General features: G+C 50.9%; 2 protein-coding genes across 2 annotated transcripts; one reads left to right on the top strand and one right to left on the bottom strand.

The window, feature by feature from the left end:
* Positions 1-16632: 16632 nt before the first annotated feature.
* MESP2 (mesoderm posterior bHLH transcription factor 2) lies at positions 16633-18951 on the top strand. Its single transcript, XM_050797685.1, has 2 exons — positions 16633-17484; positions 18265-18951. The coding sequence occupies exons 1-2, from the start codon at positions 16633-16635 to the stop codon at positions 18532-18534; spliced, it is 1122 nt and encodes a 373-aa protein (XP_050653642.1). The 3' UTR covers positions 18535-18951.
* Positions 18952-26994: 8043 nt separating this feature from the next.
* On the bottom strand, positions 26995-49946 carry ANPEP (alanyl aminopeptidase, membrane). Its single transcript, XM_050797632.1, has 20 exons — positions 48975-49946; positions 48339-48481; positions 48093-48232; positions 47507-47633; positions 47269-47423; positions 46902-47015; positions 46662-46805; positions 46457-46522; positions 46254-46319; positions 44460-44632; positions 44136-44212; positions 42448-42581; positions 42282-42337; positions 40588-40735; positions 36010-36101; positions 35427-35537; positions 35136-35303; positions 33387-33527; positions 32931-33012; positions 26995-27603 (listed from the first exon to the last, which is right to left on the bottom strand). The coding sequence occupies exons 1-20, from the start codon at positions 49589-49591 to the stop codon at positions 27451-27453; spliced, it is 2907 nt and encodes a 968-aa protein (XP_050653589.1). The 5' UTR covers positions 49592-49946; the 3' UTR covers positions 26995-27450.
* Between the last annotated feature and the right edge of the window lie 614 nt (positions 49947-50560).

The raw sequence follows: 50560 nt of genomic DNA, 5'->3' as shown, positions 1-50560 counted from the left end.
TTGGCTCTACTTGGGGGTGCGCTGGGAGCTGTGTAGATGTGTCAGGAATGCTAGGCTGGCTTAAGAAATATATGAAGGCCGGTTCAGTGCCTGTGTGACAGGCCATGTGACCCCAGACAGGCCACTTGCCCTTTCTGGACCCATTTGCCCATCTGTCCACCAGGAAAAGCATGCATCCATGTGCAGACACGTGGAGCAGGACAGGAGCCCAGCAGAATGAGGAAAAGGGTGACAAGTTCAGGAAGGCAGGAGCCAAGCAGGGCTCAACCCCCCTCCCCAACACACACATGCCCCAGATGCAGCTGAGGTAGAAAGAGGCCAGACCACAAGCTGACCGAAACTCGAAACTCTTGCCAACTCTCGAGTGAGGGTTTGCAGACCTGGTTCAGCTGCCAACTTGGGTGCGCCCAGCCTGCTCAGGCCCTCCAGAAAAGCCCAGGATGGAGCTGTATCCAGGCAGGAAGTGACAGCTTTGGGCCCTCTCTAAGTGCCCTGTCTCCCCTACTGACTGCTCACAACAGAGGGTGGCTAGGCCTGGGCAGAAGGATGAAAAGTGTGGGGCCGACCCTGGTCACTAGCCTGGGACCCCATATGAGCCTGCCTGGTTCAGGCCCTTGGCCAGCTCCAGGTTCTCCATCTGAGGTTAGGGAAATGTCCCCGAGGTATCTTTTAGACCCAATAAAAAGCAGAGCAGGGCTCCTGGGGCCTAGCCGGAATGCCTGGGCAGGACCTGGGGAAGTGCAGCGCCAGTGGGTGGGGGTCCTTTGCCAGAGGCTGGGGACGGGGCATCCCTGGACAGGCTGGAAAACATTGAAGGGAAGGGGGAGAGAGCTTAAATTGGCCGGATGCGAAATAAAAAGAGGGGTCTTACGTGATCTGTACTGACCATGTGCCAAAGACCAAGGATAAGAGGAGCGCTGTCCTCAGCTCCCAAGGCCCTCACCAAGAGAAATCCATGATCCAGCCCTTGGCCTAAGCCAAGGAAGTTTTCTTCAGCCTCGTACATTATGCTCCACCCCAGGCCCTGAGAGCATACAGGATGGCCAGGTGCCGTTGCCAAGGTGCCCCAGATGTGTGGGCAGTGCTGCTGGCTGCCATTAACCAAGTCAGCCTCAACCACCCACCTCCTGGACTTGACAGGGCTGGGCTCGAGCTTCAGAACAGCCTCACCATGCCGTTTGACCAGCCATTCCCCCGACAGCAATTAATCCTGATTGGAAAAGATTAAAAGTGCAAGTTTAGACAGACTGCTTAGTGACAAAACCAAGGTGCAGAAATTTCATTCAGTATGGCACCATTGATAAAAGTAAAGTCAAAAGAAAATGAAATTTGAAAAACAGCCCCTCTACACAGAAAGTCATCGTATGATACCACGTATTCTGTAAGGGTCTATCATATATATGTGTATATGTACATAGACAGAGGCCTTGGGTATACACCAAATATAGAAAAACATACCATGACTTGTTTGGAGTGTGGGTGGGGGCACGTCTGAGTTCTGGGGGTTGGTCAAACTTGAATTTTGTCTTCAGTGTTTAAATTTTTCACAAAAAGGCTGCATTCATGTATTACATGCGTGATTTAAAAATAAGTTCTGGTCTACCGCCATACCACCCTGAACGCGCCCAATCTTGTCTGATCTCAGAAGCTAAGTACTAGGATGGGAGACAGCCTGGGAATACCGAGTGCTTTAGGTTTCTTTCTTATTTTTTTTTTTATTATTATTTAAAATTAAAAAGGCTGGGCATGGTAGCTCACGCCTGTAATCCCAGCACTTTGAGAGGCCCAGGAGGGCGGATCACTTGAGGTCAGGAGTTTGAGACCAGCCTGGCCAACATGGTGAAACTCCATCTCTACTAAAAATACAAAAATTAGCCAGGTGTGGTGGCGCATGCCTGTAATCCCAGCTACTCGAGAGGCTGAGGCAGGAGAGTCACTTGAACCCAGGAGGCAAAGGTTGCAGTAAGCCGAGATCGTGCCATTGTATTCCAACCTGGGCAATAGAGTGAGACTCCATCTGAAAAAATAAACATTAAAAAAAAGAAAGTTAAAAAAATAGAAATAAGTTTTGGCCAGGTGCGGTGGTGCATACCTGTAATCCCAGCACTTTGGGAGGTGGAGGTGAGTGAATTGCTTGAGCCCAGGAGTTTGAGACCAGCCTGGGCAACATAGTGAAACCCCATCTCTACAACAAAACTTTTTTTAAAAAATTAGCTGGGTGTGGTGGTGTGCACCTATAGTCACAGCTACTTATTTTTTTTTTTTTTTTTTTTTGTGGAGACGGAGTCTCGCTCTGTTGCCCAGGCTGGAGTGCAGTGGCCGGATCTCAGCTCACTGCAAGCTCCGCCTCCCGGGTCTACGCCATTCTCCTGCCTCAGCCTCCCGAGTAGCTGGGACTACAGGCGCCCGCCACCTCGCCCGGCTAGTTTTTTGTATTTTTTAGTAGAGACGGGGTTTCACCGTGTTAGCCAGGATGGTCTCGATCTCCTGACCTCGTGATCCGCCCGTCTCGGCCTCCCAAAGTGCTGGGATTACAGGCTTGAGCCACTGCGCCCCGCCTAGTCCCAGCTACTTGGGAGGCTGAAGTGGGAGGATCACTTGAGCCTGGGAGGGCAAGGCTGCAGTGAGCTGAGATTGTACCACTGCACTCCAGCCTGGATGACAGAGTGAAACCCCATCTCAAAAATAAATAAATAATAAAAATTAAATTAAATTAAATTAATTTTTATTGCTGGGCATGGCGGTACATTACTGTAGTCCCAGCACTAGGGAGGCTGAGGCAGGAGGACAGCTTTGAGCCCAGTAGTTCGAGACCAGCCTGGGCAACATAGCAAAACCCAGTCTTAAAAAATAAATAAAAATAGAAATAATTTTTTAAATATAGGCATAAGGATGTATTTATGTGGAAAATTTTATGAAGGAATCTCAGAGTATACAGTTTGTTAACTAAACTGTCACCACCACATCACCAGTGGAGTACAGAGCATGCCTTAAAAATCTGGTTGCAGAAGTACATCTACTGGTATGGAAAATGTTCTCAATATATAAGTGAGAAAAGTTGGTCATGAAACAGCACGCTGTCTATATACCCAGAGGAATTGAAAGCAGGGACTAGAACAGATATTTGTACACCAGTGCATAGCTCTAGTTACAGTAGTCAAAAGGTGGAAACGACCCAAATTTTCATTGAAGGATGAATGGATAAACATAATATGGTCTATCCATTCATGGAATATCATTCAACCATAAAAGGGAGTGAAGTACTGATACATGCTACAATGTGGATGCACTGGAAAACCATTATGCTAAGTGAAAGAAGCCAGAAGCCAGAGGACAAAGATTGCATGATTCCACTTATATGAGGTACCAAGTACAGGCAAATCCAGAGGCAGGAAGCAGATAAGAGGTTATCAAGGAATGAAGTGGAGAATAATGGAGTGTTATTGCTTAAGAGGTACAGATTAGCGGGGAGGGATAGCATTAGGAGATATACCTAATGTAAATGACGAATTAATGGGTGCAGCACGCCAACATGGCACATGTATACATATGTAACAAACCTGCACATTGTGCACATGTACCCTAGAACTTAAAGTATAATTAAAAAAAAAAATAGAAAGAGGTACAGAGTTTCCATTTAAGGTGATAAAAACGTTTTAAAAACAGAAATGGTCATAGTTGCACAACATTGTGAATGTAATTAATGCCACTGAATTGCACACTTCAAAATGGCAGAGATGGTAAATTTATGTTATTTATATTACCTTATTTATTTATTTATTTATTTATTTATTTATTTATTTGAGATGGAGTCTCACTTTGTTGCCCAGGCTGGAGTGCAGTGGCGCAATCTTGGCTCACGGCAACCTCCACCTTCCAAGTTCACGCGATTCTCCTGCCTCAGCCTCCTAAGTAACTGGGATTACAGGCATGCACCACCACACCTGGCTAATTTTTGTCTTTTTAGTAGAGATGGGGTTTCGCCATGTTGGCCAGGCTAGTCTTGAACTCCTAACCTCAGGTGAATATTACAAATTTTAAATAATTAAAATGTAATATACAAAAACCTTGAATCATACACTTTGCTTATTTATTGAGACAGGGTCTGGCTCTGTCACCCAGGCTGGAGTGCAGTGGCGCAATCACGGCTCACTGCTGCCTTACTCTCCCAAGCTCAAGTGACCCTCCCACCTCAGTCACCTGAGTAGCTGGGACCACAGGCGTGTGTCACCACAGCTGACTCAGTTTTGTTTTTTTTGTAGAGACAAGGTCTCGCCATGTTGCCTAGAATGGTCTCGAACTCCTGAACTCAAGTGATCCTCCCACCTTGGCCTCCCAAAGTGCTGGGATTACAGGCATGAGCCACCATGCCCAGCCAAATTGTATGATATGTAATTCTATCTCAAAAAAGCTGCTAAAAAAAGAAAAATAGGCCAGGCGTGGTGGCTCATGCCTATAATCCCAGCACTTTGGGAGGCCGAGGCGGGCAGATCACGAGGTCAGGAGATTGAGACCATCCTGGCTAACACGGTGAAACCCCGTCTCTACTAAAAATACAAAAAATTAGCCGGGCGTGGTGGGGGGCACCTGTAGTCCCAGCTACTTGGGAGGCTGAGGCAGAAGAATGGCGTGAACCCGGGAGGCAGAGCTTGCAGAGACTGCGCCACTGCACTGTAGCCTGGACAACAGAGTGGCAAGACTCCTTCTCAAAAAAACACACACACAAAAAAAGAAAAAAATATATATATATGCTAGAATTTTCAAAAAACAGAAAAACAATCCCAGAAAGTGACATGCTCCCTCTCAGTGCCTCTATCTCTATGTTCCTGTGCTGGTAGAGATGCTTAAAAAAGGTTAGGATGCAGTGACATGGGCCCAAGTGCTTTCTCTCTGGGTTGATGGAACTGGGGGCCTTTAACATTCCCTCCTTTTTGCATGTGTATATTCTCTCCCTTTTCTGTAATGAGGATGTGTTGCTTTGGTGAAAAAAAAAATAAGGAAAGAAAAGGAAGGGAATGGGAAGGGGAAGGGGAAGGGGAAAAGGAAGGGAGAAGGAGGAAGAAGGAAGGAGAGAAAGGAGAGAAAAAGGAAAGAGGAGAGGGGAGGAGGAGAAAACACTTTGAATCTCCCCCCCATCCCGCTCTCTGCCCCCCTATCCAGCTGGTTCACACTCCAGTGGATAGGCCCAAGCCTGGAGACAAGGCCTGGGAGGCTGGGTCTTCCTTCCCAGAGCCTGCAGCCCCTGGAATGGGCACTGCCCTTTGTTCTCCCAACAGCTGCAGGGCCTTAGGTGGTCCTCTCCAGCAGGGCAGGCAGGCAGGACTTACAGAGTCCCAGGTGCCCAACATGTGGTCCTCCATCTAATCCTCCCAGCAAGGACACCCATTTCATAGATGAGGAGACTGAGGCTTGGATGGGGAGCTGACCCCAGGCACTGTTGGCTCTAGGCCTGAGCTGCCTCCATGGGCCTTGCTGTCCCAGGAGCTGGACCAGGTAGTCCTGGGGACTCCCTGGCTCAGCCTTCTTGAAGGAAGAGCAGAGGGTGAGCTCTGTTGGGCAGCTCCCCATGCCTGTGGCCCCCAGCCCCTCCTTTACTTCCCCAGCCAATAGCAGTCAGTCCTTCCCCCTTCTCCACATTCTCTCCAGTGGTGGCTGGGCCCACTCCCAGGCCCCTGCCAGGCTGCAGTCAGCCCTTGCCCTGAGATGAGCGCAACCTCTGGACCAGTTTCCTGCCTCAGGATCTTTGCCTTCCAACCTCTCCCTTTCCTCAAACCTTCTGTGGATCTCATTGCCTCCCTGAGTCTGAACTCCTCACTCAGCAGGACCTCCCCACCCCATCCGGCTCCCACCTGCTTGTCCACATCATCTCCCGCTTATCCCCACCAGCCTGGGGCATCAGCCCCCTGGGCACTGCCAGCAAGCTTGCCCTGGGCTTCCCTGTTTCCAGCCTTGGGCTCACACCTTTCCCTCTGCCAGGAACACCCACCCGCCATCACTTGGAGAAAATCCACAATCTCAGGCCCTTTCCTTCCCCCTGGAACCTGCCCTGATGGCCCTGGCAGGGAGCACCTCCCTGCCCTCCACAGGCACCCTGCACACCAGGCCACCATCAGACTCAGCACTGACTTGTCGGTCCTTCTCCTTCCACTCCCAAGTGGGCAACTCGTCTTCCTGGAGACTCAGTCCCAGCCAGGCAGTGTTCCCATTGGTGTTATGCACAGCCTTTGACTCAAAGCTAGATGCCAGTGGGCTGGAGTCCCGGCTCTGGGGACCTTCAGCAAGTGATGTGACCTCTCCGGTGACCATTTCCTGAGCTGAGTCAGGGGAAAGCTGAAGGGTGCAGGGCATGGGGTTTGAGCAGAGCAGGCTCAGCCGGCACAAACTTGGCTCATCTGTGGAAAGGGCTCAGAAGACGAGGTTGGCCTGACACACAGTCGGGGTAAGTGGCAGTTCCAGTGGTTGCTCTGTGACCTTGCCCCAGTGGCTGTCAGTCTCTGGGCCTCCCAGTGACACCTCCCAGTGAGATGCTCTGCTTGGCAGGGCCTCCATGGCTATGCCCATGTACCAGCCCCTGGGGCCAGGGGATGCTGACTCGGGCTCCCCAAGGGAGCGGTCCATCCAGACCCGAGTCCTCCCACACTCCTTCCATCCCCAGCCAAGGGACACAGGCCCTGGCCTTACCCTGGCCTCCTGGGGCTGGGACCTGCCGCCTCGCACCCCCCACCCCAGAAGCACTTTTTGGGGCTTCTGAGGGGGCCTGCTGCTGGGCTGTTTTGGAGGCCCCTGCACACCCTGGTTCCCAAGTCAACACCTTCTGCCCTGAGGGAGGCGGCCTTTGTGTCAACAGGCAGCCAGGAGGTGTGAAGGTAGCCACAGTGGCCCTAGGGGAGGCTGGGCTGGCCCTCTCTGCCTTGCCGGTAATGAGAATACCACACGGCCCTGCAGCTCCCTCTGGGCCCAGCACCCTCAATTCCCTTCCACATTCCCACAGCCTGCTCACCCCCTAGGGCCTGGAAGGGATCCAAGGGGAAGGAAAGGAGAGGAGACCCATGGGTCAGGGCCAGAATTTAACCTGGCTCCAGGGTCTTGGACCTGCTCCCAGGGCCCTGCACTGTCTGGCCAGGGAGAAAGAGCAGGTGCAGAGCTCCTGGGCACAGGGCTGTGGGCAGCCAGGTGGCTGTAGGGGCCTGTGCTAAGCCACCAAGGGCGGGCTGGATCAAGGGCACTGCCCTCTCTCACCCTGTAACAGGGCCAGGGCCGAATAAGCACATCTTGGGGGCCAACCTGAGGCCTCTGCCCTCCCCACCCCACTGCTAGTTGGGGAGGAAGTGCTGGGAGGCCCATAAAGGGATAGTGGGATAGAGGTCTCAGTTTCCTCACTATCTAGAAGGAATACAGACATGGGCATTACCTGCTTCAGGGCCAAGCTGACCCATGCCACACAGGCAAGCCCTGCACAAGATGATGGCAGCTTTGTGCTTCCAGCTCTGACAGCGGGCCCAGCCGAGCTACTGAGCTTCAGGCACTGACAAGAGTAGGAGTGCAGGTGGCCTGAGCCTGGGCACCTGGGAGGCCTCCCTCTGCGCTCCCCCAACTCAGGATGCCCTGAGGGCTCCCCTGTGCTCCCCTACCCTGGGACTACCCGGAGTCCTGAAGCAGCCATCTGCTCCAGCTCCTGCTCGTGCCTAACATGTCGTCATCTGACCTCTTCTTGATTAGCTCCAGGAACAGGCCACTCCCTCCCCTACAAGACAGCGCCTCTGACTTAGAAAGTTCTTCAGACACTCCCTGGAGGGTTCCCCTGTGTCTGTGCCACTGCAGACAACCATCACACCCCCTCCACTTTTTTCTTTTTGTAGTAAATGCCCCCAGGTCCTCCAGCTATTTCTCTGGTGACCTGGCTTCAAGCCCTCTCACCAACCTCCCTGTCTGAGCTGGGATTTGTCCCCATCCCTCATAAACAGTGGCCTCCGGTTCTCACCACTTAGTTTAGGTAGGGCCCATCCTGTCTGGAGAATAAGGAACCATCATCACTCCTTGGTTGAAGATGCCCCGCCCCGCTCCCACCCTTGCTTCTCGTGAATTTTTTTTTTTTTTGATACAGAGTGTTGCTCGGCTGCCCAGGCTGGAGAGCAGTGGTGCGATCTCAGCTCACTGCAACCTCCGCCTCCTGGGTCCAAGGGATTCTCCTGCCTCAGCATCCCAAGTAGCTGGGACTACAGGTGCGCGACATCACGCCTGCCTAATTTTTTCGTATTTTTAGTACAGATGGGGTTTTGCCATGTTGGCCAGACTGGTCTCAAACTCCTGGCCTCAAGTGATTCACCTGCCTGGGCCTCCCCTGCGCCTGGCCTGCTTCTTGTGAATTTGCATGCAGCTTGGATCACATTTACTTTTATGCCCCTGACACTTTGAAGGCGATGACCGCCATGCCCTCCCACATGTGCTGATTTTACAGGATGCCTCCTGACGTGAACTTGGAGAAGGGTACATGGGACATGCTGGTTCTATTTGATTAGGTCTGATGGGTTGTTCCAGCCTGTCAGGATCTCTTTAGATACTGGCTGTTTCCTAAGTCACTTCTGGGTTTAGGTCTTACCCTACATTAGATCAGTTCATATCTTCATTCAAGATCATAATACTGCCCAAGAAAAGGCTGTGCCTGTGGCCCCTCACTAGAGACCTATCTCCCGGTGAACATCCATCCATTCATTTATGGGAGCCCTGAATCTGTCGTGAATTCACTTAACTGAACTGTCATCCAGCTCACATGGCCCCACTTGGTGATAAGGAAACCCTGGGAACTTCCGTATTATGTGGGTAGGAATTGTGTTTGGTTGCTCATAGTACCTCCTAAAATGACACTGACCTAAATAAGATGGTGATTTTTCTTTTTATCTTCTTTTCTTTTTTTTTTTTTTTTTTTTTTTTGGAGACAGGATTTCACTCTGTCGCCCAGGCTGAATCATAGTGGCATGATCATAGTTCACTGCAGCCTTAACCTCTTGGGCTCAAGCAATCCTCTCGCCTCAGCCTATGGAGTAGCTGGGACCACAGGCATGTGTCACCATGCCCATCTTTTTGTTTCATTGTTTTTGTAGAGACATAGGTCTCCCTATGTTCCCCAGGCTGGTCTTGAAATCTTGGGCTCAAGCGATCCTCCCACCTCGGCCTCCCAAAGTGCTGGGATTACAGGCACAAGCCACAGTACCTGGCCTATTTTTCTTTCACATTAAAGAAATTCAGGGGTGGACAGTCCAGAGCCAGTGTGGCATGTCTGCGTTCTCATCAATGCCGCAGGCTTCTCTCTACTCTACTGTCCTTAGTGTGTGATTTCTGTCTTTGAGATTGCTTCAGAGTCACAATGGAGTTGCTGAAACTCCAGCCATCATATGTTTTCCAGGTAATGAAGAAAACATAAGGGGCAGAGCCACAGGAGTGTACTTCTCAGCACTAAAGAGCTCTCCGAGAAGCTCCAGCCAGTGACTTCCACTAATATCTCATTGGCCATCCCATCTATAAAAGAACCTGGGAAATGTAGGGGTTTTTTTTTGTTTTTTTTTTTTTTTTTTTTTTTTTTTTTTAGCAGGGTGTATCACCATGCACAACACAAGATCACTAAAAGAAAAAGGCAAATAAAGGCTGTGTGGGCAACTAGCAGTGTCTGCCACACTTGTGAAACCCACACACATTCTTCTGACCATATTTCCCCCTAATCTAGCCACCATTCCTATCACAGAAAGGAAGATGTGAACCTGGTGCTACTAGCACACTGAAGCCCAGAATGTAATCACCTTACCCAACGGCACACAGCCACAGGCCCTCTTTTTAACAGCGAACCACATGAAGGGTGGTAACACTGCAAATGGGCTGTAGGGTAGGATCCAAACCTGGCTGTCTGCTCAGCACCTAGGGCAGGTTCCAGCACAGAGTAAATACCTGGCCCCACACCCATCCAGAAGTGGACGGCTTAAGGGCCCCAGGGCTGTAGGCAAGTTGAACAGGCACTCCTGCCAGGGCCCAACAGAAGACAAAGGCTGGATATGGAGAAGTGGGGAGGGCAGGATGCCCTGGTCTGGTGTGGGAGGGGTTCCCAGAAAGCAAGGAATCATTTCCTTCTTCTGGGACCGAGGCTGAAAATACCATTCCCCTCACTCACAATCCAAGCTATTCCTTTAATCACTTCTTTCTGCTGTTCCTGAACTTGCTGTAAGCATAACATCAGCCCTGTTCTAAATGTTATCACATGCATTACCTTATTTTACTTCAGTTACCCTGGAGATCAGAATACCCACTTATAGATGGGAAAACTGAGATTGAGTAAGTTGCCCAAGTTCTCCCAACTGGTAAGAAACCAGGCCTGTCTCACTCTGCAGCCCAGACGCCTGACCACTAAGCTGCACTGCCTCCCTGGGCTAAGCGGAGGCCCAGTTGGGGGACCCACTTGGGTTTCCCTCCTGGTGGGTGAGGCTAGCAGATGGAGTGCCCCTGTGCTTCCAGAGCCTGGCTGAGGAGTGCAGGGAAGAGCCAAGGGCCACAGCAACCAGGCCCAGGGGCCCACCTTCCAGAACTTACACTGTACAACCCACAGTCAGCCTGGGGTCTGGGCTCCAGGCTAGCTCAAACCAAGGTAGAAGGAGACCAGGCAATCTCTGAGAGGAAAGGATGTATGTACCATGTGCAGGGCTCTGTGCCTGTGGTGGAATCCCATTATTCACCAAATCCCTCCATAAGAAATCCCTCAGGCTGGCTCTAAGGAGGTTGGGGGAAATAATTCTGGATATTCAGAAGCTTCCTGGAGATCACAAGGCCATCCAGCAATGCATATCTAGCTGTTCATGCACAAGGCAGCACTGCTGGGCAAAAACTAAAAATACAATAAAGGTGCATCAGTAAGTGGCTGTGCATACTATGGAATATCATACAGCAGTTAAAAGGCATGAGTCATGCCTGTAATCTGAGCACTTTGGGAGGCCAAGGCAGGCAGATTGCATGAGGTCAGGAGTTTGAGCCCAGCCTGGCCAACATGGTGAAACCCTGTCTCTACTAAAAATACAAAAATTAGCCGGGCGCGGTGGCACATGCCTGTAGTCCGAGCTTCTTGGAAGGCTCAGGCACAAGAATCACTTGAACCTGGGAGGCGGAGGTTACAGTGAGCTGAGATCACATCACTGCACTCCAGCCTAGATGAAACAGAGAGAGTGTCTCAAAAAAAAAAAAAAAAAAAAAAAAGGGTGAATCAGAAACACCAGTAGAGGCCAGGTGTGGTGGCTCACACCTGTAAGCCTAGCACTTTGGGAGGCTGAGGCAGGTGGATCACCTGAGGTCAGGACTTTGAGACCAGCCTGGCCAACATGGTGAAACCCTGTCTCTACTAAAAATACAAAAAATTAGCCGGGCATGGTGGCAGGCATCTGTAATCCCAGCTACTTGGGAGGCTGAGGCAGGAGAACTGCTTGAACCTGGGAGGCGGAGGTTGCAGTGAGCCAAGATCACGCCACTGCACTCCAGCCTGGGCAACAAGAGTGAAACTCCATCTGAAAAAATAAAACAAACAAACAAACAAAAAACAAACAAAAAAAAACACCAATAGAAAAACAGAAACAGCACCTGCTGTATCTGAAATGCAGCACCTAGATCAAGACATCTCTATGAAGCCTGATGAATTTTGTTTACAACTGTTGAATTCATACATTTAAGTTCCCTGATAGATAGCATGTCAAGAGCTTTATAGTGATGTCTGGCCTTGGACCAATAAATGATGTACCTATACTACATGTGCCATTATTTCAACCCAAAAAGTCTAGGGGTGAATGTTTTACAAGTTGTCCTTTATCTCCCCTTAGGAAATAGGTTTTTTTGTTTTTGTTTTTGTTTTTTTGGGTTTTTTTTGGTTTAAACCTTTTTAAGTCATGAAATGTTCCCATAACTAACTGCTTCTTTCCAAAGAAAGCCTGTTTGAAATCTATCCCACCTTCTTTTCATGTTATGGACCAATCAAAATTTTCTCTTCTTTATTCATAGCAGCTAGAATAAACTGAACAATAGTTGTCTACCCAGTGTTATTCAATGCCAAGTGTTACTTCATCATAATGTTACAGCAGTGACTTGGGCATATTTTCTCCAATATATTTCAAAATAAATTCTGAGGAGAAAAAGTGATATAATTCCATTATTGAAGGTGTATCTGTACCTCCTGCCATTTTACCTTTTTTCCAAAGTTAAAATTATTTACATGGGCTGTGGACAGTGACTCATACCTGTAATCCCAGCACTTTGGGAGGCCGAGGTGAGTGGATTGCTTGAGCCCAGGAGTATGAGACCTGCCTAGGCAACACGGTGAAACCCTGTCTCTACAAAAAATACAAAATTTAGCTGGCGTGATGGTGCACATCTGTAGTCCCAGCTACTTCAGAGGCTGAGGTGGGAAGATTACCTGAGACTGGAAGGTGGAGGCTGCAGTGAGCCATGACTGCCCCACTGCACTCCAGCCTGGGTGACAGAGTGAAACCCTGTCTAAAGAAAGAAACATTATTTAAATGGATAAACATTTAAAACATTTAGATCAACTATAACCAAGGTTTTGGTTAAATCTGTATTCACAGTCAGTACCTTTTTTTTTTTTTTTTTTTTTGAGACAGGGTGTTGCTCTGTGGCCAGGCTGGTGCACAGTGGTGCAATCATAGCTCACTGCAGCCTCAAACTCCTGGGTTCAGTGGATCCTCCTGCCTCAGCCTCCCAAGTGGCTGGGACTACAGGCCCACACCACCATGCCTGGCTAATTTTTTTTTTCTTAGATACGGTTGCCCAGGCTGGTCTTGAACTATGACTATATTGCCCAGGCTGGTCTTGAACTCCTGGGCTCAAGCAATCCTCCCACCTCAGCCTTCCAAAGTGCTGGGATTATCTCCACTAAAAATTTGATGCATTATTTTTTTAAAGGGTGAGTCAGCAAAATATGTCCTGACATGGAATGCTCTGAAACATGCTGCTGAATGGAAAAAAAAAAAAAAAAAAAAGAAAAGAAAAGAAAGAGAAGAAAAACAAATTACAAGCTGACATTTACTCATAACAATGTACATAATGTAACTGGAGGGTTACTGTGTGTTTGCTAAGGATATACATGTTTATGTTAACCCACTGGCCAGGTCTGGAACTACACACACAGCCTAAAAACAGCTGTAACTTTTTGGGGGTTTATGGGGTTGGTTAAAGAGACTCCAACTTTACCTGTTATGTTTCCATTTCTCACAATGAAATGTAGTGTTTACATAATTTGTGTAATTAAAAGTTAATTTTTGAAAATAGCCACGATGTCCCTGAAAGAAAGAAAGAGAAAGAAAGAAAGAAAGAAAGAAAGAAAGAAAGAAAGAAAGAAAGAAAGAAAGAAAGAAAGAAAGAAAAAAAAAAAATTAGCCAGTCATAGTGGTATGTGCCTGTAGTTCCAGCTACTTGAGAGGCTGAGGCAGGAGGATCACTTGAACACAGTTTTTTTTTTTTTTTTTTTTTTTTTGAGGTGGAGTCTCGCTCTGTCGCCCAGGCTGGAGTGCAGTGGCACGATCTCGGCTCACTGCAAGCTCCGCCTCCCGGGTTCCCACCATTCTCCTGCCTCAGCCTCCCGAGTAGCTGGGACTACAGGTGCCGCCACCACGCCCGGCTAATTTTTTTGTATTTTTAGTGGAGACGGGGTTTCATTGTGTTAGCCAGGATGGTCTCGATCTCCTGACCTCATGATCCGCCCGTCTCGGCCTCCCAAAGTGCTGGGATTACAGGCTTGAGCCACCGCGCCCGGCCTGAACACAGTTTTAGGGTACAGTGAGCTATGATCGCATCACTGCACTCCAGCCTGGGCAACAGAGTGAGACCCTGCCTCTAAAAATAAATAAAGCCTGGGCACAATGGCTCATGCCTGTAATAACAACATTTTGGGAGGCCGAGGCGGGCAGATCACTTGAGGCCAGGAGTTCGGACCAGCCTGGCCAATATAGCGAAACCCCATCTCTACTAAAAATACAAAAATTAGCCAGGCATGGTGGCACGCACCTGTGGTCCCAGCTACTCAGAAGGCTGAAGCAGGAGGATTCCTTGAGCCTGGGAGGCGGAGGTTGCAGTGAGCTGCCACTGCACTCCAACCTGGGCGACAGACCCTGTCTCAAAAATAAAAGAAATAATAAAATAAAATAAAATCAGCCACAAAAATATTACAAGGCAGCTGGGCCTGGTGGCGCACGCTTGTAATCTCAGCATTTTGGGAGGCTGAGGCAGGCAGATCACTTGAGCCCAGGAGTTAAAGACCAGCCTGGGTAAAACCCAACTCTACAAATAATAATAATAATAATTAAATAATTACAAAGCCATTTGCTACTTCAGGCTGCTGCAGGTTAATCTCTTCTTGAACACCACTGTCATGTTGATCTTTAGTTAGTTATTAGCTAATGATTTTTAAAATTGTATCACCCTTCCGCTCAAAAGTCCCTATGGCTCCCAAAACCAACTCCTTAACCTGGCCCCAGCCCAGGTGTGCTCTGGCCTTCCACATCACCACCCCAGTGCCCTGCTCCTGAGGCATCTTGGAAGGTCCTGAGGCCAGGTCTTTGCTTATGCAGTTCCCATCTGGAATGCACTGTACCTGCCTCTCTCCCTACTCAAATCCTATGCATAGTTCAAGGCCCAGCTGTGACTTCTTCACCTCTGTGGCCAGAACCCTAATGTCCCTGGCCTTCTTTTGGCTCTTAGCCTCAGGACTCAGCCCTTTCCCCAAGACCACACAGGACATTGACAAACTCCTTTAAACTGTAATTCTTGCTAAGAAGATCATTTACTTTATAAATTTTACTATCTCAACTATCCCTCACACAGTCCCACGTAGATACTACCATTATTCCTGTTTTACTGAGCAGAAGCTCAAGCTCAAACAGGTTAAGGGCCCTGCCCAAGGGCACACAGCTACTGTTATACAATGGCCTGTTCACTTTTCTTTCCCACAAGACTGAAATCTCATTAGAGCTGAGACCGTGACTAGCTCATTCACCCTGTGTGCTTGACATTTACTGGTTGCTAAATAAATATGAATTCAGCCAGGCATGGTGGCTCACGCCTATAATCCCAGCACTTTGGGAGGCCAAGGCGGGTGGATCACTGGAGGTCAGGAGTTTAAGAACAGCCTGGCTAACATGGCGAAAACCTGTCTCTACTAAAAGTACAAAAATTAGCCGGACATGATGGTGCACACCTGTAGTCCCAGCTACTCGAGAGGCTGAGACAGAAGAATTGCTTGAACCCAGGAGGCGGAGGTTGTGGTGAGCTGAGATGGTGCCACTGCACTCCAGCCTGGACAACAGAGCAAGTCTGTTTAAAAAAAAAAAGAATAAATAAATATGAATTAAATGAATAATGCCCATTAGTGCCTTGAAATGTAAGTACCTTCTTTTCATTTTATTTATTTATTTATTTATTTATTTTTGAGACACAGTCTTGCTCTGTCACTCAGGCTGGAGTGGAGTGGCACGATCTCGGCTCACTGCAACCTCCACCTCCTGGGTTCAAGCAATTCTCCTGCCTCAGCCTCCTGAGTAGCTAGGATTACAAGCGCTTGCCACCACACTCGGCTGGTTTTTGTATTTTTAGTAGAGACAGGGGTTTTACCATATTGGCCAGGCTGGTCTCGAACTCATGACCTCAGGTGATCCACCCCTCCTTGGCTTCCCAAAGTGCTGGGATTACAGGTGTGAGCTACCACACCTGGCCAGTACCTTCTTTATAAAACGATCATGGCAAACCTTCAGCTCACTTGCCAGGGCCTAAGTGTTTTACAGGGATTGTTGTATTTAGTCCAGGAACCATCCTAGACAAAAGTATTTTGTATCACTATTGGTACCGATGAGGGAATCTGAGGCTCAGAGGAGCTAAATAACTTAACCAAGGTCACAGCCAATAAAGAGGTTGGCTTGGGGACCGACCTTTGCAGGTTTCCATCACCTAGGGTACAACTCTTCTTCCCCCACTTGACCTATTCCATTTCTCAAGACCAGAAACAGACCATAGGCAGTGAGATGCCTTTCTTGGTGTCACTCAACAAATCAGAAACTGTGGATTTTGGGGACCCCAGAAGGGCCCACCTGCACTTCTGCCTCAGTCACCATGGGTAGGGCCCTCCGGGCTTGTCTTGATGCCTTATTTAATACAACAGTAGGCACCGCGTCCTGGGCACAGACCTCCGGGAGGTTAGTGATAAGAGAGGCACCCACTCCTCACGGGGTCCCTGAGGCACCCACAGACCATGGCACTACCCGCCACTGCCGGGCTCCCGGGCACTCACCGTGAGCAGTGGACGGGGCGGGGGCGTGGGTGGGAGCATGGTGAGAAGCTTAGCAGCTCCATCCAGATGCGAATTGTTCCTCCCATACTTCCCGGGCTGCAGGGGCCTCCATTTAGAGCTCCCAAGGAGTCAGAATCCACACCTCCGCAAATGGGCCCGCTTTCCCAGGGGCCCCCTGCCCAGACCTTCCCTGGGCTCTGTGGGTTTTGACACCTCTCTGTAACCTGGCGGGGGGCCACCTCACACCTTTGGGCAACATAAAAGCTCAAGCCTGGAGGTGGCTAGCCCAGCCTCCCAGAGCCTGCAGCCCGGCCATGGCCCAGTCGCCTCCTCCGCAGAGCCTCCTTGGCCACGACCACTGGATCTTCGCCCAGGGCTGGGGCTGGGCCGGCCACTCAGACTCCACGTCCCCGGCCTCCTCCTCGGATTCGTCGGGTTCGTGCCCCTGCGACGGCGCCCGCGGACTCCCGCAGCCAACGACTGCGGGATGCAGCTCCCGAGCCGCAGAAGCACCCGCGACGACGCTCAGACGAGCGCGCAGCGGGCCAGCGGGCGGACAGCGGCAGAGCGCCAGCGAGCGGGAGAAACTGCGCATGCGCACGCTGGCCAGCGCACTGCACGAGTTGCGCCGCTTTCTGCCTCCCTCCTTGGCGCCCGCCGGCCAGAGCCTGACCAAGATCGAGACGCTGCGCCTTGCCATCCGCTACATCGGCCACCTATCGGCCGTGCTGGGCCTCAGCGAGGAGAGTCTGCAGTACCGGCGCAGGCAGCGCGGGGACGCGGGGTCCCCTCGAGGCTGCCCGCTGTGCCCCGACGGCGGCCCCGCGCAGGCGCAGACGCAGGCGGATGGGCAGGGGCGCGGGACAGGCCTTGTCTCCGCCGTCCTCGCCGAGGCGTCCTGGGGGTCCCCGTCCTCCTGCCCCGGAGCCCGAGCCGCACCCGAGCGCCTGGGAAGGGGGGTCCACGACACGGATCCCTGGGCGACACGCCCTTACTGCCCCAAGATACAGTCGCCTCCGTATTCGTCCCAAGGGACAACCTCCGACGCGTCTCTTTGGACGCCACCCCAAAGCTGTCCCTGGACGCAGTCGTCCCCAGAGCCCCGGAACCCGCCAGTGCCCTGGACGACGCCCCCAGCAACCCTGGAGCTGGCCGCAGTGTACCAGGTATGTGTGGAGGCTCTTGCTGTGTTGCCCAGCCTCCAGTCTGCAGAGAATCTCATACGTTTTCGATCCCAGCTTATCTACTCCAGGATTATCTAATGGAGGGGAGAATGGAAAGAACCCCCGGCTCCTTGGGAGAAGAGGTTGGACCCTGGGAAGTTAAGGCCACCTCCACAGTCACCACAAGCAGTCTTCACAGCCATGGGAAAGAGGGGGAGCCCGCCGACTTGCTCAGAGGGTGGAAGGTAGCAGGGTGGCTTACTGGCTTCAAGTGCTATTAAGAGTGCAGTGGGGGAAGGAAGTCCCAGGGTAAGGGCAGCTTTTCCCCAGTGCATGGGCCTGGAGCGGGTGATTTCAAGTTTTCTTCAAGCTTCATTCATTCATGAGGCTCATGAATGACTCATGGTCCATAAAAAATCTATTAACCAAAATTTGTTGAACACTTTCTGTGTGCCCATCATCATTCTTGGCACCTTACATGTATTATTCAGCCCCAGTAATGACCATGGGAAGTAGGTATTATCCGCTTCCCTAGTTTACACGTGAGAAAACTGAGACAAAAAGAGCTACCTGAGTTCTCATTGCTAGTGAGTAGCAGAACTGGGATTTAAGCCTTAGCAGAGTGTATCCTAAGCCAGTGCTCTTAACCAGTTGGCTTTGCTGCATCCATTGCACCAGGGCTGCCTAGATGCTGCCAGCCACACCATGGCAACGAGCCAGATTCAAGATCTCTGGACATCAGGGAGCAGCCCACTAACCAGGCTGCTCTTACCTCTCTTGCAGGGTCTCTCTGTGTCTCCAGAGTCCTGTCTTTCGCTGGGAGCTCCATCTCTCCTGCCCCACCCATCATGCCAGAGACTTCAGCCTCAGACCCCTTGGGGGTGCTGGAGCCACAGTGCAGAGGTGGTGCCCAACTCAGAGGACCAGGGACCAGGCGCCGCCTTCCAGCTCAGTGAAGCAAGCCCTCCCCAGAGCTCAGGCCTGCGGTTCAGTGGCTGCCCTGAACTTTGGCAAGAAGATCTGGAGGGGGCCCACCTGGGCATCTTCTACTGAATGGCTTTGACTTCCCTCTCTCCATCCAGGAATCAGACCTGTAGCATGGGTGCCTCCTCATTTGCTACTTAGTGGTTGTTCACGCTTTCCTTTAGCCAAGGCTCCCTTTTTCTAAGTGATGTCTTTCAGGGAAGCAGTGTTTGAAATAGATAGTGGGTATCTTCCCTGGATGGAGTCAGGGCGGGGGCAGTGTCCTCCACTGCTAGACACCCCCAGAATGCCTGGCGCTCTGCAGAGCACAGTCTGAGCTGCTCTAAGAAGAGGTCTCCTTTACCCCAAAGGCAGCTGGGCAGGGACAGGTGGGAGAATGGGTGTAGGAGGCAGGCCCCATACTCTGCTTCTTGGTGACAGTTGGCCAGAGCCCTGTGTGCTTTGATATTTTTTGTACTTAAAAAACACACACACACACAACAAAAATTTAGTTTGGTTTTGTTTTTTGTCCATCAACCTGGGTTTTTCTTGCCTCTGGAAAAGGAAACATGTTTTCCTTCTGTGGGGAACAAGTTCTGCTGCTCCTTCCTTCCCGAATCCAGGCCTGCTAAGATATGTGTGGGCCCTCATTTGTCAGTTTGACCATATTTATTGCGCTGGTGCTCCAGGGCCAAAAGCTCCACCTGGCTTGCTGTGCAAGGTAGCACAGGTGGGCTGAACTTGGGCCTGCCCACTTGCCCCAGCCACATCGCCACTGCCCTTTTGTGTTCTGGGAACATTCCTGGTGACTGGTGGGGTAGGCGCATGCAGCTGTGGACAGACAGACAGGACCCCCAAATGGGGAGACCACAGTCCCAGAGACCTGTGATTTAGGGCTCTTTCACAATGACATGAAATTTTCTTCAAAGAATGCTAGGAGTGGTTCCTATGTGCTAGGCCCAGTGTATTAGTTTGCGAGGGCTGCCATACTAGAATGCCATGGGCTGGGTGCAGTGGCTTATGCCTGTAATCCCAGCAGTTTGAGAGCCTGAGGCGGGAGGATCCCTGGAGGCCAGGAATTCGATACCAGCCTGGACAACATAGCAAGACCCCGTCCCTACAAAAAACTGAAAAAAAAAAAAACCACCACAGACTGGGTGGCTTAAACAACGCAAATTTATTTTCTCACAATTCTGGAGGCTAGAAGTTCAAGATCAAGGTGTAGGCAGGTTTGGTGGCTTCTGGGGCCTCTCTCTGTGGCTTGCCTGTTCATTGAGCCCCCACACAGTCACACATCTGACTCTATTGTCTGTGTCCTGATTTCTTATAAGGGCACTAGTCACGTTGGATGAGGACCTACCCTAAGGGACCCATTTAACTGTATTTACTCTTTTAGGGATCTTTGTCCTAACACAGTCATACAGTTACATTCCGAAATATTGAATGTCAGGGCTTAAACATAATAAATTTTTTTTTTTTTTTTTTTTTTTTTTTTTTTTTTTTTTGTAGACAGAGTCCTGCTCTGTTGCCCAGGCTGGAGTGCAATGGTGCAGTCTCGGCACACTGCAACCTCTGCCTCCCAGGTTCAAGTGATTCTCCTGCCTTAGCCTCCTGAGTAGCTGGGATTACAGATGCCTGCCACCATGCCCGGCTAATTTTTGTATTTTCAGTAGAGATGGGGTTTCACCATGTTGGCCAGGCTGGTCTGGAACTCCTGACCTCAAGCGATCCACCTGTCTCAGCTTCCCAAAGTGCTGGGATTACAGGTGTGAGCCACTGCACCCAGCCCAACATAGGAAATTTTTTTTCTTTCTTTTTTTTGAGATGGAGTCTCACTCTGTCACCTAGGCGGGGTGCAGTGGCATGATCTCAGCTCACTGCAACTTCTGCCTCACTGCAACTTCAGGAGAATCACTTGAGCCACTTGAGGCAGGCGATTCTCAAGTGATTCTCCTGCCTCAGTTTCCCTAGTAACTGGCCTAGGTGCCTGCCACCATGCCCGGCTAATTTTTGTATTTTTAGTAGAGATGGGGTTTCCCCATGTTGGCTAGGCTGGTCTTGAACCCCTGACCTCCAATGGTCCACCCGCCACGGCATCCCAAAGTGCTGGGATTACAGGCGTGAGCCACCACGCCCAGCCAAACATAGGAATTTTATGAGAACACAGTTCAGCCGCCTTGGCCTCCCAAAGTGCTGGTATTATAGGCATGAGCCACTGCACTCAGCCATATGGGAATTTTATGGGGACACAGTTCAGCCCGTAACACCATGTGTTAGGTGCCAGGGAGTAAATATTCCCCAACTAATGTGAATTACAGGGAAATAAATGATCAAAGCCCAGGTCCTAAACACAAGGATGGGGATTTGTGTGAGGTGCTTAGGGACCAGGATGCAGTAGCCTGGTGGGAGGCGAGGTTGGCAGTACCATCTCATTCTTGAGTTACCTGATTCCTTAGTCCTGCTGCCTTGATTGCAGTGTCTTAAGAGTAAGAGGCACTGCCAGGATCTTGGGAAAAGGACGCCAAGATCCATTAGTAAAGGCTCCTGTGGGCATGGGAGCCAGTGGTGGTGGTAACTTCCTTCTGTATCTGCTGACTCAGGGAGGAGAGAGTTGCAGGAGAGGTGACCTTAGAGCTGGGTGTTAAAGGATATGCAGGAGTTTGCCAAGAGGAGTGAGGGAGGAGAGGTCCAGGCAGGAGCAACAGCATGAGCCAAGTTGAAACAGAAGCATCTAGTGTCTAGAGTTGACAGAGAAAAGTGGCAAACAGAGCCAGAAAGGGGCTTGGAGGCAAGACGGGGGAGTTCCACGTGGTGGTTGATGAGGTTTTGGCCTCCGTTTCCTGAGTGATGGGCAGCACTGAGGGTTGGGAATTGGGGGTGAGCTGGTAAGAAGGCTGCTCTCTGTCCCTTCGGCCACTTCATAGAAATGGAACCAGGCAGGAGGCCATTGCAACAGTCCAGCTTGAGAGAAGGGGAGAGGCAGCACAGAGCGTGAGCTGCCTGATTTCCTGGGCCTGGGCTCTTGACGTACAAGGCTTTCCCCTGTCATTCTGCAAGGTTGCCTGTTGCCTCTGACGTGCCCTGTGGCATCGGGCAAGTCACTCTGAGTTTTCACAGTTCCTAAAGGAGGAACTATCTTGGGTGGTGCTGAGGTACCTTCTTCCTTTAACCTTCCAGAAGTGCTCTGGTTCTGCCCTTAGGGCCCTGCTGTCCCGAGGGGCTGTCAGCCACAGCTGGAAGGATGAGGAAAAATCCAGGCAAGCTTAGAGCAGAGACACAGCAGGTTGCGCATTCTACTCGGCTCTTACTTGCCGTGTAACCAAGTGAGACTGACAGGCATCCTTTGAAACCTCCCTGAGCCTCAGTTTATTCAACTGTGAAGTGGAGACATAATAGACCCTACCTCTCAGGGTTTTAATACTTGCCACATAGTAAGTGCTCAATAAAATGAGTACTGAGGCCAGGCGTGGTGTCTCATGCCTGTAATCCCAGCACTTTGGGATGCAAAGGTGGGGCGATCACTTGAGGTCAGGAGTTCGAGACCAGCCTGGCCAACACAGCAAAACCCCATCTCTATTAAAAATACAAAAATTAGCCGGGCATGGTGGCAGGTGCCTGTAATCCCAACTACTAGGGAGGCTGAGGCAGGAGAATCACTTGAACCCGGGAGGCGGAGGCTTCAGTGAGCCAAGATTGTGCCACTGCACTCCAGCCTAAGCCTGGGTGACAGAGCGAGACTCTGTCTCCGAAAAAAGAAAAAAAAAGTACTAAGTAGAGTCACATTACCTAAGATAACCTAGTCTAGTGGTTCCCAAAACTGGCAGCGTGCTGTGCCATCTGGTTCCGGGATCGTCCTCTGAGAGCATGATTCAGTGAGTTAGATTCCCAGGGTAAAGTCTCAGGTTCCTAGGTTTTAACAAGATCCTCTCCAGGGGATTCTGAAGCCCAGCCAGGTTGCGAACCATGAATATTCTTCGCCTCCAGTTAGGTGTGGACATTAGGCTCATCACTCCTAGTCCAGTGCTCTCTCCTCCCAAGAAGACCCAAGGTCCTGGCTCCACGGTCTCTTAGCATCTGCACTGAAGGCAGAACTAAACAACAACCCTGTCTCCTTTCTTTGGCTCCCACCTATCTGGAGTTAGTCCTTGTGGCGGCAGAGGGAGGTCCTCCCTGGCCATGTTTCTCTAACTCTGAGGCCCTGTGAGGGCTTGAGTGGAGCCCAGGAGAGTTCTGGCCTTCGCCAGCAGCAGCCAGAGATAAGCATCTTCTGGAACTTGGAAGCCTCGTTCTTCAGTTCTCCTCAGCATGGGCCTCTATGGCGAGCAGAGGCAAGAGGCCCCATGGCCCCAGCCAAGGGCGCATGTGCGGATGCCCAACTGGGGTTGCCTGGGCCATCCTAGATGCTGCTGGAGTGAGGGGAGCTGGGTCCAGGTGGACTCCGGCGAATATCCCCATGCCTGTCCTCCCACTCTGGGAGCGAAGGCTCAGCCCTGCATCTCAGAGCAGCAGACCCTTACTGTCTCCAGTCCATCTGTCCGTCCATGGCTCCATCCCAGGCATGCTGCTCTGGGCTGTACCTCTCTGCTAAGTGCCTGGCAGGGGAGGGAGAGGGACTGATGCTTGTACCCTGCCTGGGATGACTGGTCCCCCCACACCTTCTTCCTGGGAACCCCAGTCACTGTCTATAAGAGACTGAACACTTGCTGAGTTCCTCACCCAGGCCTTTCAATGACCCTGCAATGGAGAGAACATTCAGTTTTTCCTATGGGTAACTGAAGCTAGGAGAAGTGAAATGCTTGGCCCACGTCCAGAACTGTGCTGAAAGGTTCTCTCAGGGCCAGGTGCGGTGGCTCATGCCTGTAATACCAGCACTTAGGGAGGCCAAGGCAGGAAGATACCTTACAGCCAAGAGTTGGAGACCAGTCTGGGCAACATAGCAGGGAGCTGCCTCTACAAAAAATTTTAAAATTATCCAGGTGTGGTGGTGTGTGCCTATAGTCCCAGCTACGAGAACTGAGACAGGAAGATTGCTTGAGCCCAAGAGGATGAGGCTCCAATGAGCTGTGATCGTACCACTGCACTGCAGCCTGGGTTAACAGAGTGCTACCCCACCTCTATAAACATACAAACGAACAAAAAGCAAACTTCAAATTTGTTGGGCACAGTGGTTCACACCTGTAAACCCAGCACTTTGGGAGGGTGAGGTGGAAAGTTTGCTTGAGGCCAGGAGTTTAAGGCCAGCCTGGGCAACATAGAAAGACCCCACCTTTAAAAAAAAAAAAAAAAAAAAGAAAGGGAGGGAGGGAAAATGAGGCCAGGCGCAGTGGCTTACTTCTATAATCCCAGCAGGCAGATCACCTGAGGTCAGGAATTCGAGACCAGCCCGGCCCCATCTCTACTAAAAATACAAAAAATTAGCCTGGTATGGTGGCGAGCACCTGTAATCCCAGCTACTCAAGATGCTGAGGTGGGAAAATAGCTTGAGCCCAGGAGGTGGAGGTTGCAGTGAGCTGAGGTCGTGCCACTGCAAGCCTAGGCGACAGAGTGAGACTTTGTCTCAAAAAAGAAAAAAAAAGAAAAAGAAAAGGAAAGATTGCCTTAGCTGTGCTGATTCCACAGTCTCAAAAAGCTGGGTCAGAGGAGCCACCAGGGCTGCTTCTTGCAGAGCCTCAGCACCTTCCATTCCTGCTGGACTTGATGCTGAGGGCTCGTCTCCCTGGCAGATAAGAGCGCTGGGCAGGGAATCAGCCACCAGAGTTCTAGTTGGTTCCTGCTCTTTGACCTTGACCAAGGCTCTGCAGGCATTGCTCTGGCTCTGTGTATCCTCACTGCATTCCAGGATCAGCCTTGGAGGGCCTGATGAGTGCCAGCATTGTACACTGCCAGGTGGCACCGTCATAAGTGTTTGAAACAGAGCGATTCCATCTTGAATAGGGGCTGGGTAAAATGAGATTGAGACCTGCTGGGCTGCATTCCTAGGAGGTTAGGCATTCTTGGTCATAGGATGAGACAGGAGATCGGCATAAGATACAGGTCACAAAGACCTTGCTGATAAAACAGCGTGTAGTAGAGAAACCTGCCAAAACCTGCCAAAACCAAGATGGTGACAAAAGTGACCTGTGGTCATCTTCACTGCTCATTATGTGCTGATTATAATACATTAGCTGCTAAAAGACACTCCCACCAGCATATGACAGTTCACAAATGTCACGGCAATATCCAGAAGTTACCCTGTGTGGTCTAAAAAGGGGAGAAACCCTCAGTTCTAGGAAATCCCCACTTCTTTCCCAAAAAACTCATGAAAAATCCACCCCTCATTTAGCATATAATCAAGAAATAAGGCTGGGCACAGTGGCTCACGCCTGTAATCCCAGTGGTTTGGGAGACTGAGATGGGCGGATCTCCTGGGGTCGAGAAACCCCATCTCTAATAAAAATACAGAATTAACCGGGCATGGTGGTGCATGCCTGTAATCCCAGCTACTTGGGAGGCTGAGGCAGGAGAATCGCTTGAACCTAGGAGGCAGAGGTTGTGGTGAACCGAGATTGCATCATTGCACTCCAGCCTAGGCAACAAGAACGAAACTCTGTCTCAAAAAAAACCAAAAACAAAAACAGAAACAAAATTCAAAAATAACTCTTCAGTTTACTCAGTTGAGCAGCCGATGCCGCTGCCCTGCCTGTGGAGTAGCCATTCTTTGATTCCTTTCCTTTCTTAATAACTTGCTTTCACTTTATGGACTTGCCCGAATTCTTTCTTGCATGAGCTCCAAGGACCCTCTCTTGGGGTCTGGATCTAGACCCCTTTCCAGTAACGGCACAAGCACGGCATTGTAGACGTCAGGCACTCCATCCCCGCTCCAGATGGAGAACCGGCTTCCACTTCTGTGCAGGGAGTAAAGCCAGACAGCGGTTCCATTTCAGTTCTACTGAGTTGTAACTTCATCTCCTTGCCCCGCAGTTTTCTTATCTGTAAAGTTGAGATAAAGATGTTCCTTATCTCATGGTACAGTTGAGAACTAAATGAAATAATGTGCATAAACTCTTCTCCCTGGCAGGCCAGCTCTCTCCTCTGCAATGTCCGGGGAACCTGGAGCCCATTAGAAACTCAAGATGGTGAGGCTGGCCCCTCCCACAGCTGGACCCCAGAAGGTCAAGTGCTAGCCACAGCCCCTGGGTACTGGCGACAGGAAGGGTTGGCCCAAAGTGACTGGTGGAGCTTAATCTGGGGCGGCCCAGGGAGCCTCCTGGCTGGTGGAGGGACAGTGCCCCATCACCGGGGCTGGCCTCCCGGCTTAGCCAGCCCTACTCTTTGATGTGCGGATGGTGGTGGGGGATGGGGGACCTTCCTGGCCCCAGGCCTGCCTGCTTCTCACAAGGGGGAAGAGGCTGGTGGGGCTAGAGCCAGGAGACAGGGTCAAGGGTGATAATAAAACCCAGCTCTCCTTATGTGTCAGGCCATTTGCTAAGTACATGTATCTCCTTCAATCCACACACCAGCCTAACAGCTCTGACACTGCCTCGTTGTGCAGATGAGACTGAGGCTTGGGCATGTAGGTCCCTTGTCTAAGAAGCTGAAACCAGACCTGCTGGACTCCAGGATTCCAGCCTGCAGAGCTGGCCATGGGCGTCTGTTGGAGCTGACTCCTAAGGACCCCTATGGCCGTTCCTGCCTTCTCCCCCTCCCCTCAGCCTTGAATGTTCAAATGGGACTTGCGGGGCAGAGGGGAGCCTGCCACAGTCTGGCTCCATTTGTCAAGAAATGCCCACCAGGGCCAATGTATGCGTGGAGCTGTGCAGGTCCCAGACCTTCTCAGAGTTGGCCCTGACCATCCTCTGCCCCAGGCGATGTGGAGGGCACAGCCCCCACTTTATGAGCCTGGCAAAGCTGTCCCCACCCCATGGCTTGCCTGCTCCTCAGCCCAGCCCTTCCCTGTGTGCTGCTCTAGAAAACAACCTCTTTATGCATTGGTACCCGCACCCCACTCCACCCTTCCACCACGGAAGACTGTGGGGCGTGCCCTTGGCCAGTGAAGAGTGGCACCAGGTCTGGGACCCTGCGCTTGCTGCCTCCACTGCACAGAACTGTCCCACATTGTCCCAGGTGTTCCTGTGGGGCAGGAAGAGGGGCACAGCACCCTGCACCCTTGCCTCATGTTAAGAAGGGTGCTTCCTGAAGAGTACTCCCTGTGCTCTGCCAGGGCCCCTCTCACCAATCATTGTGGGAGCACTGGGTCCACAGCTGCCCACCCTCCACCTTGTGATGCCTCCCCACCACCCAGCATCTCCAGCTGCCATCAGAATAGGGATAAAAGGAGACCTGCAAACTGCCCAGCTAGCTCAGTCGATAGAGCCCAGAGTCCTGCAGGCAGACACGGAGGCATAGGTGCAGGGCACCTGCAGGAAGGGCCAGCAAGCTGGGCGCGTCTCCCCTCCTGTGCTCTGGAGTCCCAGGCTCCACGATGCTCCGCATGCACCCAGCTTCCCTCCACCCAGCCTCCCCAGCCGCTGTGCTGACCCACTCCTGCTTTAGTTTAGTAATGAGTCTCACTCATCTAGAAATCCTTTATTTACATTTTCTCTTAGAAAAAAAAATATACAGATCTGCTGCCCTGTTGATTCCTCAGATTTGGGGTCCTTAGGGAAAGGTGAAAGAGGGTACAGGGCGGTCCCCCGCAAGGCCGTCCATTGTCCATCGAGAGCTTCTGCTCATCTGGCCCTGGAGCTGGGCTTCCCTGAGATCAGCCCCAGGGCCCTGGGCGACAGGCGCCATGCCAGGCCTAGGGCGGAGTTGGCATGAGAGGCAGGGGCCGGGAGGTGCTCAGTCAACCTGGTCATCAGGAACTAGACTGGCTCACAGGCAGAGAGAACGTAGGCTGGAGACTTTGTCCTTGAGGGGAGGACACTGGTGCCTCGGGCTCCAGGAATGGAGGCCCTGCCACCAGCCGCTGGGATGGACACATGTGGGCACCTTGCATGGGGGCCGGGTGACTTTAAGGGCCAGGGACTATTTGCTGTTTTCTGTGAACCACTGGAGCACCACCTCCTTGTTCTCCTTCACCCACTTGATGTTGGCTCTCGTCTTCTCCAGGGCTTGCTCCAGGGCCCGGGTGCCTGAGCCGAAGCCTGTGTCCTCGTTGTCCTTCTTGAACTGCTCCAGCTGCCAGAAAAACAAAGATCCTCAGCCCCGTCTGGGTCCCTAATACAGCCTTGAGGAGGAGCTCTCTCAGGCCTCTGGCTTCCCACTCCCACTTTAGAGTCCCCATGGATGGGACCACATCTGTTCTAGGGAAAGAGAGGACGTCCGCCTTGTTCCTGGGCAAAGTCCTTGTCAACACAGAGGTCGCAAAATGACAATCCCAGGCAAAACCTGGCTCAGGAAGATTCTGGCCTTCATGTGTAATATTTCATTATAATATCAATCCCATCAAGAGAGTAGAGAGGGGCTAATGAAGCAACCAGCCAAATCTAAAATGTGGAAATTTCTACACCACAAATGATCCAGTTGCTTCAATAAATAAATGCTTTTTTTAAAAAAATACTCCTACAAATTAGAAGAGTTATCAGTCCTGGAGGTTCTATCCAGGCAGTCATCCAAGAGAATGAAATAAAAGGAATCCAGAAAGGAAGAAGTAAAACTATGTGTATGACATGTTTGCACACATAAAATTTTAAGGAATCCATTAAAAAAACTATTAGAACTAATGATTTCTGCAAGGTTGCAGGATACAAGAACAATACACAAAAATCTATTGTATTCCTATACACTAGCAATGAAAAACCTGAAAATGAAATTAAGAAAACAATTCCATGTACGATAGCATCAACAAGAATGAAATATTTAGGAATAAATTTGACAAAATGAGTGCCAGACTAGTATGCTGAAAACTACAAAACATTTTTGAAAGAAATTAAAGAACGCCTAAGTAAAAAGAAAAAAGACCCAGATAAATCTGTGTCCATGGACTGGAAGATTTAGTATTATTGAGATGCCTATAGTCCCCATAGTGGTCTAGAGATTCAATGTCATCCCATCAAAATTTTAACTACTTTTTTTTTTTTTTTTTTTTTTTTTTGCAGAAATTGATAAGTGATCCTAAAATGCATAAGAAATTGCAAGGGACCCAGAATAGCCAAAACAGTGTTGAAAAAGAACATAGTTGGCCAGCCTGGGCAAGATAGTGAAACCCTGTCTCTGCAGAAAAATACAGAACATTAGCCAGGCATGGTGGCATGTGCCTATATAGTCCCAGCTACTCAGGAGGTTGAGGTGGAGAGATCACCTGAGCCTGGGAAGTTGAGGCTGCAGTGAGCTGTGATCTCACCACTGTACTCTAGCCTGGGTGACAGAGTGAGACCCTTTCTCAAAAAAAAAAAAAAAAAGCAAATTGGAGGACTCACACTTCCCAATTTTAAAACTCACTACAAAACTACAATAATCAGGACAGTATGGTGCAGGCATAAGAATACAAATGTAGATCAATGAAATAGAATTGAGAATCCAAAAAGAAACCCTTACATTTACAGTCAATTGATTTTCAACAAGGTTGCCAAAATCATTCAGTGGGAGAACAGTCTTTTCAACAAATGGGACTTGGACAACTGGATATCCATATGCAAAACGAATGAAGTTGGACACCAACCTCATATCATATACAAATATTAAGTCAAAATAGATCAAATGCCTACATTTAAGTGAAAACATAATAAAACTTTTTTTTTTTTTTGAGGCAGAGTCTTGCTCTGTCACCCAGGCTAGAGTACAGGGGCACGATCTCAGCTCACTGCAAACTCCACCTCCCAGGTTCAAGCAATTCTCCTGCCTCAGCCTCCCGAGTAGCTGGGATTACAGGCGCCTGCCACTGCGCCCAGCTAAGTTTTGTATTTTTTTAGTAGAGACGGGGTTTCACCATCTTGGCCAGGCTGGTCTTAAACTCCTGACCTCATGATCCACCTGCCTCGGCCTCCCAAAGTGCTGGGATTACAGGCATGAACCACCGTGCCCAGCCAATAAAATGCTTAGTAAAAAACATTGTCAAGTCTTTTGTGGGTTTGAAAATTTTTTTGAAATAAAAAAAATAAGTATAAATCTTCATGACCTGGGGTTAGACAATAGTTTCTTAGATATGACACATAAAGCATAAGCAACCAAAGGAAAAAAAACAAATAGGATTTCATCAAGATTTAAAACTTTTGGGTATCAAAAGACCTATCTAGTGAGTGACAGGTCTCATAGAATGGGAGAAATACTTGCAAACCCTATCTCTGATAAGAGTCTAATATTCAGAATATATAAAGAACTTTTACAATAAAAAGACAACCCAATTTTAAAATAGCAAAAGACTGGGCACAGTGGCACACGCCTGTAATCCCAGCTACTCAGAAGGCTGAAGTGGAAGGGTTGCTTGAGCCCAGGAATTTAAGGACAGCCTAGGCAACATAGTAAGACCCTCTCTCGAAAAGAAAAATAATCAGTTTTACCCATTTCTCCAAAGATACACAAATGTGTATAAGGCCAGTAAGCACATGAAATATTCAACATCATGTAATTACTCATTAGGGAGATACAACTGAAAACCATAATGATACCACTTCCTACCCACTAGATGACTATACTAAAAAAGGGGGGAAAGGGAGATTAAGTGTAGACATAGAGCAATTAGAACCCTCATATGATACATTGCTAATAGTAATGGACAATGGTACCCTTGCTTTGGAAAACATTTTGTCAGTTTCTCAAAAAGTTTAAACACAGAGTAACCAAATGACCCAGCAATTCTTCTCCGAGGTGTATACCCAAGATAAATTGCCGGGCGCGGTGGCTCAAGCCTGTAATCCCAGCACTTTGGGAGGCCGAGACGGGCGGATCACGAGGTCAGGAGATCGAGACCATCCTGGGTAACACAGTGAAACCCCGTCTCTACTAAAAATACAAAAACTTAGCCGGGCGAGGTGGCAGGCGCCTGTAGTCCCAGCTACTCGGGAGGCTGAGGCAGGAGAATGGCGTGAACCCGGGAGGCGGAGCTTGCAGTGAGCTGAGATCCGGCCACTGCACTCCAGCCTGGGTGACAGAGCGAGACTCCGTCTCAAAAAAAAAAAAAAAAAAAAAAAAAAAAAAAAGATAAATTAAAACATGTTTGTACAAAATTTGCATGTGAAGGTCCATGATATTCATAATAGCCAGAAGACTGAAACAACCCAAATGACCATCAATGATGAGCTGAAAACAAAATGTGGTACATCCATGCAATGGAACATTATTCAGTCATAAAAAGGAATGATCCCTGCTACCATATGCATGAATCTTGAAAACATTATACTGGCCGGGCACGGTGGCTCAAGCCTGTAATCCCAGCACTTTGGGAGGCCGAGACGGGCGGATCACGAGGTCAGGAGATCAAGACCATCCTGGCTAACACGGTGAAACCCTGTCTCTACTAAAAAATACAAAAAACTAGCTGGGTGACGTGGTGGCGGGTGCCTGTAGTCCCAGCTACTCGGGAGGCTGAGGCAGGAGAATGGCGTAAACCCGGGAGGCAGAGCTTGCAGTGAGCTGAGATCCGGCCACTGCACTCCAGCCTGGGCGACAGAGCGAGACTCCGTCTCAAAAAAAAAAAAAAAAAAAAAAAAAAAAAAGGAAAACATTATACTAAGTGAAAGAAGGCAGACAGACACAAAAAGGTCATGTATCTATGATTCCATTTTATGAAACATCCAGAATAGGTAATAAATCCATAGAGACAGAAAGTATATTAGTGGTTGCCAGGGGCTGAGGGGACCAGGTAGGAATGAGGAGTGACTGCTAATGAGTACGAGGTTTCTTTTTGGTGTAATGAAAATGTTCTGGAATTAGACAGTAGTGATGGTTGTACCACGTATTTTTTTGTTTGTTTGTTTGGTTGGTTGGTTTTGGTTTTTTGAGACAGGGTCTTGCTCTGTCACCCAGGCTGGAATGCAGTGGCACCATCTCGGCTCACTGCAACCTCTGCCTTCCTGCTTCAAGCGATCCTCTCACCTCAGTCTCCCGAGTAGCTAGGACTGCAGGTATGCACCACCATGCCCGGCTAACTTTTGTATCTATTTATTTATTTATTTATTTATTTATTTATTTAGAGATGAGGTCTTACGAGATTGCCCAGGCTGGTCTCAAACTCCTGGGTTCAAGGGATCCTCCTGCACTGGTCTCCCAAAGTGCTGGGATTACAGTCATGAAGCACCCCACCCACCCCACCTTGTTAGTACACTGAAAACCACTTAAAATGGTGAGTTTGATGGTTCATTAATTATATATCAATTTTTTTTTTTTTTTGAGACAGCGTCTCACTCTGTCACTGAGGTTGGAGTGCAGTGGCTCAATCTTGGTTCACTGCAACCTCTGCCTCCTGGGTTCAGGCAATTCTTCTGCCATAGCCTCCCAAGTAGCTGGGACTACAGGGACTCCCCCACCACACCCAGCTCATTTTTGTATTTTTAGTACAGACGGGGTTTCACCATGTTGGCCAAGCTGGTCTGGAACTCCTGACCTCAGATGATCCACCCACCTTAGCCTCCCAAAGTGCTGGGACTACAGGCGTGAGCCACCATGCCCAGTGAATTACATCTCAATTTTTAAAAAAGACAAACTAAATCCAAGTTGAGTTTGTCAAGCTTCTAATTCAAACATATATATCAATTGTAAAAAGACCTTTTATAAACAACTCAGAAAATTGAATATGGCTTGGGTATAAGATGATAGTAAGAAGATAGTTATTTTCCTGGGTTTGCTAAGGACAGTGTGATTATGTTTTAAGAATGGCTTTATTGCTGGGTGCAGTGGCTCATGCCTGTAATCTCAGCACTCTGGGAGGCTGAGGTGGGTGGATCACTTGAGGTCAGGAGTTCAAGACCAGCCTGGCCAACATGGTGAAACCCCGTCTCTACTGAAAATACAAAAAATAGCCAGATGTGGTGGCACATGCTTGTAATCCCAGCTACTCGGGAAGCTGAGGCAGGAGAATTAATTGAACCTCGGAGGCGGAGGTTGCAGTGAGCAGAGATCGCACCACTGCACCACTCCAGCCTGCATGACAGAGTGAGACTCAGTCTCAAAAAAAAAAAAAAAAAAAAAAAAAAAGAATGCCTTTATTTTTCATAAGACTAAATTATTTAGAAGTAAAATTATATAGTGTCAGTGATTTGCTTTAAAATTGCCCACCCAGAAAGAGTACTGGCAAAATGTTGATAATTGTTGAACCTGGGTAATGGGTACACGGAGGTTCCTTATACCACTCTTTCCTTTTGTGCCTATACGAAAATCCCAAGATGAATTTTTTTTAAATTGAATTATCAACACTTCCAAAGTCTGGCTACTCGGCTTCCTCTGTAAATGAGGAAGGCCTGGCGGCGTGGAGCCTGTGCTCCCTCAGGGCCACAGTCGGGGAAGAATGCAGTGCCCTTTGGCCTGCGAAGGAAGTAGGCAGAGCCCAGGGCTGGGGAATGACTTCTTACCTGCTGCAGCTCATACTCGGTGGAGAATCGTCGTGTCACTGCCTGGATGAGGTTGGAGAAGGAGAACGAGCCACCACCATAACTGCAAGGAGGGAGAGAGGTGAACTGTGAGGGAGGCCGGGAACTAAGGAGGCTCATCCTCACACCTACGGGAGAGGGAGCCATGATTATAGAGGAGATGAAATGATATGCCCTGGAAGACCCCACTAGGACATGGGGGAGTCACAGCTTGAACACAGCTCTGACTGCCGAGTTCCTCACTCCCCTCTCTTTTTCCTTCCAAATGGGAAAAGGGACGGCCCGTACCCCAGCTTGTCTTTCCATTCCTGCCCCCACGCTTGGCTGATTTTTGTCCACTCCTGGGCAGTGCCCCCGGCGTGTCTTACGTGCACAGACCACCCCTTGGGGCCCCAGCCTCAGCGCTCGCTGTGCCTGACACCCACTCCACAGACTCACTCATTAAAGAGCTTCTTCCAATTGCTCTGGACAAAGTCCCAGACCAAACTTTGCCCGATGACGTTGTTGGTAATGCTGATGATGGTAGAGGTGGCATCCTGCTTCCGGATTAAGTCGGGGTTCAGGGTGTAGCTCAGGTACCTAAGAGGGCCAGATGCTGAGTCAGCTACTGCTAATTTCATAAAGAGCACAACTTTTGAAAATCAACTGGATCAATAGGATGTATGCTATGATTTCCAGTTTTTAATGATAAATGTTTTTTGTGGCTTCAGGCCTTTCATCTTGAAAGATTTTATAATAGAATATAAAGTAACAGAGTAAAGGTGAAATGGCTATTAAAATGAATCAAGGCCGGGTGTGGTGGCTCACACCTGTAATCCCAGCACTTTGGGAGGCTGAGGCGGGCAGATCACGAGGTCAAGTGATCGAGACCACCATGGCCAACATGGTGAAATCCCGTCTCTACTAAAAATACAAAAAATTAGCTAGGCGCGGTCGCATGCTCCTGTATTCCCAGGAGGCTAAGGGTGGAGTATCACTTGAACCCAGGAGGCAGAGTTTGCAGTGAGCTGAGATTGCACCACTGAACCCCAGCCTGGCGACAGGGTGAGACTCCGCCTCAAAAAAAAAAAAAAAAAAGAATCAAAACTCATCATTTTTGAAAAATAAGTTGGGGAAAATACATCAATTCTGTTGAATGAGTGTCTAAACGTAAGCATTTTGCAGTCTCAAAAATGAATCAATTATTTTAAATAAATCCTTTATTTTCAAAAGCAGCTGAAAGGAATAAGAAAAAAAATTATTCATTTGAGAAGAAAATGAGTCCTTTGGGGAACTTTCCATGGGGGTTTTGATGGGGATAAAGAGACAACCAGGGCTCAAAGCAGGCTTCTTAAACTTATTTACAATATTTCTTTTTGCATTTTTTAAAAATTTTGAAGCTTTCAAGTTTTAATCTCTCCTTCCTTCCTTCCTTCCTTCCTTCCTTCCTTCCTTCCTTCCTTCCTTCCTTCCTTCCGTCTTTCTTTCTTTCTTTTCTTTCCTCTCTCTCTCTTTCTCTTGCTTGCTTGATGGAGTCTCACTCTGTCGCCCAGGCTGGAGTGCAGTGAAGCGATTTGGGCTCACTGCAACCTTCGCCTGCGGGGTTCAACTGATTATCCTGCCTCCCGAGTAGCTGGGATTACAGACATGTGCCACCACGCCCAGCTAATTTTTGTATTTTTAGTAGAGATAGGGTTTCTCCATGTTGGCCAAGCTGGTCTCGAACTCCTGACCTCAGGTGATCCATCCACCTCGGCCTCCCAAAGTGCTGGGATTACAGGTGTGAGCTACTGCACCCTGCCCAAGGGTGGCTCTTCTTTACTGCATCCAGGTGATGGCATATGAGGCACATGGTGGGAGGTGGGGACCCTCATCCAAGGGCTTGAGGGAGTGCCCAGCTGGACGTTTGAAAGGACCCAAGTCCAGCTATGCCAGAGCCTTTGACAGAAGGGACATGAGTTGTTGTTAGGTAAAGGCTAAGAGGCCACAGCAGCTAGGAGCAGAGGACATGGACCCAGACCTGAGTCCGGATCTCGTCTCTATCACTTATTAAAGCTTCTGGTCTGCACCAGTTGCTCTGGAAATACTGCCTCCACCTTAACAGGTCTGTGAGGGTCACGTGAAGGATCTGGCAAGGAGTGTGGAGACCTGCCTGGTTCTCCAGATGGGGAGGGGGCTCTCGCATTCCCACCTTGCCCCAGGACTCACCTGTTCAGGATCCACACCTCGTTGCTGCAGGCCAGGGCTGCCCGAAGCTTGTCGGCCTCATTGACCAGTGTGGCATTTCGGAACTGCTCCCAGGCGAAGTCCCACTCCTTCTCACCACCCTGGGCAATAGCATTGCAGTAGACGGTGGACCGCAGGTTGGGGTGGATCCTGGCGTGGCGTAGGGAGGTCAGATGTGGAGCAGCAGCAGGGAGGGTGGGACGGGGTCTCCTGAGGGCAGGGCTGTGGGGGGCAGATGAAGACTGGCAGAGGAGGCGCAGGGGAGACACTCACGGGTTATTATTGGGGTTCTCCATCCACTGCTTGAAAAGGCCAGAGACCATCTCCTCACACTCTGGAACTCCATTGGAGCAGGCAGTGCTGATGGCGTTAATCTCGTTGTACCTGCCCCAGGGGTGACACGCGGTTAGCACACCTGGCCACCTCCAGCCAAGATTCACCTCTTGACACACAATCCCAGGACGGCACCCTGCCTAAGGCTTTGTGGCCTAACTGGCCCTCTGGGCCCCCGGTATGTGTTTTGTGCCTTGGGCCTGAGGTTCCTTGGTCCCCAAAGCAGCCCAGAGACCCAAAAGGGCAGGAACAGGCTCTAGCCCCAGTTTCAACATCTGCAAACCATATAACTTCAAGCCAGTGGGATGAGCTCAGAGTTTCAGTTTGGGTCTTTGTATAAAGAGGTCCGATGGGCCCACAGGCCACATGGAGCCTCAGGGCAGGGCCTCCCTGCTCCTGGGTGGGGGCCTCTCCCTGCCTGGTGCCCCCGCATTGAAAGCTGCAGCAAAGAACACTGCCAGGATGTTGCTCTTGACTCTCTGGGATGCCCAGGACCTCCAAACCCATGAGAGCTCCCACTCACTGGTCCATCAGGTTTTCTGGGATCTCCCTCCAGTTGTTGGTGTTATTTCTGAAGTGAATGAAGAGGGGTGTGACCTGCTTCTTCAGGTAGTTCTGGGGAAAAGAAAACATGAATCGCATCAAAGACTCATGCCTGACCTGCCTGGAGCCCCATGGAGCCTCTGATGTTGGGGGGCAGGCACTGGCAGAAAGGTCAGAGGTCAGGGCCTCACCTGAGGCCAAACAGTGCTCAAAGGGGCCCATAGAAGTCCAGAGTTCAAATAACTGAGCTGAGTTTCTTTCTGCTTAAAGCCTTAGTCAGTTCCAATATTCTTTGTCTAAGGGTAACCATTTCTTAATATAAAATGTTGGGTTTTCCCTTCACAATCATAAATATTCCATGATTTGCCAGGCGCAGTGGCTCACACTTGTAATCCCAGCACTTTGAGAGGCTGAGGCGGGTGGATCACCTGAGTCCAGGAGTTCGAGACCAGCCTGGGTAACATGGTGAAACCCCATTTCTACTAAAAATACAAAAAAATTAGCCTGGCGTGGTGGTACACACCTGTAATCCCAGCTACTTGGGAGGCCGAGGCAGGAGAATCGCTTAAACCCAGGAGGCGGAGGTTACAGTGAGCTGTAATCGCACCACTGTACTCCAACCTAGGTGACACAGCACGACTCCATCTCAAAACAAAAAAAACAAAAAAAAACAAAAAAAACAAATTCCATGACTTATTGTGGGGAATTTAGAAAACACAGAGAAGCATATGCAGAAAATAAAACACACCCAGGAGCTCACCAAAACTATAGTTTCAACATTGGTGCATTTACACCTTCTTTTTTCTATACTTTTTTCTTTGTTACTTAGCATATTCTGCACATGGCTTTTTTCTCCTAACATTGTAGTGTAAGCCCCACCCCATGCTAGTACAATCCTTTGTGGACTCTGGTTTGACATGTGGGTTGATTTCTGTGCCCACCTGGATCCACATCCAAATGTAAGAGGAATAAACCCCCAATAACAAAGAACAGCAGAGGCAACAGCAGATGCAAGGTCAACATAGTTTAGGCAGCTGGGACGCGCAGAAAGGGAGATGTACCAGGCTTGGCAGAGTGGGAGAATTTGCAACTGAGAATCTGCAAAAGGGGAGACAGAAGCAAAGGAACTTGCTGTGACAAGACTCAGAAAGGGACAAGGCCAGGCATGGTGGCACATGCCTGTAATCCCAGCACTTTGGGAGGCTGAGGCGGGCGAATCACCCGAGGTCAGGAGTTTGAGCCCAGCCTGGCCAACATGGTGAAACCCCAAAGCTACTAAAAATATAAAAATTAGCCAGGCGTGGTGGCAGGCATCTGTAATCTCAGCTACTCAGGAGGCTGAGGCAGGAGAATTGCTTGAATCCGGGAGGTGGAGGATGAAGTGAGCCAAGATCGGGCCACTGCACTCCAGCCTGGGTGACAGCAGGATTCTGTCTCAAAAATAAATAAATAAATAAATAAATAAATAAATAAATAAATAAATAAATAAAAATTAAAGGGACAAGTCAGCAAGGGACAGAGGGGAGGTGAAGACTGCAAACAGGAAGATGAAGTCAAAGTCTACAGAAGGAGTCATTCAACCCCCAAGTCCCCACTTCCCTCCTTGTAGAGGGCAGTACCCCTCACCACCCCCATGAGAGAGAGTGAACCAGGAGGCTCAGGAAGTGGGGTCACCAGGCCACAGTGGGAGGGTTGCTGGATTGCAAAGAGGGTCAGAGGTGAAAGTTTCTATACTGAAAGGCGGCACCCCAATTCCCCTCCCTCCTGTGTCCCAGAATGGGAGTACTACCAGCCTCATTGCACAAGACAGAAGCTCACTCTCTGGAAAAACTGCATGGTCTCCAGAGAACAAACCCATGGACATTAATTTTTGAGGGTCCCCAGTGAAGAGTTACTTGGCCACCCAGTCACCTCACAATGAGATCCCGCAGACAACACACTCCACCTTCTCATGGAGCTTCCAGTCACATTTTGTTTGTATTCCTCTCAAATCCAAAGGGGTGGCTCAGCCTCCAACTTGAAAAGAGGCCAAAACAAACACAAAACTCAAGAGGAAACGAGTCAATGGAAAAAAAAAAAAGAAAACTTCATAAGAGCCTGTAATAAATATCCTCCGAGAGTGAAGAGAAGATATTTCATAGGATGCTGGAATCAGAAAGAGCACTTGGAAATTTAAAAATATGACAGAAGAAATGAAAACAATTTCTAGGTGAGGTGGTGTACAAAGCTGAGGGAACCTCCCAGGGGGCAGAACAAAAAGTCAACAAGCTGGAAAACAGAAGAGAGAAAGAAAACTAGGGGATGAAAGCAAGATAAATAAGCTGGATTTACAAGGGTTCCAGAAAGAGATAACTGGAAAAAAGGAGGGGAATAAAGTTTAAAGAAACAATACAAAATCTTCCAATACTAGATGATGTGAATGCCAGTCCTGATTGGAAAATGTAGATGGAGAAGAGGCCCAAACCAAGGCCCACCAGGACTGAGAGATGCTCCCAAAGTTTCCAGAAGGGAGGAAAACTAGTCACATTCAAATCACTGGAAATAAGAATGGCTCTGGGCATCTCATCAGCAACATGACAAGCCTGATGTCAGTGGAGCAAGACCTTAAACATTCAGAGGAATGATTTTCCATCTTGAAACTTCTAAACTCAGCTGAACGCTCAATCCTGTGTGAAAGTGGAGTAAAGACATTTCAGATGATCTACCCCAGAAAAGCCACCTCTCATGAACCCTTTCTCAAAAACTCCTGGAAGATGTACTCCCCTATAAGAGGAAAAAAAATCAAGAAAGAATCTGTGGGATGCAGAAAACACAGTAGAGGGAGGCACCTCCAAGCATGGGAGCTGTGTGGCAGCTCTGGAAGAGAGCAGGCAGAATAGGACTCCAAGAGGAGTTCAGTTTCAAAACTGGGCTGGGCACGGTGGCTCATGCCTGTAATCCTAACACTTTGGGAGGCCAAGGAGGGAGGACTGCTTGAAGCCAGGTGTTCCAGACCATCCTGGCCAATACAGAAAGATCCCATCTCTACAAAAAAATTAAAAATTTTAAAAATAGCTGGGCATGGTGGTACACATCTGAGGTCCCAGCTACTGGAGAAACTGAGGCAGGAGGCTCCCTTGAGCCTAGGTATTTGAGGATGCAGTGAAGCGTGATTGCACTGCTGCACTCCAGCTTGGGCAAGAGAGTGAGACCTTGTCTCTAAACAAACAAACTTACAAAAACTTGACCTATTGTGTGATACATTTGTAACTGTGTACAAAAAAGGAAACATAAACATAGTACTCTACACGGCTCAGCAGAGAATGCTATTTAGATAATCACAATAAAGCAAATGCTTAACACTGATTTGACTAAATATTATGATTTAACTACATTAGGAGGATGGGGGAATGTGGGGAAGGCAAGTAAGAGGGTTGAAACTTCATTTACCAAAATATCTCATTTACCATAATGGATATTAATTAAAAGATAATTGAACTTTTTTTTTTTTTTTTTTGAGATGGAATCTTGCTCTGTCACCCAGGCTGGAGTGCAGTAGCACCATCTTGGCTCACTGCAAGCTCCGCCTCCCAGGTTCATGCCATTCTCCTGCCTCAGCCTTCAGAGTAGCTGAGACTACAGGTGCCCGCCACCACGCCCGGCTAATTTTTTGTATTTTTAGTAGAGATGAGGTTTCACCATGTTAGCCAGGATGGTCTTGATCTCCTGACCTCATGATCCACCTGCCTCAGCCTCCCAAAGTGCTAGGATTACAGTTGCGAGCCACTGTGCCCGGCCTAATAATTGAACATTTTTTAATGAAAAAAGATCTCTTCAAGCATGACTTAATGGCTGCATATTACACCCTCAAATGAATATTCTACAGTTTAACCAATCTTCAACCTTTAGACATTTAAGTATTTGTGTTTTGTTTGCTTTTTGTCTTTTATAAACTGCTGCAGTGAGCATCCTATGGGTGTAGCTTATTCATCCAGAATAAGCTTGAGTTTCCTTTTGGTCTCCCAAGTGGTTGCCTCAACCCTCAAATAGGCCCCTATGCTCAGCATTAAAATACTCCAAAGCAGCCAATACCCACATCTCCCTCATAGCGCAAGTGGGCTGGCCGGGCAGGTAGAGGCCTGCCCATCTTACAGAGGAGTTAACTGGGCCTGAGAAAGGGCTGCCCAAGGCCACACAGCTGGCAAAAGATAGGTCTTCTGGCCCTCAGCATGGTGGCCTTTTCTGTGCCTTCTGAAAGCATTAATTCTCCATATTTCAAGTCAACAAACTTTGCTGAATTCTCCACGACCTTTATTTTTTTGCCCCACACAGCCTCCTCACCTCCTCAGTGCCTGCTTACTCACCTTGATGTCCGTCCATCTCACTCTTTCACCTATGTGCTCTCAGGAGAGAACCTGACAAAGCAATCTTCCTTTTTTTTTTTGTTTTGGTTTTTTGTTTTGCTTTTGAAGGTTCCCTGACCAGGAGCCCAATAAGCAATAGTCTATTAACTTCCTAATAGTGCACTTTCAGGCACTGGGGAGAACTGGTTCTTGAACCCTGCCATGCACCTCCATACCTTCATGGGGCCATAGACCTCGGAGCGGTCGAACATGAGCTTGAAGTAGCTCAGGCTGCTCAGGGCGGCCTCCCAGGGCATGTACTCTGTCTCTTCAATCAGGAAGAGGGTGTTGGTCAGCGCCAGAGTGACAGGGACCTTACGGGCACTGGGAATAAACAGAGGGGCCCAAGTAAAGCACCCCTACCCAGCCCAGCCACAGACTAGGAACCCCAGGCCAGGCCCTCAAAGATGCTCCACACCCCTAGGTCCCCTGTATCCGCTCCTGGAACCTGAGGTCCCAGATTCCCAACTGAACCAGCTCAGGCATTTGCCATGGAAAAGGAGCTACATGGCTGCTGGGTGGTGCCACAAACAAGGCCCCATCCTCACCCATTGCCAGTCCTCCTCCCTTGCTTATTATCTCCATTTTACAGATGAGGAAACTGAGGCTCAGAGAAGTGAACTGACTTACCCAAGGTCACACACCTCACGAGAGACAGAGCTGAGATTCAAAAGGGCAAGAAACCCGTGTTCTTAACTCTGCCCATCTCTTCTTACTTTCTGGGCACTCTAGGCCTTTCTTTCTCCTCTTCCCTCTGCCTTCTGTACACATTTAGCTCACAAATGTCCTTGTCTATGGGTGACATCACTCATGTCCAAGAGCTTAGAGTATCTCACCCCAAGCAGAGTAGGTGCTCAATAAGTACCTGTTTATCCATGATGCATCCCTCCTGCCCTGTAAAGCCCAGATTTTTGGCACCTAGAACAGTGGCTTGGCATAGTCAGCCTTCAGGAAAAGCTTGGTGCAGCCGGGCACGGTGGCTCACACCTATAATCCCAGCCCTTTGGGATGCCAAGGCGGGTGGATCACCTGAGGCCAGGAGTTTGAGACCAGCCTGGTCAACATGGTGAAACCCCATCTCTACTAAAAATGCAAAAATTAGCCGGGCATGGTGGCACATGCCTTTAATTCCAGCTACTCAGGAGGCTGAGAAGGGAGAATTGCTTGAACCCAGGAGGTGGAGGTTGTAGTGAGCCAAGATCATGCCACTGCACTCCATCCTGGGTGACAGAGCAAGACTCCATCTCAAAAAAAAAAAAAGGGGGTGGGGGGGCATGGCCGGGTACAATGGCTCATGCCTGTAATCCCAGCACTTTGGGAAGCTGAGGCGGGTGTATCACAAGGTCAGGAGTTCGAGACCAGCCTGACCAACATGATGTGAAACTCCGTCTCTACTAAAAATACAAAAATTAGCTGGGTGTGGTGGTGCAGGCCTGTAATCCCAGCTATTTGGGAGGCTGAGGCAGAGAATGGCTTAAACCTGGGAGGTGGAGGCTGCAGTGAGCTGAGATCGCGCCACTGTACTCCAGCCTGGGCAACAGAGCGAGACTCCGTCTCAAAAAGAAAGAATAAAAATCAAAAACGAAAACAAAAAAGCTCGGTGCTGTGGAGTGGAGCACGGCTTTGGAGTTGGACAAGCCTCTGTCTGGCTGTCATGAACTACTGTGTGACTTTGGGCAAGGTGTCACATTCTGTATCTGTGAAATGGGTGTGTGGGGGCCCGGGGAGGGACGTCCAGGGAGCGCAGGTGCTCACTGCACAGCGCCTGGCATACGGGAAGGGCAACAGGAGGAGCGGGGCCTCATTGCAGACTCCGACGTGCTGCAGTCACGAGCTTCTGCAGCTAAGCCAGGAAGGCGAGAGCACTCACCTGGCCAGGTTGAAGGCATCATTAATGATCTGTGCCCGATTGATGACAGGGATGGCCTAGAATGCGAAGCAGAGCATGTGACCATGGGTTGGCTGTGGGTAGCAGGCCTTGCAGTCTCGGGCCTGTCCTGGGGCAGGGGGCAGGGCGAGGGGTGGCAGACACCCACCAAGTGGTTTGTCTGCAGCTGAGTCTGAATCTTCCTCCAGTTCTCTTCGTCGTAGTTCACTCGGTAATAGCCCGTCACATTGAGGTTCAGCAGGACCCACTCATTGCCTGATGTTCTGAAGAGATTGTTCTGGGCTGCGGAGAGGGATGAGACCTGGGCAGGGCTGCTCAGAGGCCATGGGCTGACCCCTGGACCTCTTGCAAGATCAGCTGCCCCTGCAGCCTGGCACCACCTCACCCTCAAGCTTCTGGGGTGATGCTAAGGGTGGGGAAAGAAGGGGTGAAGAACTGGGCTGCCAGTGGCTTCACAGACCATAAGCCCATGAGGATGGCATGCCACTCCAAACCTCAGCACCTGCCCTGCCTCCCCAGGCTGTGCATGGCCAGGCCAGCTGCCAGGCCGCTCACACTCAGCAACCCAGGCTGTTCCTCCTCATTGCCCTCCTCCACACTCCATCACACCTGTCACCCAAGTGGGAACCACAGGCAGCCCTTCCTCTCCCTTCCCCTCCCATTCACCCAGTCCCCCGGTGCTGCTGTCTCTTCCTGGGGCTTAGTGCCCCTTCTCCCTGTGGGTCCCCCTCCTCCCTCGCTCCTCCCATACTTTGTTGCAGCAGTCAGAGGTCAGGGCCAATAGGTTGCTCATTTCCCACCTGCCCCATCCACTGCCTCCTGCAGACCCTGGGGCTCTTGGGGACCAGCTTTATCTCTTGTGCACACCTGTGCCCTAGCCACACTCAGTCCCCCTACTCCCTCCTACCTCTATCCCTGGCACTTGCTATCTTCTCTGCCTGGAATTCTTTTCTCTGCCACATTAGCCTTCCTGATTCCTATTCTTCCTCTAAGACTCAGCTCATCTCCGCTGGGAAGCCCTCCCTGACCTCTCCATGAACTCGAATCTCCCTTATTCCCAGCTCCATGTCCCCATACCTCACTCGCCCCAACCACAGACTCTGAAAGCACTCAGCACAGCACTAGATTGCCTCCAACTTCTTGCCCTCCTTCATCTGTAGCCTTGGCCAAGGCAGAGGATGACTTGTCATGCCCTTTGCTTCCTCAGTGCCTGGCTGAGTAGGGCTGCTCATAACATGTGCCAGGCACTACTTTAAGCATTTTATGTGGATTCTCTTTTTTTTTTTTCTGAGACAGAGTTTCACTCTTGTTGCCCAGGCTGGAGTGCAATGGTGAGATCTTGGCTCACTGCAACCTCCACCTCCCAGGTTCAAGCAATTCTCCTGCCTCAGCCTCCCGAGTAGCTGGGATTACAGGCATGTGCCACAACACCCGGCTAATTTTGTATTTTTAGTAGAGATGGGGTTTCTCCAATGTTGGTCAGTCTGGTCTTGAACTCCCAACCCCAGGTGATCTGCTCACCTCAGCCTCCCAAAGTGCTAGGATTATAGGCGTGAGCCACCGTGCCCGGCCTAGGATTTTCTCCTTTAATCCTCACATAACCAATGGAGTTTTGCTCTTAGCCTCATTTTATAGATGAAGAACTAGAGACCAGAGAGGGATGGTAACTTGTCCAGAGTCACACAGCGAGGCAGCAGCAAAGTGGAGATTGGAACCAAAGAAGTCAACTCCATTTGTTGAATATAATGGAATGGCCCATCACAGCCCTTAGAACATGGGCCAGGAGCTAGGAGTATGGGGTGGGGGCTGCTGCCCACAAAGGTAGGGCTGGATTACCTCTTACATCCATCAGCCAGTAGTCCCCCTGCTGTCTGCCATCTCTGATGGATGTGATAGGCACAATCCACAGGTAACTGCAATTAAAGACCCAGAGGTGATGAGAGACGGCAGTGTGGTCACTGCCAGTGAGAAGCAGCTGTCCAGGCTCCCAGCTTCTGCCCAACTCTGGCTCCGAGCGCCCCTGATCTCCTGGCTCTGGAGGGAGGGTTTGTCTACAGTGGCTGGGGCTGGGACCACAGGAGGCCAGTCCTACTATGGTCCCTTAGTAACCGTCCTCTAACCCACCCACCTGACCATGCCTCAGTGACCCCATCTGCTCACTTGAATTCTGAGGGGCGGGTAACATTGGAATCGGGGTCAAGGAGGAAGTGCTCCTGAGAAAGGGTCCCCGTGCTGGTATCCACCGTGATGACCGGGAAGCCCATCTGCAGGGTCCAGCGATCCATGATGTTGTGCACGGTGGTGGGGAGTTGGACGGACCGGTTGTTCACAGCCTGTGGGTGGAGCGAGAGGGCGTGGCCATCAGTGGGCTGCCACCCTCCAGTCCCTGCCATCCAGGGCATCCTCTGCAGATTCTCGCCTCGACCCCAGGGGGCCACTTGTATGGGAGGCCTGGGAAGGGCACTGGGCTGGGAGCCGGAAGCTAGGGTCCCATCCAGCTCTGCCTCTCCTCGGCTGCTCGGTGCTGGACGAGCTGGAGAACTTCCCAGCAAATCTATGTGGCCCCCCATTCTGTGGTCCACCCTGAGGTGTGTATGTCAGGGAGGGGATGCCCAGGATGCCCATGGCTCTTCCTGAACAACACTGGGAGGATGACAAGAAAGAGAAGAGATGAGGGAAAGCCAGTGTTTGGGTGTCACAGGCAGGGGCGGGGGAGGGGGTCCTGGGGGTCGCATGAGGGAGGTGCACTTGTACTGGGGTGTGGGGCGGGGCTTAGGCACTGTTGCTGTCTTCTTGGATCTTCGCTCATGTACCTGCATTGCCTTTGTCATCACAACAGAAAGCCAACATCATTTGTTAATAACTGAAGAAAGGAATCACCTAAGAACAGGGCCACACAGAGGGCAGAAGAGCATGTGGGGAGGAACCAGCTGGGGACTGCGGGCCGAGGGGCTCAGGAAAGAAGAGTGAGAGGGAAGGAGGGAAGGGAGGAGAGGTTGGCTTCAGAGGGAATGCAGAGGGGAAGTTGGGGCAGATCAAGGAAGGTAGTGGGGGAGACCCAGGCAATGACAGTATCATTTTGTCAGCAGCATCTCGGGGTCGGCGGATTGGAAATTGCCCAGCAGGGACCTCGACCCCAGCTGTGATGACAAGATCCTGGGTCTCGCTTCCCCAGTGAGACTGGCCCGGACTGGAAGTGCAGCAGCAACAGTGGGGGAGAAGCTGGACGGGAATTTGGGGCCCGGAACTCTGGAGGGGCTGTCGGTGAGGAGAGGACATGTCTGTCCTCTGGCTGAAGAGGCTGGCATTGGGCAGGGCTTCAGGGAAGGGGTGGGGGGCAGCTGTCAGGGAGCAGAAATGATGGGGGCAGGATGGAGAGCAGGTGGACTCCAACCCCGGGGGAGGCGGAGGAGCGGCGGCCTCTGGGGGAAGGCAGGAGGGTGCAGGCAGTCTGAGGGTTTGCCCCACACACAGGGGCTGTGCGGGGTCTGATGGAGAGGAACTCCAGGCGGGACAGGGGCAGAGGGCAGAGTTCTTGCTGAGGGTGGAGCTGTGTGCAGAGACGTGCCCGGAAGGTGCCAGCAGGGACACAGGGCAGCCAGGAGTGGGAGAAGATTGAATGCTCAGCTCCAGAGTTCCAGGCAGAGGCGGGTTTGGACTTGGGAACCATGAGGGCAGTTTCCTCACCACCAGGAAGGGGCTCTACAGCTCCCAACAAGGAGCCCACTGTAGCCTGAGGTCAGATGCCAGCCAGGGCCTGGACCACGGCCTCACTCAGACACCTCCTGCAAGGAGCCATCCTGGTGCCCACTATAGGGAGGAGCAATGGAGGCTCCATCCACCCTGCAGGGCTGGTCAGCTGGACCCATTCTCTTGTACACGTGCTGCCCCCAGGCACCTTCAGCATCTCAAGACCCCAACAGGATGGCTGTGGAGGGGCTGGCTGCTACTGACCTCCTGCAGGTGGTCCCACAGGTTCAGGTAGATGGTGTTCTGGTAGGCAAAGGTGTGGAGGTAGGACTGTAGAAAGATGGGGCATAGTGAGGGCACAGCTGGAGCCCCCCAGGTTCCCCCTCTGTGGTGGGCTAAGGCCCGGGTCAAGGGCCAAGGGCAGAAGGAGACCCACCCTCATGGCTGGCCCAGGGTGCGGTACTCACTGCCAGGCCCTGCTTGAATACATCCTCGGACAGGAAGCTGGAGAGCATCCTGAGGACTGAGGCGCCCTGGGGAGGGGGTGAGGGGGTACTCAGAAGGCTGTGCTGAGCCACCAGGACCCTGTGCCTCCAGACCCCAGCTTCAGCGAGGCCCCTCCAGGCCAAGTCCCCACCTCCCTCCCTGTGTCCCACGAGGAGTGGGCTGCACCTTGCTGTAGGAGATGGAGTCAAACAGCTCACTGATCTGGGCCGGCGTGTTGATCTCCAAGGCAGGAGTGGACAGTGGGTGGGAGGAGGCCAGTGCATCCACGGCCATCACGCGGTACACTTCGTTCAGCACCATGAGGTCTTTCTGCAAATTCCCCAGGGCCATCAGGACACTGGCCTGGTAGCGGTGGCCCAGGTCTCCCTCCACACCCCCCAACTGGACCCCAGGGCAGCTGCTCACCAAGTTCCAGGTGGGCTCTGCATAGTCAGCACCCAGGTACTCCACGTAGGAGGCAAAGCCCTCGTTCAGCCACAGGTCATTCCACCACTCTATGGTCACCAGGTTCCCGAACCACTGCAGGGGGAGGGGTCAGCTGGGCAAGCCACGCCCAGGCCAGGCACTGAGAGTCCCCAGAACTACCCTCCCCAGGGCTGGCCACCTGCCAGGCACAGTGGGGACTTCACCAACCCCATCGTGACCCCTTCCTGCTGCCCTGCCAGGCGGCACCCTCCTTCCTTCTCAGCAGCCTGGGACGGAGCCTGGACCTGCGCCATCTCCTCCTGGAGCCCCCGTTTCCTTCTCTGCACTCCCCGAGATGGGGGTCTACCTGGTGGGCCAGCTCGTGAGCAATCACAGTGACCACCCGTTCCTTGTTGCTGCTGGAGGAGGACAGGGGGTCGAACAGCAGGGAGTTCTCCCGGTAGGTCACCAGTCCCCAGTTCTCCATGGCGCCGGCGTTGAAGTCAGGCAGGCCAATCTGGTCTGGGGAGGCGAGGCCATTGGCAGGATGGCCTCTGGGAGTAGAATTCCAACCACTGCCTCCCTCCTCGAGGACCCCCACTCACCTGATTTTGGAAGTGGGTAGGGTGTGTCATAATGACCGGCAAAGAAGTTAAGGATGGGGCCTGTCACGTTCAGGGCATAATCGCCGTGGCCCGCCGCAATGGCACTGGGCCGGGCCCAGATCCGGATCTGCAAGGTGTGAGGAAGAAGCAGGCCAGGGGCCCCTGTTTGATCCTGGGGCAGGTGGGCTGGGTCCCAGGGCCCAATGGGCTGGGGGGATCCCCAGTGGGCCAGGGCTGGGGGTCAATCAAGCTAAACCTAGAGACCTGGTCAGCAGAGGGGAACGCTAAGGGGGCCTGGAAGCTGTGGGTCCTAGAGAAGGGCCTTTGGAGAACACCAATCATCATAGCCACCGTCTGTCTGGTACTGGTGGGTCAGGAACTCCCTTCATGAGGAGAAACCATTGTTTTCACTTTTCAGGTGCAGAAATGGAGAACCAAAGAACAAGACACTTGCCTGAAATCACTCAGAGCTGGGATTCAAACCCTGGCCTAACGATTCCGAAACTGGTACAGGGATGAAGAGAACAGGAAGACCCCTCAAGCCAGGGCCAGCCCAGGTGAAGGAGAGATGGGCCTAGCCTCATACCAAGACACCATTGGATGCCCGCTTCTCCACGTAGGTGAACTCGCTGACAATGAAGGCCAGCAAGTACGTGGACATCTTGGGCGTGGTGTGGAACTCGGTGACAATCCAGTTGGGGTCTTCTGGAAGTGGGGTGCTGGGACCTGGGCAGGGAGTATGCAAATGTGTGAAGATGCATCCTCCTGCCCCGCACCCCAGCCCCAGCGTGCCTGCCCCCTGGCCGTGTGGCCCCAGGCAGGGCCCACTCACCTTTGGGAAGCATGTTGGACAGGGCTGTGAGGTCCTTGGGGTGGATAAGCGTGATGTTGAACTCGGCCTTCATGGCTGGTTCATCGAAGCATGGGAAGGACTTCCGGGCGTCTGCGGCCTGCATCTGCGTTGTGGCCACCACCCTACCCCAACCAGAAAGTTAGAGGCTATGCCAGGGCCGGCTCTGAGGGTGCTACCAGGCATGCAGGGAAAGGGGTACATGGAAGGCTACCCCAGTCTAACCCCTTCTCCTGCTCCTGCCCCCGCCTCCCCCAGGAGCCTCCGGAGCCCTGCCAGGACAGCTGACTGGTGGAGAAGGGGGCTCCTTCTGGATTCGGGGTGCCAGCAAGCTCTCAGGGACCTTGGGTGAGTTTCTCTCCTCTGAGCCTCAGTTTTCCTGCCTGTTCAAGGGACACTCCATCCCTCATCCCCAGCTTCCTGGTGAGGGGTGGGGAAGCCCTCCCAGTTTGGTGTGTTGGCAGCTGCTCTGCCAGCAGCTGCAGGTGAAGCAATGGGCCAGCCTCGGGCTCCACAGGGTTCAAAGGCCTGCAAGTTAAGTCCTTCCTTGGCCCTCAGAATCCAGCCTTGCCTCGGCACCTCGGATCCACCCCACCGGGTAGCCCAGCCGACACTCACTTTTTGACATCGCCCTCCATGTACTCGCTGCGGTAGAAGCCCGCCAGGTCATCTGCCAACTCCCCTTGGAACTCACTGTCCATCTCATATTGGCTGTCCTTCACCAGGGAGCCCCTGAGGTGCACCACCAGGTACTCAGTGGGCTCCACCAGCTCGGTTCTGTCGATGTCGGGGGGCTGGGAGCCTCCCACTCCACGCAGGACCACCCTGTGCCCCTGGCTGAGGGTGTAGTTGAGCTTCTTGCTGTGGATGATGATGACGTCGGTGGCCTCCTTGCAGGTGAAACGGACGGTACTGGAGCCCTTAAAAATGTATAGGCCCCTGTCATCGGGGGTGAGGTATGGCCTCAGCGTCACCTGGTAGGAATCGGGTTTCAGCGTGTTGGGGAGGCGGTAACGGTTCCACAGTATGCTTTGGTCCAAAGTGGTGGCCAAGGTGGGGTTGCTGGTGGTGGCTGAGGCAGACGGGGTGGTGGAGGCCTCGAGGGAGCTCTTGGCATTCTTGTTCTTCTCCTGGGAGTACACCACTGACAGTGCGATGATCGTGCACACGGCCGCCACGCCCAGGAGGATCCCCAGGATGCCCAGGGACTTGGAAATGTAGAAGCCCTTGGCCATGGTGATGGTGGGGAGGTGGCTCAGGGAGCCTCAGGCCAGGCGGAGAACGGAGCAGCCCCAGGCTGGGCTTATATCCCTGAAGGGGAGGAGCCCCACAACAGGCAGACTGGGCAAAAATTAACCAGGGCTCCAACAGGCGAAGGTCACTGGACTGGGCAGGGGCACACTCTGCCTGGGGAGAGAAGATCCAGGAACAGTGTGTAGAGCTGGGCTTGGGGGTGCCTGCTGGAAGCAAACAGTGTCTGGTTACAGGCTGCAGGCAGCCTGGGATCAGGCCTGAGGGCTGAAGGGCAGGCTGCCGGCTAAGGGCCCAGCAGGCAGAGCAAGTGGCCAGGTGGCATTGCATTGATCCGCTTGAGAACTGAGAGGGTGGGAACAGCATCAGAACTGAGGTTAGAGTCAGGGAAGGACTTCCCAGAGGCGAGAGATGGGAGGTGTACAGAGAAGGGTTCCTGGCTCCTATTAAGAACACACTGGGGTCACCCCTTTGGTTGTATCTCTGGAAGGATGCCAGGAGCTCCTCAGTGACAAGGTCCCAGCCTCCCTTTCATTCTTCAAGAGCACGGAGTTCCTCCAGGTTCCCCTCCCTGCCCCTTCTTGCCAAATACTTTTTCCTCCATTATCAGCTCACGGAATAAAATGAATTGAGTTGTTTTGCTTTTTTGCTGAAGGCTTCATCTCTTTCCAGCTGTGACCTTGAGCAGGTAACTTTACCCTTCTGAACCTCTCTCCTCATAAATAAATAACAGTATTTGCCTCTCAGGTTTGTTGAACAGATTTAATGAGAAAACACATTAAACACCAAATAGTAGAATGATTAAAAATCATTCCCGGCTGGGCGCGGTGGCTCATGCCTGTAATCCCAGCACTTTGGGAGGCTGAGGTGGGTGGATCACGAGGTTAGGAGTTCAAGACCAGGCTGGCCAACATGGTGAAACCCCATCTCTACTAAAAATACAAAAAAATTAG

Source organism: Macaca thibetana, chromosome 7, assembly GCF_024542745.1.
Source record: "Macaca thibetana thibetana isolate TM-01 chromosome 7, ASM2454274v1, whole genome shotgun sequence".
Taxonomy (NCBI): Eukaryota; Metazoa; Chordata; class Mammalia; order Primates; family Cercopithecidae; genus Macaca; species Macaca thibetana.
The sequence above is the reverse complement of the archived record's forward strand: the minus strand, read 5'-3'. Positions and strand labels throughout refer to the sequence as shown.

Coding starts and splice junctions, on each gene's coding strand:
- MESP2 (XM_050797685.1), top strand. CDS start 16,633: ATGGCCCAGTCGCCTCCTCCGCAGAGCCTCCTTGGCCACGACCACTGG. Junction 17,485..18,264: donor AGCTGGCCGCAGTGTACCAG/GTATGTGTGGAG, acceptor CCTCTCTTGCAG/GGTCTCTCTGTGTCTCCAGA.
- ANPEP (XM_050797632.1), bottom strand. CDS start 49,591: ATGGCCAAGGGCTTCTACATTTCCAAGTCCCTGGGCATCCTGGGGATC. Junction 35,304..35,426: donor GAGAACCCCAATAATAACCC/GTGAGTGTCTCC, acceptor ACGCCACGCCAG/GATCCACCCCAACCTGCGGT. Junction 27,604..32,930: donor CCGAGTATGAGCTGCAGCAG/GTAAGAAGTCAT, acceptor TTTTTCTGGCAG/CTGGAGCAGTTCAAGAAGGA.